This window comes from Saccopteryx bilineata, chromosome 4 (genome assembly GCF_036850765.1).
Source record: "Saccopteryx bilineata isolate mSacBil1 chromosome 4, mSacBil1_pri_phased_curated, whole genome shotgun sequence".
NCBI classification, from domain to species: Eukaryota; Metazoa; Chordata; class Mammalia; order Chiroptera; family Emballonuridae; genus Saccopteryx; species Saccopteryx bilineata.
Window position 1 is genome coordinate 183362670 of NC_089493.1, and position 70442 is coordinate 183433111.

Sequence of the window (70442 nt, forward strand, 5' to 3'; positions counted from 1 at the left end):
ATTTAAATATTCTCAATTATATACCTTTATTAACAAAAGATAAATAAGATACAAAATAAATACCAATCTCACACTTCATGTTGAACTATCCCATGTTAAAGTAGGAATATGAAAACATAAACTTTTGACATTCTTTAAGTGCTTAAGAATTAGATCTATTTGCATTTAAAAATTTCATACCAGGCCTCCCTGGCCGGTTGGCTCAGCGGTAGAGCGTCGGCCTAGCGTGCGGAGGACCTGGGTTCGATTCCCGGCCAGGGCACACAGGAGAAGCGCCCATTTGCTTCTCCACCCCTCCGCCACGCTTTCCTCTCTGTCTCTCTCTTCCCCTCCCGCAGCCAAGGCTCCCTCGGAGCAAAGATGGCCCGGGCACTGGGGATGGCTCTGTGGCCTCTGCCTCAGGCGCTAGAGTGGCTCTGGTCGCAACATGGCGACGCCCAGGATGGGCAGAGCATCGCCCCCTTGGTGGGCAGAGCATCGCCCCATGGTGGGCGTGCCGGGTGGATCCCGGTCGGGCGCATGCGGGAGTCTGTCTGACTGTCTCTCCCCGTTTCCAGCTTCAGAAAAATGAAAAAAAAAAAAAAAAAAAAAAATTCATACCAGGCCTGACCAGGCGGTGGCGCAGTGGATAGAGCGTCGGACTGGGATGCGGAAGTACCCAGGTTCGAGACTCCGAGGTCGCGCGCGGGCTCATCTGGCTTGAGCAAAGAGCTCGCCAGCTTGGACCCAAGGTCGCTGGCTCCAGCAAGGGGTTACTCGGTCTGCTGAAGGCCCACGGTCAAGGCACATGTGAGAAAGCAATCAATGAACAACTAAGAAGTCGCAACGCGCAACGAGAAACTGATGATTGATGCTTCTCATCTCTCTCTGTTCCTGTCTGTCTGTCCCTGTCTATCTCTGCCTCTGTAAAAAAGAAAAAAAAAAAAAATTTCATACCAGTCTGAATCTCGATACCATGTAGATATCCATAGTACTTGACAGTTTGATTCAGTTACTCTCCTGCCAGAATTATTTCTGAGATGCTAATTTAATGCCGTATCCTCACAGGTTTTGGCAGCTTAGAAAATCCAACGAGCTGTTGGAAGTCAATGTACTCATGTCAGGGGTTTTAACTAGTTTTAACTGTAATTATTTTCACAATGTTCTTAGAAGAGGCCTGAGGATCATGGCATTCTGAGTTACTAGTGAGCCCTACAAGCTATCCTTATAATTCTTTGTAGAAACCTTAAATTTCAGGTTTTGCTTTTGTAAATTTTACAAAGTGACACCTGCTGGCTACAAACATTAGGTGTAAGGGAAGTCTATAAGCTTTTAAAATCAAATTTAATATTCATGATTGTATCACAAATTATATCCTCTACAATAAAGGAATGGATTTCTGTGTCTAAAGGTTCATGTCCAGAATGGTAAAGGACCTAGTACTGATTGATCAATTCTGACTCAAGAATGACAAAATAGATCTTTTTCCAAAGGCTAACACATTTAGTACCAGGTGTAAGAAACAAGGAAAAATTTGAAAATTTGAAATTTTACAAACAAATGAAAACAGAATTATTACCAGAGAGGATAAAGTTATTCACACTTTCTGGAAACTTCCTTCTAGATCTATTTTTTTAAAAATTTGATTGATTTTAGGGTGGGGGAGGGAGTGAGAGAGATCGACATATCTGTTTGTTCCTGTATATGCCCTGACGGGGGATCAAACAGGCAACCTCTGAGCATTGAGGCGACCCTCTAATCAATGGTACTATCCGGCCAGGGCTCAGCTCGAATTTCTTTTAGCTGCAGACCAGGAAAACCTTACAGCAGAAACAAATGTCTATAAAAATACTACAATTACAGTTACTACTTATTTTAAAAAAATGAAGACCTAGTTTTGAGAAAGAGTAATTAATCTACCTTTAACATGTGTCAAACACTAGATAAAGGGCCATAAAAAGGGAATAAATAATGTTTAAGACTCGACTGTTGAGTGAAAGAGAGAAGAGAGCGAGCCGGCGCATGCACCAGGGCCTCATTCCATGTTACTAGTATAAAATTGGAAATAAAATCTTAATCCGGATTTAATGTACCTCCTCTTTGTTTTTCTTCTGTTTGTTCAGCGTGGAAAGGAATGGATTTACTGGAAGCTTTATTAAAGTCAGACAGCAAGAGCAGCACACACTGACTTTGCCATCTATCAATACAACCATCGGCAAGAAGCTGAAAAGAGTATTTTGTCTGTTGTGTTTATTGTGGGCAACCGTCTGTGACTGGTCCCTACTGTCCAAGGAAAGAGGCCATGGGGTCATCTGGCCTCTGGCGCTTCATCCTGTAAGCCTCCATTTCCTCCTCGGTGGGCTCCCGCGTTTCATAGATGCAGTTGTAAGGCCGCTTCCTCTCATCCACCTGCATGAGCTCCTGGACGTGAAGAAGGCGGGCCTCCTCTGCATTCAGCGCCTACGTGAGAGGGAACACACTGAGTGCCAGGCTCTACAGAACTCTGCAATTACAGCTTTACAAAGCTCATTTCCTCCCTGCATCAGCAGTATCTGTCAAATATTCCAAGAAGCAGGCAGTAGTGAGACACACAAAACCTCCATCTGCATCCCATACCAGATACCAGGTGACCGGAAATGAGCTTGGGCACAGGACTAGATAATGTGTTTCCTAAGATCCCTGACCTATAAAGAACCTGGTCGTCACTTTACTACTTGGACTTCACCAAGTACCTTTTTCAGTTTCTCGTGTTTCTTCTCTTCGCCATCGCTATCTGAGCTGCTCTTTCGATGCTTCTTCTTCTTCTTCTTCTTCTTCTTCTCCTCTTTTAGTTTTTCCTGATGCATCTGACAGGGAGGATTAAAACAGAGTGTTATTAATGCAAAAACAAAGCTCTTGTGCAAGTTTTTAAGTTCTCCCTCAGGGATTTAAAAAATTCAGGGCAAATGATTATCAACTTACCTCCATGAGGGTTTGAGGTTTCTTCACGGCTTCTTCTCCGGTTGTATCATTCACTATACATTCCTCTGAATTCTGTGGGAAGAGACGTGTAACTGGACTTGAGTATCATAGCTATCAACCACGGAAGAAAAAGCTCAAATTGGAGACATGAGGACGTATGTTTCATACAGACTGCGACCTGAGAGCTTTGGTTGTTTTACAGCGGTAAGAACTAGAGGACAACTACTTACAGCACTCTCCTTCCCAGCTTCTCCAGTACAATAGGAATACTTGAAGAAAGAGTGACAGCATTTGTATCCCCATCGGCCTTCCTTCCAGTAAGATCCCCAGATATGCTGCAAAGAGAGAGAGAGAGAGAGAGGTTACTTACAATGGAACCTGAACTAGAGACTCTCACGTGCTGTGCTAAGAGTATAAAATACAGCCCTTTTAAAGGTAATCTAGGAGGAAAATTATGGGAATTCTAGGGCTAGTTAACAAGCAAAGGCTGGCATGACCTCAAGTGTGAGAAGCAGGCATTTTAGGACAGTGGTCTTATACATTATTCCTAAAACGTATTAAAAAATTTAGGATAAATGACTGCTGTTGAAAAATTAAAGACAAGGAAGTTCAGGGCCCACACTCCTGCTTGGCAAGAACTGGCTGTTGCTGAAGAGTGAATGGTCCTATTAGACAAAGTGTCAGGCTCACTTCACTCATGTCGGTTTACTAGCGTGGCACCTACAGGTAGTTCAACTTTTAACCCTTAACTCGAAGAGACAACTATAGTTCGGGTTCTTCAAGAATACAGCAAGTGACATTATATGCTTTATGGTATGATGCAATATGAAGCATTCTGCATCACCTATGAAGTGTTCTTGTTAACCTATTTAACATATCGCCCTGGCTGAATAGCTCAGTTGGTTAGTTTGCCCCGCCACAAGGTTGTAGGTTTGATCTCCGGTCAGGACACATACAAGAATCAACCAACCAATGAATGCATAAATAAGTGGAACAACAAATCAATGTTTCTCTCTCTCTCTCTTCCTTCCTCTCTATCTAAAATCAATTGATAAAAATAAATACGTAAATAAATAAATATTTAACACATCTAATTAGCCCTTTAAATCTGAATTCTTAATTACAGGAAATATAACAAATAGAAGAAAAGTTATATAGTGTATCACCAGTGAGCCACAGAATATGAGACAGTTTAAAGCAGAGGTCCCCAAACTACGGCCCGCGGGCCACATGTGGCCCCCTGAGGCCATTTATCTGGCCGCCGCCACACTTCTGGAAGAGGCACCTCTTTCATTGGTGGTCAGTGAGAGGAGCACATTAACCATCTCAATAGTCAAAAGCAGGCCCATAGTTCCCATTGAAATACTGGTCAGTTAGTTGATTTAAATTTACTTGTTATTTATTTTAAATATTATATTTGTTCCCATTTTGGTTTTTTTACTTTAAAATAAGATATATGCAGTGTGCATAGGGATTTGTTCATAGTTGTTGTTTTTTTTTAATAGTCCGGCCCTCCAATGGTCTGAGGGACAGTGAACTGGCCCCCTGTGTAAAAAGTTTGGGGGCCCCTGGTTTAAAGGATAACTAGCTGGGTCTGTAAAAATGTCTTGAAAAAGGAGAGATCCACTGTAGAAAAGAGCCATAACAATCCAATAACAATTAAAACAAACTTTCATTGGATTCTCACAAAACAAAACAAATAAAACAAAAAAACCTTCAAAATGCTATTTAAAATATATTTTGGAAAATGTGAATGAGGCCAAGAAATTAGATGCTATTAAGGGGTTGTCAGTTTTCTGAAGTAGTAATGCTGCTACAAAAAAGAATATTCTTAATTTTAAGAGACACATGATATAGTGTTTATGGGTGTATTGAAAATTTCAAAATATTTCAGGCAAAAAAATATAAATATAAAATAGACACACGCATTTTCACATGTGTATGTGCACATACCTAGACAAAGCACAGATGGCAAATGTAAAACAACTCTGAATCTAGGTGGTGGGTATATGGATGAACAGCATGGTATTCTTTACATTTTTTTCTATTTTTGGAAATAATTCATAAAACAAACTTAAAATGTAAGAAAAGAAAAGCACAGCAATGAAACAATATTGAAGTTGTAACATAAAAACAGAAGAAGCCAGAGCAGAGTGCGAACAAAGACAAAACCGGTTCTGGTTCTTGAACACATACCGTGTGATTGTGGATCTTCACGTCCTCCTCATACTTAGAGCAGGCGACAGCCCGCTCCTGCCCTTTGATGACCGTCCCGTGTCTTGAATACTCCACATAGTCTTCCGTCTGAGCTAGAAGCAATTCAGCTGGAGGGGCATCCAAATGTTCTTGGCCACCATACTAAAAGGACATCGAACATTATTAAATGCATTTTAAAGCAAAGATGTGCATTCAATTCTCTACTGAAACATCTACTTCCAATCAGAAAGCTTAAAAGAACACTCTTTACGGCCTTGTTATATAAAACACAGTAAGAAGGAAAAACACCATCAAATTTTCATAGGCAAATACAAGGTGTCTCAGTTGCTATTGATCTGCTGAATGTGGCCATACATTCCCCTTATCCTGTACACATGCCCATTTGCCAAGTGACTTTGCTCCTCCCCTGAAGAGACAGCATATTTTGCATTCGTTGGATCTGGGCTCGGTCACGTGACCTGCTGCAGCCTATGAGAAACTGGCAACTGTGACGCCGCAGAGGTCTGAAAAGCACTTGTGCACTGAGGCGTATTTTTTGTTACCAGTATTCTGAGAATGCCACGCAAAGAAGCTGGACTAGCCTGCGAAAGGATGAGAGTTCAGGTGGGGCGGAGATGAGCTGCTCTGGATAAGGTTCCTTTAGGACAACCTGCCCACTAGCTGTGAGAGACCAGAGTGAGGCCATCCCAGACCACCCAGCCTCAGATGAATAGGCCCAGATCAGAAGGCCCAGCTGACATATAGAATCATGAGGGAAAAAAAATGCTTTTAAGTTACTAAATTTTAGGGTGGTTAGTTTTGCTACTAAAGCTCAGAGATACAGCTATACTGATCCTTTTTGCTAAATGATTACGTCAATGGAAAGAACTATTCTTGATGGATTAAAAGGGACCCTCTTTGTACTGTACTTCAAATGCAGATGACATGCTTATTAACTGGTCATTTCTCTTTAAGACACATTCCTTAGCATTTCAGCCAAAATTACCTTTTCCAGGATGCTTTCTTTCTGCTGCTCTTTGAAGTCCTCTTTTTTGACTTTGAAGGACTTATACAACAGCTCTAGCTTGGTAGGATCGGCCTGCAGATGCACCTCAGATCCCTTGTCATAGGCTTCCCAGGCAAACACTAGGGCAATGAAAACATCTGAGTAAGTTGCCAGCTGCACAGTGTTTTAAAAATGCCCCCAAATTTCTTGTGAGCTGATACAAAGTGCCTTGACAACAGAGCAAACACTTACACTGTGTCTGAGCCATTGAAATGGTATCTCCCGTGTACCTAACAAAGTTATCCCCTGCGTAGCTCACTCTGTAAACATAAATTGAAAAAAAATTATTTCAGAGATTGATTTTTTTAAGGAAAGATATTTTTCTGACCCAACCATAGATGATGTTCATTTTAAGTCAGATTCAGTTTTACAATGAGAAGCCCCTCCCACCCCCACCCCAATCAGGAAATTTGTACATTTAGCTCGATGCTTACTCATCGGGATTCTTTCCTGCATTGGCGTAGGGATTCTCTCTCATCGCTCTCGTTTTGGGATCGTAGTAAGCAGAATTTGGATCTAAATTCCGCAAATACTAGAAGAGAAAAACGTTTCAAGACTGCATTAATGTTTACTGTTTACTTCCAAAAACAGAATTTCAGCAGACTAGAAGTTGATCACAATCAAGTCTATGTGTGAATGCATTCTGGGGCACAGATGAAGAGAAAAAACCAGAATGATACCTAATTTTGGAATGACTGACTGTATTACCGATATGCCAGATACCAGCTAAGTAGGTAAAATTTAGGCTGGGAAGATAAATATGTTTTGAATGTGTACATTAAGTCAGCCAGGCTTACTTTTGCAATATCTTCTCGAATCCTGAGATTCCGAACGGTAATCCGTCTCTTAGAGTCAAAGTTCTGTCCAGGCATGTCAATATCATCGGCATATTTATCTTCATCCTCATCTTCACTGTTATGATCTTTTTCCTGAAAGGAGGGAAAAAGCACAGTAAGAAAAAAAGCATTTAGTTGTTTTCCTTGAACTTCTCTTTAACCACGCTCACATTCATTTGTGTTCGTTAAAGCTATTATCATTAAGTATGTATTAATATAACCAGTAATAGTTATATCATTATATTTAGCTAACAGGAATTAAAAATTTAACATACACCCAGAGAAGGCAAATATCCATTACCATCTGAGAATTTGGTTCCTCTTCTCCCCACTGGTGTTTTGGAGAATTCTGTATCATGACAGAAAGAAAAACATTGTTATTTTATTCTACTAATTCTACTGATTATTTAACAACTTTAAAAATAGTTAAGATGGCCCTGGCCGGTTGGCTCAGCGGTAGAGCGTCGGCCTGGCATGCGAGGGACCCAGGTTCGATTCCCGGCCAGGGCACATAGGAGAAGCGCCCATTTGCTTCTCCACTCCCCTCCTCCTTCCTCTCTGTCTCTCTCTTCCCCTCCCGCAGCCAAGGCTCCATTGGAGCAAAGATAGCCCGGGCGCTGGGGATGGCTCCTTGGCCTCTGCCCCACGCGCTAGAGTGGCTCTGGTTGTGGCAGAGCGACGCCTCAGAGGGGCAGAGCATCGCCCCCTGGTGGGCGTGCCGGGTAGATCCCGGTCGGGTGCATGCGGGAGTCTGACTGTCTCTCCCTGTTTCCAGCTTCAGAAAAATACAAAAAAAAAAAAAAAAAAAAGTTAAGATAATGTAACAAATCTTAACTGAACAATTCTCATCTTTCTCACTTGTAATGAGCCCATAAGTTCTAAAGTTAAGTTATTCACACAAGTATGTCATTGTGAAGTTAATTTTATTAGAAGTCAGAACATTTCTAGAGAATTTTCACTGATATAAAATAATGATCACACAAAGGAAATGAAAAGATTAAAACAACCAAGGTACCCAATAAATATTCATGTCATATGTGTTCGTCTTAGACATACCATTTTCATTAAACCTCACTACTTCTCTGGAAACTCCAAAAGAAAATGTTACAAGGATCATGTAATAAGTATTTTTAGAGCCAAAACAGCTCTGCAAAATTTAGGCCTGAAGAAATCTACTCAAGTAACAAACACCACATTGTGATGTAAGGGGAGCCTGAAACCCGTCACAGAGACACTTTCCTCATTAGCAACTGGCAATACTCTTTCAATGTGTATTCCCCCAAAAGTATAACAGTGTCGGTTTTATTCTTCCTGGTCAATAGTACTTCCTTCTCCCTAAAATCTTTTCTAATAAAAGATATATATAATAAATTGTCAATTCTCATTTTTTGTTTACTAAGATTTGAAGTGCTTTTTTTAAAGTGCTTAATTTAAAAAAATTAATCGTTTTTATTACTTACAGCCTGTTCCACTAATTTTCCTGAGGCTAATTCTTCTTGGAGTTTCTGGGCTTTCAGTGTTCGTTTTGCCTAACCAAAAAAAAAAAGAAATTTGCAATTTATTTATCACATTCAAATGAACATTTAATTTTTGTAATATACTTAAAGGGAGTAAGTTCATTGTTTTAGATAAGGTCACTGGACAAGGTTATCTCTGAAACTTCCTGGAGCACTAGACCTATGACTCCTACAGAACAGTTACAGACTCCTGTTTAAACCATGCAGGAAGGGAGACTAAAGCAGATAGCACCTGTGGTAAACTGCAGAGAGCAAGCCCTATGCAAAAGGGGCAGCTGTCACCTGACTACAGATGCCTAACTCTTAAAAGGCAGGCCCAGTATTACCATATATTTCACTGTTCAAGAAAACATAAAATTCAGATTATATGGAATACTATGATTTTTAAATCTTAACTCCCCCTTAGAAAAATAAAATGGCAGCATGACTATGGTTTTTAAAGAATAGGGGTGAGTAGGTGAAAATATAACAGAAAAAAGTATGCAGCTGAATTAAAATAAAATTCAATACTCTGAAACAAGTTATCCTAGTCCCCTTCTATCCAAACTCAAAATGCTCTCAGACAACTGTAAAACAGGCCCATGGACAACATACAGTCTGGGAACCAATTTTATAACCTCAAAGAGCCAAAAGCTTCAGACTTCCAGTATTTTTTGCAACCTAGGCCAGGGAGTAAAGGACAACATAAGAATCAAAGAAAAAGAAATTGGTAGTAAACAGGGCTAGTGCACTGTTTATGTTCACTAGTCAATTAGGCTTACACAAAAATGCCACCCTTTTAAAACTGCTTGAAGACTCAAAAAACAGAGATGCTAAATCAAGATACAGCAAAATGTGCATTACTCAAGGACACTAGGAAAGCAGGGAATTTTGCTCACCAGATCGACTTTGGCATACTCTTCTACAATTTTCATGTGTTCTTCTGGATTGTAGCCATTCCACCGATCCCTCTTCCCGTCATAGTCAAACATCAGCTGAGGTTGGACGTGTTCATCAGGAGCTATGTTAGTTCCGGTAAATTTTGCTCCAACTCGCCTAGGTCTCTGGAAAACAGAGTAAGATGAAATCTTTCCCTAAGTAACTGTAACCTAGAGGAAAATTTCATCTTTATAGAGCAGACATGAACATAACAAGGGACTTTATGGTTTATTTAATAAAATTACCAGTTAGTCTTCCAGCAGAAAAATTTGATGATGCTGAACTACTTTCACTCAAATTAAGTTTATTTAAGTGCTAGCTAAGTGTAGATAATTTTAGAGAAATAGAATTAAGCTCCCTGACAAGAAAAAAGGAAAGAAAGATTCCGAAAACAGTTTCCAAAAATTTCAAAGGCAAATTTACCTCAAAGCAATCTTTCTTTTTGTGTGTCATGGCCCCACAATTTTCACACGCTCCTTTGCGGTACTTAGTAGTTACAGAATTCTATAAATGAGTATAAAGAAAAACAATGAAAATGTTCTGTTTACCTGAATACATTAGAAATAATATCGGCTCCCATTATATTGTCTAGTAAAATGATTTATTTAAGAGGACAAGGCCCTGGCCAGCTAGCTCAGCAGTAGTGTCAACCAGGCGTGTGGAAGTCCCAGGTTTGACTCCCGGCCAGGGCACGCAGGAGAAGAGCCCACTTGCTTCTCCACCCCTCCCCCTCTACTTTCTCTCTGTCTCTCTCTTCCCCTCCCGCAGCCAAGCCTCCATGGGAGCAAAGTTGGCCTGGGCGCTGAAGATGGCTCCATGGCCTCTGCCTCAGGTGCTGGAATGGCTCCAGTTGCAACGAAGCAATGCCCCAGTTGGGCAGTGCATCATGCCGGGTGGATCCCAGTCGGGCACATGCAGGAGTTTGTCTGCCTCCCTACTTCTCACTTCAGAAAAATACAAAAAAAGAAAAAAAAAAAAAAAGACAACCAGTAAAGAGTCTCTACCCCAGATAAAAGGTTATGTAATCTAGTTCCCCTTTATATAGTATTGCATTAATGTTGTTCTGTTAAATTCTTACAAGAATATCTACATGGATACACACAGGTTGCCTACATACCTCTTTTACACCCCTGTTGTACCATTCTCCAGATGAGCTGTACTGTTTTTGTTTTTCTGGTTGTGGTCTCTGGTGCTTTAAAGTAGGCCTTTTTGAAGGATCGATATACCATGGCACTGAAGAAATATACTGAGGAATATGAGGGTTGATGTCTCTGTAATAAAATTAAAAACAAATTTTTTTAAAGAATCAAGTTTAAAAATAATTGCTACTACAATTACAAAAAGCAGCCTATACAGGATCTAAGAATAGCAATATTGCAGTGGGTGGTTGGGGGTGAGGGAAGGAAGAGGAGAGAATCGCTTGACAGCTCTATCATAAAAAACAACAACAACAACATAATTTAAATTAGGGTGAAAAGCTACCCACAAAGAAATGATGAATACTGATATAGCTGAAGGAGGAAGGAAGATGTATATAAGTGAGATAAATCTTGCACCACAGCAAGAGGTAAACTAGCACTGTTTTAGAGTTGGTTAAAATAATGGGTTAAGTATATTATTTAAACATGTGAAGGTACCAGCCAGAAAAAAATCTCAAAAATACAAAGATTTATAGTCACTTTTGTACAGTGGGACAAGGAGTGGGAAGGGTTGAAAAGGACTATAGTTGTTCATTATAAGTCTTTCAATATTTTTTGGTTACTAAACCTTATATATATGAGTTTGATAAAATACAGAAAAACATGATGGTAATGGTAAAGATAGCTTCCTGTCAAAGAATGAATAATTGGTAAGGCTGACATGAATTTTCCTTTTTTTTCTTCCTATTTTTCTTTAGTGAGAAGTAGGGAGGCAGAGAGAGAGACTCCAGCATGCACCCAACCGCGATCCACCTGGCAAGCCCACAGGGGCGATGCTCGGCCCATTTGGGGCTGTTGCTGTACTGCTCAGCAACTGAGCTATTTTAGCGCCTGAGGGGAGGCCATGGAGCAATCCTCAGGTCCCCGGCCAACTTACTCCAGGGGAGCCTTGGCTGCAGGAGGGGAAGACAAAGAGAGAGAGAGAAGGGAGATGGTGGGGCAGCCGATGGTCGCTTCTCCTGTGTGCCCTGACTAGGAATAGAGCCAGGGATTTCTACATGCCGGGCCAACACTCTACCACTTAGGCAACCAGCATTTTAATTTTAAACGAAGAGATTACACAAAAATACCCAACACACACAACTACTTACTTTCCTTCTTCATCAACTTCGGCAGGAGCATTACCGAGTTTTCGCTGTTCTTCTAGCTCCTTCTTCTTTCGCCAGTCCTCTCTGGTCATCTTCTTCGGTTCCTCCAAACTCATCTCTTTGGACCCCGAAATGGGGGCAGCATTAACGGTATCTACAGCTGCAGCCGACATTGTTATCGGGCCTCCTCTCTGAAAAGGAAGAAATCAAGGCTTCCTTCTCGGTCCACGTTCCCGGTTCCCTCTTCAGTCTGGCGTTCATCACCCCATGACCACATATATTAAACTTAGAAGCTTTCAGCTCATTTTCCGGCGTTCTCTAGCTTCACCTTCCTCCCCTTGGGCCGGTCCCCGCGCCCACCCACCGCCCCCCACACCGTCCCCCACACCGTCCCCGCTCCCGCTGCACTCACTGTTCTCCCCACCCAAGTTCTCAAAATAATTCCTTACCAGTCTTGTCTCCGCGGGCCAAAAAAAAAAAACCCACTGGACAGAAACAAAAACAATCCGTCCACTTTTATTTTCTGTTTTAGCGAAGCCGGCAGCCACCGCGGGACACATGCGCACTAACAACTCTTTGGGTCTCGCGAGATCTTGCGAGTATTGCCAAGCTTCCGACTGCTTGGGATATCTAGCCCTGTTGTGATGTTTTTTTCAAAACCCTGATTTGTTTATATCATCTCCCACCACCCAAGCTTAAAGCCCTCCCATGAAACACCGTGCAAGAGAAATATAACGCCACACTATCATTTCACATTAAGAAAACAACAACCCTATTTTAAAAATATCATACGGATATTACACTTTTTCAGACTAGCCACATTTCAAGTGCTTAAGAGCCATAAGCGGGTAACAGCTATTATACTGGGCACTGTAGCTCCAGTGACAGGTTTTTTACTTTCAAAACCACTGAAGACACAGCCCTGGTCTGACGGCCTCTTATATACCATGACTGAGGCTTAGGAGGGCGCCTTCCTTCAAGGTTCCGGTTTGCCGTTCCCTCCTCAACCTGGCGTTCGTCTGCACTTTGGGGATGTATCTAAGAATTAGAGCTTTCCGCCCATTTTCCAGGGTTCTTCAGCTTCCCCCCTCTCTCCCATAGCCTCAGACCTTGTTCGCCACCCCCTCTCCTCAATCTGGACTTAATTGCAGTTTCGATCTCTTTCAGAAATATTATCTAGTCGTGGAGTCTCGAATTTTCTGATTAAGAATGTCGAGGAAAAGACTTGAACCTTTGTTGGCTTAAGGAAGATTTATTTGGGCTCATCTGAGGACAGTGCTGGAGAGCAGAGTTCGGAGATGATTATATAGGCAGCAGGACAAAGAAAATATAGCTATGCATCAGCTGTTTTAGTTGGTTACCTATATTCAAGGATTAATAGCTTTACCTCAGGTGGAGGGAATATGCAGATAAGGTAGCGTCATTAAGCACCTGGAATCGGGAGTGTGGGAAGGGTTCTGGAAGCAATGATCGTATTTCCCCATATACAAGACGCTCCCATGTATAAGACGCACCTTAATTTGGGGGCCCGAAATTTGAAAAAAGAAAAAGTATTACATAAAGTTATTGAATTCAAGTTTTATTCATCATAAACTTCATACAACTCCTCATCCGTGCGAAAAAGCGGGGAAATACAAGACACACCCAGTTTTTAGATCCTAAATTTTTAGTAAAAGGATGCATCTTATACATGGGGAAATATGGTATATCTGTATTTTATTTTATTCTATTTTTTACAGAGACAGAGAGAGTCAGAGAGAGGGATAGATAGGGACAGACAGACAGGAACGGAGAGAGATGAGAAGCATCAATCGTCAGTTTTTCGTTGCGACACTTTAGTTGTTCATTGATTGCTTTCTCATGTGCCCTGACCGGGGGCCTTCAGCAGACCGAGTAACCCCTTGCTTAAGCCAGCGACCTTGGGTCCAAGCTGGTGAGCTTTGCTCAAACCAGATGAGCCCATGCTCAACCTGGCGAACTCAGGGTCTCAAACCTGGGTCTTCCGCATCCCAATCCGATGCACTATTCATTGCGCCACCGCCTGGTCAGGCAGTATATCTGTATTTTTTTCAGGATGTACGTAGAAAGAACAGGCATTGCCTTCTATAATCATTTACCTTTTTTTTTTTTTTTTTTTTTTTTGTATTTTTCTGAAGCTGGGAACGGGGAGGCAGTCAGACAGACTTCCGCATGCGCCCGACCGGGATCCACCCGGCATGCCCATCAGGGGGCAATGCTCTGCCCATCTGGGGCATCGCTCTGTTGCGACCAGAGCCACTCTAGCGCCTGAGGCAGAGGCCACAGAGCCATCCCCAACGCCTGGGCAAACTTTGCTCCAGTGGAGCCTTGGCTGCGGGAGGGGAAGAGAGAGACAGAGAGGAAGGAGAGGGGGAGGGGTGGAGAAGCAGATGGGCGCTTCTCCTGTGTGCCCTGGCCGAATCGAACCCAGGTCTCTTGCATGCCAGGCCGATGCTCTACCACTGAGTCACGGCCAGGGCCTCATTTATCTTTTTAATTGGAACCATTGTAAAGTATATGTGGCTAGTTAGGAATTTACCGTTTCTTTGGTTACTGATCAAGTTCCAGCAGCAGCTTAGACACTCTTGCCTTTCTCAAGCACTAGTAAGGTTATATGTCACATGGGTCCTTTTCCTCCAGCATCACCCCCCTCAAATAAATAAATAAAAAAAAGGAGGTCTTAGCTCCCAAATAATCATTTTTTCTCTTTTTTATTAATGTCTCTCTTGCCTCATCCTTTTTCCTATTGATGAGCGAGAAAGCTTGCAGGAGTGAGTGAGTCAGCCAGCTTAATTACAGTTCCCTTATCAGCTTCCTGGGACAACTTGCAGCACAAAATAAGAAAAACAGGATTTGTAAATAGTTAAGACAAATAAATGGTCTAAAACTCTCCTCACGCCCCCTCCCCTCCGGAGACATGAGAGTTACCTATTCTTGCAAACAAAAGAATTACACACCCGGCCCTGGCCGGTTGGCTCAGTGGTAGAGCGTCTGCCTGGCGTGAATGAGTCCCGGGTTGGATTCCCGGCCAGGGCACACAGGAGAATTGCCCATCTGCTTCTCCACCCCTCCCCCTCCCCTGCCTCTCTGTCTCTCTCTTCCCCTCCTGCAGCCGAGGCTCCATTGGAGCAAAGATGGCCCGGGCGCTGGGGATGGCTCCATGGCCTCTGCCTCAGGCGCTAGAATGGCTCTGGTTGCAACAGAGCAACACCCCAGATGGGTAGAGCATTGCCCCCTGGTGGGCATGCCGGGTGGATCCCGGTCGGGCGCATGCGGGAGTCTGACTGCCTCCCTGTTTCCAACTTCAGAAAAATACAAAAAAAAAAAAAAAAAAAAAAAGAATCACATACCCTGTGCATGTACACTGAAAAGGTATATAATAAGATGTAAGAAATCTGACTTCCGGGAATTCATGTTTTGAAGCCTCTTAGGTCATGTTGGTCTGTCCGCTAAATAAATCCCCTTTCCTTCAGCAAGTTATCTGAGCATCTTTGTCCTCTGTGAGTTGCTTCCTGCATTCCTGCAACACTGTACACTGTAACTTTCCTAACACACTTGCAGGTGTTAGATGGGATGCTGCCCAATCCAGGAATCATTTAATAAAGCCAACTAAACCTTAAAATTGATTCAGTTGAATTTGTGCCATCTGTTCTGGTAATTAAAAATTTTTGAAAAAAATAACATGTATTTCTTTAAAATGTAAAAATGAAAATAGCTAACTCAGTAAGATAACCCATTATCATAGCTATGTTTTTCTTATTAAGAATTTGCAGGCCTGACCTGTAGTGGCACAGTGGATAAAGCGTCGACCTGGAAATGCTGAGGTCGCCGGTTCGAAACCCTGGGCTTGCCTGGTCAAGGCACATGTGGGAGTTGATGCTTCCTGCTCCTCCCCCTTCTCTCTCTCTGTTTCTCTCTCTCTCTTCTCTAAAAATGAATAAATAAAATAAAAAAAAAAGAATTTGCAGTGCCTAGAATTTAGGAATGTAAATATTAATTTTGATTCTATGGTGCAATAGGTGAAGGAATAGAAAGTGTCAGAGAATACCTTGAAAATGAGTAGTCTACGAATCATCCACGCTTGTTTTATATCTTCTTAAAACAATTACTGAAATTTACTTGGAAGTGTGGAAGTGTCTAGTAAATTCAAACCACCAGGCACAAGCCAGGGAGCTCATCTCACAGAGGAATCATAGAATGTGCTGGACAAGAAGGAAGATCTTTTGTAAGGTTTGGGTTCAATCCTGGAGGATTGATTTCAAGGAGGGTTTAAGGAAGCAGTTCTGGATGGGCTGCTGTTTGTAAATTGGGATTAGGTACACTGGGATCAGTTAGTATCTAGGTGACCTTGTGAAGTGAGGGTGGTATAGTAATTGAGTATCCTACTACCGGTAATAGTTTGGAATAACAGTGTGGGTTTGGAGGGATCATTAGTAAGAAAAGAGTGGTCACTCAAAGAGGAGGTGGCTATGGCATTTTTAGTTATTGATGACTTTGAGAAACAGTGTTTCCTATTTAAGGGGAAGACTTACCCTAGAGAGCTATAACCCTTGCAGCCAAAAACCTTAGATTCACCACTTAGAAGTTGAAGGAGTACAGATTTGGTTTCAAACTGAACACTTTTGTGTGTTAATGATATAATATGGAGCTGAGACATATAGAAGGTGATACAGGGAGAAAATAAGGGAAGGGGTGGGTTAGGATCCTTTCTTCTTGATGTATTAAGAGCATTCTATAATTGCTTATTGGCTAAATCATTCAATCAATTTTGATTCTGAAATGCCAGGGAAGAAGGGCCAATGAGCTGGCATATATTGAGAACCAGGTCTTTGCCTGTCCCCATTAAAGGTTAGAATTTTTAAGGAAGCCTGAATTAAGTATTAAGGTCTCATTTTGTTCCTAAACAGAGTCCTGTTGTTATACTAGAAAGAGCATCCTCACCTGAGGTTCTGAGGAAAGGCCGTCAATTAGGGAATAATCAGTCCATTCTTAATCACAAGCTAACAGAATGACTCAAATAAGGCTGTTTGATCCATGTGCACTTAAATTTCTTAATTTTTAATTCTGCTTTGCTAGTGTACTTTAGACCTAATATGGGTCATTTCCCCCACCTGACTATGTATTTTTTTCATATCTCTAATCGAAATACCACTGTTATGCATCCATTTTTCTGTTATTTTCCTGAAGACGACAATGGCTTTCCTCCAGCATGCCTCTTCTTTTTTATTTGATCTGGCATATTTACTTTATGGACAAATAGTTGATTAGCTGAAGACTTTAGGAAAGTAGTTCTGTTGCCACTTCACCTTGACTTTTTTTTTTTTTTTTTTCATTTTTCTGAAGCTGGAAACAGGGAGAGACAGTCAGACAGACTCCCGCATGCGCCCGACCGGGATCCACCCGGCACGCCCACCAGGGGCGACGCTCTGCCCACCAGGGGGCGATGCTCTGCCCCTCCGGGGGGTCGCTCTGCCGCGACCAGAGCCACTCTAGCGCCTGGGGCAGAGGCCAAGGAGCCATCCCCAGCGCCCGGGCCATCTCTGCTCCAATGGAGCCTTGGCTGCGGAAGGGGAAGAGAGAGACAGAGAGGAAAGCGCGGCGGAGGGGTGGAGAAGCAAATGGGCGCTTCTCCTGTGTGCCCTGGCCGGAATCGAACCCGGGTCCTCCGCACGCTAGGCCGACGCTCTACCGCTGAGCCAACCGGCCAGGGCCCACCTTGACTTTTTAAATGTCACAATCTTTTCATTCTTGGCCCCTCAAGTGTGTCCGGGGAAAAAAACACACCTCTGTACTTGATACCATAAGCATCATCATGATTATTTGTAGTTGGAAACTATCATCACTTCCCTTCTTTATGTGTGGGAAACAGCTTAAAAAAACACCTAAAGGTACATTTTTAAGATGTCAGAAATTTTGATTTTTTGTTTTGCTTCCCAAGAAACAAACTGTAATCTTGGAAGGAAAAAGTTTTCCGGGAGGAGCCCCAAAGAGTTTTTAGGTTCCTCCTATTGGTTCTTCCTGGGAGTCTCCGCCCCACTCTGGTCCCGCCTCCTGGGCGGAGGAGCCAATAGGGGCTCGAGTTGTGGTTCAAACGCCGGGCCTGGCGCGACCACTGGAGGCTGTGCCTCGGGCGCTTCTGGCTGTTGATCCTAACGTGGGTGAATGGAGAGTTCGCGGGTGGCGGGGCGACGCGAGAGGGTGTCTGGCGAGGAAAAAAAACGCGTGTTGGGGGCTGGGGCCCGGGAGCCGGGGTCAGGGAGTTGGGGTGCCGGCGAGGGCTGGGGCGTTGGGGTGCGGGGCCGGGCGCCGAGGGGTCGGGGTCCAAGGCTGGGCCTTGGGGTGTCGCTGGGGTTTCCCAGGGTCGTCTGTAGCGCCGAGCCCGGTTGAGCCGCGGCCGCGACGGTTCGGTTCTGATGAGTACCAGGGTCTCTACCGGCCCAAACCGCCAACTCCTCTGGAACTTAGAGCCTCTGACGCAGGCTTCAGGAGTTAAGCGCTGGACTGAGTGCCGTTGGCTCAGGCTCGCTTCTCCCTCGGCGTAGCGCTTGTTTTCGCGCGGACTTGCCGGTGTGGGAAGTTGGGTCTGTGCTGCACCTTCGGTTCTTCTCGTCTTCCCTGACCCCCAGGTCTAATATGTATTTCACAGCCCTAGTGCATCCAGAATGGCTACTGTGATCTTTGTGGATAAGGAGAATGGAGAACCAGGCGCACTTGTGACTCCTAAGGACCGGCGGAAGCTGGGGCCCCGGCCTAGTAAGTAGACAGCTGCAATCAGATACGCAGGTATTGTTGCTCAGTGTGGATGTGGAGCCTAGGGAGGCCTTTCGTGTCTCTTGGAGGCAGTGGGAGTCACGTTTGCTAAATACAGGCATGCCTCTTTTTTTTTTTTTTTTTTTTTAAAGATTTTACTTATTGATTTTACAGAGAGGAGAGAGAGGAGGGGAGCGAGAAGTAGCAACTCATAGTTGCTTCAGTTTATTATTTTTATTTTTTGTATTTTTCTGAAGCTGGAAACGGGGAGGCAGTCAGACAGACTCCCGCATGCGCCTGACCGGGATCCACCTGGCACGCCCACCAGGGGCGATGCTCTGCCCACCAGGGGGCGGCGCTCTGCCCACCAGGGGGCGGTGCTCTGCCCACCAGGGGGCGATGCTCTGCCCCTCCGGGGCGTCGCTCTGTTGCGACCAGAGCCACTCTAGCGCCTGGGGCAGAGGCCAAGGAGCCATCCCCAGCGCCCGGGCCATCTTTGCTCCAATGGAGCCTCGGCTGCGGGAGGGGAAGAGAGAGGCAGAGAGGAAGGAGAGGGGGAGGGTGGAGAAGCAGATGGGCGCTTCTCCTGTGTGCCCTGGCCGGGAATCGAACCCGGGACTTCCGCACGCCAGCCCGACGCTCTACACTGAGCCAACCGGCCAGGGCCCCTCAGTTTAGTTGTTCATTGCTTGCTTGTTGCTTGTCGTATGTGCCTTGACACGGCAGGACCGGGGTTTCAAACCCTGACCTCAGCATTCTAGGGTGACTCTCTATTCACTGCGCCCACCACAGGCCAGGCACGGGCATGCCTCCTTTTATTGCACTTTGCAGAGGTTGCATTTGTTACAAATTGATGGCAAGACCCTCTACCAGAAGAAGGTTTCGATTTGCTTCATTGGGATACTTAGGTTATTACTTTGATTTGCAACTGAACCCGCAATATCTCCGAGGGATGCCTGTACTGCTGTTACAACGTGCTTGTTATGAATCTGTTTCGTGTTCAGTATTTGAATGAGATTGACAGTGGCCATGCCACTGTCAAAAATGGGGGTTAAATTTGTGGTGAGAATTAGGCAAATTTTAGTCAGCCTTCAAGTGGCACAGGTGTATACTGCCTGAATAATCTTAATTACTTTTTTTTTTTTTTTTTTAAATATCAGTCAGAGCTTTAGGTGGGAAATCTCAGGTTTCAACACCCCATGTTGGCAAAATGTTTGATGCTCCACCAGCCATACCTAAAGCTCCCAGGAAGGCTCTGGGAACTGTCAACAGAACGACAGAAAAGTCATCAAAGACCAATGGACCTCTCAAACAGAAACAGACAGACTTCGGTGCTAATAAGAAGGTAAGTGTTGCTGTAAAGACACCATTGAAACACTTCACTCTTTGCTCTTACACTGACTGTTGGCATCTATCTGCTCTCTTCCCTGCGAGTAGGGCAAATATAGACTAGCGAACAGATGGGCAGGAGAGAGTCATACTGTTGTTGTGGACTTTCTCTGTGCCTCAAGATTGAAAGCCTCCAAAGCAGCGGTGAATATTTTCGCCTCACCTGCCCTTAACTAACGTCTTGAGGTGGGTTGGGTGGTCGTACAGGTGTACCCCAGAGATTGTGGGTTGGGTTCCAGGCCACCGTAGTAAAGCAGGTATTGCCATAAAGCAAGTCATCTTTTTGATGGAGGGTCCCGCCTTCAAGGAACCATCTGTGAAATGCAATAAAGCGAGCAGTGATAAATCGAGATTTCTGTATCTGCTTACACATACAGAAAGTACTGAGATGGAGGTTCTTTGCAAGAGGTCACGTTAACATAACAGCTCAGGTGTTGCCATCCTCCTCCCCGCATCCCAGAGCAAGCTCCAGCCTGTTAGGTGATAATTGGCTAGCCTGTGTATGAGCTACAGCTAGTGCATCCCAGGCTGAGAGAACTTGGCTGAGAAAGAGGACTTGGGTGTGCGGATTAGCACTTTAAGTAATTGTTTTGTTTAATGTGTATTGGGGGGGAGGTGAGAAACACTGAGCTAAGGCTGGTGGAAACACATGGAAAATCACACTTCCAAAAGCCATAAATGGCTTTTAGAATCAGCTTCTATTCTGGCTAACTCATGCCCCTTTCCTCTGCTGTTAGGTTGAGCGATTGAGTTAATTACCTCTGCTTTGCATTCTGGGTGACTTAGGCTGATAGGAGCTAATGCTTAAATTTGAGACTTCACTTTGGAGCTATGCTGTAAAATTGCTTGTTGAATTGTATTTGTGTGTAATCGTGAGAACCAAGCATCACGGTTCTTAGAAGTCAGCATGAAATTGAAAAAATTTAAAATGCAGCAAAGCCTTCACATATCAAAGGAGCCCTCGTGAACTCATATTATCTTGGATTGTTTTAGGTGGCTGAGAAGACTGATAAAGCCAAGAGCTCTGTTCCTGCCTCAGATGACACCTTTCCAGAAATAGAAAAATTCTTTCCCTTCAATCCTCAAGGTAGTATCTTTTGGTATTACAAAAAAGCGTTAGCCTTGAGCTTCTCTTAGACTCTAATTCAGCTGTAACTTGATATGGATATGAATATGACACATGACCCAGAAGTGGAATGAGACCGAAGCTGGGTTGCTTTGAACAAATACACTTGTTGGTAGATTTATTTGTGAGGTGTCATCATGGGTCAGAGGGGAATTGGAGCAACGATATGGAGAACGTTCTTCCTGTCCCCCAGAGCTTACCTGGTAGAGGAGAGATGTGTTCACTGACCTTGAACAAGTCTGCATGGACGGCCCTTAGTAAGCCTGTTAGAAAGTGGGCTTTATGTCAAATTGAACAATGCCTGAAAGCTTCACATAGCCAGTGAAAACACGAGTTGTTTACTCTTTCAACCTGCTACATGTACCTGAAATACTTTCTGTTCTGGAACCAGCTCGAGAGGCTACTGTATGCCAGGCCCTGCCCTCCACCACTGACTGTGAACAAGCTGAGAAACAGGGCCTGTTAGGGGAACCGAGCCTGGCCTGGGACAGCGGGGGAAATTTTATGATGAAGTGACACAGAGTGGAGTCTTCAAGGCTAGATAGCTGGGTGAAGGGGTGGGCAAGGCAGGAGCATTGCACGCGCACTGCACGTAGAAGTGTGTGCAGAGATCCTGAGGCAGAAGCAAGGACTGGAGTGCTTCTCGGGGACTGAGAGGCAGAGTGAAGGACGCTACAGGTGAGGCAGTGGGGGCGATCGCGCGGGCCTCTGGCCTTCTCAGCTGGGTATTTTCCCTTTCATCCAAAGGGCATTTGGTCATTCTAGTACACAGCCTGGTCGTTTGTGGCTTTTCTACATTACAAAACAATTCCACAATGAGTATTCTGGAAATTACACTGTTGTGAGTTTGTGAGTATACCCAGTGAGTAAACTTGCATTGCTGAGTCTCAAATGATGTGTCATGATGTTCTGATAGCATACATGCTAATGATTACCATTCAGTCATTAAAGAAAATGAGGTGGATTTATGCATTTTGGCCAGGAAAGGGTGCTCCAGGATGCAGTGTTTCAGGAAAGAGACATGGCCAAGATGTCCTTTAAAATAGCAGAGATTGCTGAACCCACCGAGGGATGAGGGTGCCTGCTTCTCCCATGTTCTCTCACCGCAAATGTGTTAAAACTATCAGAAAGGCAGTGGCTGTCTCGTTTTAAATTGGGGTGTGTGCCCAGTGAGAGCAAATGTGATAATTAGCCATTTTTAGTTATTTTAACTTTTGTTTGTATCTTTGTTTTCCTTTGATAATATGGTTTTTTAAAAGAGATTAGAGTGGATAAAAGAAATTAACCCTGTTATGTTGCAGACTTTGTTTCCTCTGGAGTCTTTTTTGTCTGTTTATGGTTTCCTTTACAATTCAGTGGTTTTAAATCAAGTAATCACTATCACTCAATTCCTTTTTGACTTCTGGGCTTTACCAAGCTTGAAAAGGAGTAGCTGTATCCCTAATAGTCCTTAGAGAACATTCACACTTCACAAAATGATGTGTTTTTGGTTCTTAATGTTTGAGAAAGTGGTTAACCTCCTTGAGAGGAGGAGGAAGAACAATTCAGTATTTAAATCTTACTTTTGTTCCTGTGAAGAAAGAGCTTTTAAAAAACTAACTCAGTGGTCCTTAAATTTTTTGTTAAATCACTCTTATACTTAAAAATTAGTGAAGACCCCAAAGAACTTTTGTTTGTGTATTCTGCTTATATTTCCTGTATTAGAAATTAAAATGGAGATATTTAAAATTACTAATCAGTTAAAAAATAAACCTATTATGTTAATATAAATAACATTTAAAAAGACATATAAAATTAACCTTTTCAGAACAAAAGAACTCATTCAGAGGACTTGGCAAGGTTTTATATTTTTAAAAGCTTGCCTAACTTGGCTTAATATAAGACAGCTGGATTCTCATCTGAGGTCTGCATTCAATCTGTTGCATCTGTTTGGGTTGAAGTATACGCAGATAATCTGGCCTCATGCAGTTAGGAAAGGGAGAAGCATTTTAGTAGTCTTTTTAGAATATTATAAATATATAGGTAGTTTTCTTTGCTGCTACACTAAAATCCAATCAGTGGCTGGTTCTGAACATATAGTTGCAATGTGAAATCTGAAACTAAGTCAATGAACGTTTTATATCTGACAATAAAGTCCATTGTCTGTTTTGCACTTCAAATACATCTTTTATTTTTGCATTCATCATGCATTGATCATTTAGGAATATTGGTTTCTTGAGAAATGTAGATTATCCAAATATTGAAATGCTTCATTATGCAATATCAAAAGCTGGTCCCAGCAGGAAAGTCTTTAAGTATCAGGAAGCTGTCAAGTCTAATGATTGCAGACAGGTTTTCCAAATTTCTAGTTTTTTCTTGAAATTGTAATTTTATCATTGGCAGCAAATCCAGTGGGGAAAAAGTATTAATGATATTATTAGAAAAATAGTTTTGACCTCGTGGAGCCCGAAAGGGTCCCAGAGTCTACGGACCATACTGAGACTTGCCCCTGACGCGGTGCCTTGTTTGCGACAGACTTTGAGAGTTTCGACCTGCCCGAAGAACACCAGATCGCGCAGCTCCCCTTGAACGGGGTGCCCCTCATGATCCTTGATGAGGACAGGAATCTCGAAGAGCTGTTCCACCTCGGCCCCCCTTCGCCTCTGAAGATGCCCTCTCCACCCTGGGGGTCCAGTAAGTGAACAGGCGCCCTCGGAGAAGGGCTGCAGTTTGTCATGGCAACTCGCATCACTGTGGGGACAGACTTGTGTGGAAGGCTAGCTGACAGGTCATTTCTGTCCTTCAAACTATAGGATGTCGTTTCAGAGCATGAAAACTATTCTCAATTGGTATTGCTTTTGAGTTCTAAATGCCCAGGTAAAATCAGGTGTTTCTGGAATCTGGAGGGCCTTAGATACAGCAAAACACGACTGAACTTAGCATATAGCTTCTTAGGTAATGAGTTCAAGTATAATAAACTTGCTTGGAATGAGAATTCCAAGTTATAGTGAAAGCTTGTACGGGATCAGGACATGTGCAGTGGCACGGAATAACAAAACCTTACTGCGCAAGGTTCGGGGTCTTGGTTCAGACTGGTGGTCAGAAACCATCATCAGTATGTTTTCTCTTTGTTACACTATTTGGTAAATTTACATGAGTGATTTTGTTGGCTCTTACTTGGATCTCTAAGAACAAATAGTTTCAGGTACCTCTAAGATTTATTTCCTAATAGAGGTTAGTTCTGGGACCACAGCCACATTGAGGAAGTGTGTGTGTGTGTGTGTGTGTGTGTGTATAGGCGGGGCAGGCAGGGATTCGTTAGACAAAGGGAAAATATCAATAGTTGGTGATTAACATGATTAACAGTGCCAACTAATATTTATGTAGAGATGGACAGTGAACCAAGGACTTGCACATATTAAGAACTTTCTGTTTCCTAGATCTGTTGGAGTCTCCCTCAAGCATTCTGTCGGCTCTGGATGTTGAATTACCGCCTGTTTGCTATGACTCAGATTTAAGTTTCTAAGTGCTTTACAGTTTGTGTGTATGTATTAATAATTTGTATTAATAAAGCAATTCTTTAACTGACTCTTAATATTGTGGCTGGTATTTATAATTTACTTAAAATAGTATAAAAAATAGTAGGTGTGTTGATAGATGAGAGTCTGCCATCTGACAAGTTTGTCTGATTTGAAAAATTTCCCTTCAAGCCCTTTGGTTTGCTTTAACATCTAATTTTAGAAGCTGCCACTGTTTTCCCTGAAACATATCCTCCTCAATATGTACTTTATTGCCTTTTTGTGGCCATTAACTAATGACAGTTATTAGATCTCTTAATTAAAAGCCACTTCAAGCTCATTAATATCTGTACATCACTAGGCATTTTTTATTGCTGATTCTATTTAGTTTCTCATGACTAACCTTTTCAATAGTGAGTTTTTTTCATGCTTAGTGACCTCTGGGAGTGAGTTTTTTTTTTTTAATAAAAATATTAGTTCCAGTTCCAGTTCTATTAACTTAAAATCATGTTTGTTTGGGCCCTGGCTGGTTGGCTCAGTGGTAGAGCATTGGCCTGGCGTGCAGGAGTCCCAGGTTCGATTCCCGGCCAGGGCACACAGGAGAAGCGCCCATCTGCTTCTCCATCCCTCCCCCTCTCCTTCCTCTCTATTTCTCTCTTCCCCTCCCGCAGCTGAGGCTCCATTGGAGCAAAGATGGCCCGGGCGCTGGGGATGGCTCTGTGGCCTCTGCCTCAGGCGCTAGAATGGCCTTGGTCGCAACAGAGGGACGTCCCAGAGGGGCAGAGCATCGCCCCCTGGTGGGCATGCCGGGTGGATCCCAGTCGGGCGCATGTGGGAATCTGTCTGACTGCCTCCCCGTTTCTAGCTTCGGAAAAATGCAAAAAAAAAAAAAAAAAAAAAATCATGTTTGTTTGATAACCAATTTATGGAAACAAGAACATACATTTATTTGCCTTTTTTTAATGTTGCCTTACACATTTTTAAAATCTATCGTACTCTGGTCAGGAGGCACAAGGACGCATATGAACTTTCTTACTACTCAGAGCATTAATACTCAGTATTCAGTGATCAGAATTTGAAAGTCTCTAAGTCTCCTAAGAATTGCATCTCCTTGGGATCTTCAGTTAGGTTCTTTGAAGATCACAGCACATCATTTACTGATGGTAAGATCTAGTTTTCACCTATAGGAAACTATTAAGTTGCTACTCTGTATTGGGGACTGTATTAAGGATTAATAAGCATTATCATGTTTCATGTTTCTGACCCTATTTTTCAGATGAGAAAAACATTGTCCCTCGGTTCTGACTTGTAGTTTGAGGCGGGAGGGTGCTGTGGAGAGATGCTGCAGGAGAGTCGGGGAGTGCGGGCACCGAGTCACACCGGGCAAAGGGGGCGGAGGAAGGGGAAGCTGGGCAGGTAGCAGACAGCCCCACGCAGTGCTGGGCCCCAGGCGGGCAGCTGGATGCAGGGCTCTTGGCTTTTACGGGGGGACCGTGTTCCTGAAGACCTCGCTGTATAGTGGACTTGGGCTGCCATGCAGAACACCACAGACTGGGGATTGAAACAGCAAAACTTATTTTCTGACAATTCTGGAGGCTAGAAGTACAAGACTGAGGTGTCGGTAGGGCTAGTTGCTCCTGAGGCCTCTGTCCTTGGCTTGCTGACGGCTCTCTTGTTGTCCTTACATGCTCTTTCTCTGTGCTGTCTGTGTTCTACTCTTACAAGGACACCAGCATATCTACCCTAAGACCTCATTTTAAGTTAATTACCTCTTTAATGGCTCTTATCTCCAAATATTGTAGTTACGTTCTGAGTAGTGAGGCTCAGTTCAGCCTAGGAACTTGGGGGCAGTGGGGTGGTGGGGAGACGCTTAGCCGCAGGCAGTGTTCGCATGTTGAAGAGGAGACGTGCAGACGGCATAAACAAGCTACACTCACTTTTTAACCTGTGCAAACTGAAAGATGATTCCTGAGAGATTCTGAAAAATTAGTAAGTGCTTCATTATTCAAAAGATTTATGCAGGCAGTCCTGCAGACAATCCAGACAGCACAGAGGGCCAGGGACACGTCGGGCTTGACGTCCACTCAGGCCCAGCCACGCCCACCAAACAGTGAAGGACTGCAGTAATGGGTGCTCCGCGAATGGACCGGAGAAGTGGGATCAAAGCAGGCAGGGAAACCGGACAGGCTAAAGATGTAATACTCACCCCGCCACCACTGTAAGGGAGGAACCAGACCCAAACATGGTGCGGTTTGGAGCTGTTTCCACGAGCCATATGTTGACAATCAGAGTTTGGATGGAGAAACCACATATCAAGGCTTTCCAAAACCTATCATTGCATCCTAGCTCGTTGGTTTTGCGCTATGCAGAGGAGTTATTTGAAGGAGTGAAGGCATTTCAAGGAGTAGATTATAAAATTCAACTTTTTCAGCCAAACCTCAATATCCCTAGAACAACCTGCTCTGAGGGCAGCTTGGCCGGGATTTGACAAGGCGGATTATAGAGCGTTCCAACAGCTTCTGACACTGGATCAAGAATGCGTCTCATACTCACCACCTGCTGGTCTATGTGTTTATCCTACACTCATTGGATTTGAGCCTTCTCTTGGAGTCAAGAAGCCCACTAAAGCCATGATCTTAGTGGTCTTGAGCTCAGTGGCATCTTACTTTGTGAAGGGAACCTTACATCCAGCGTCTCCTCGGGCCAATCCGAAGTTTGTAAGAGCCCGGAATGGTGGGTCTGGGGACTGCGAGGTGGGAGGGAATTACTTGCTCATCTTGTTTCTGCTCTGTGTGAAGCAATGGAGAACAGGTGTCAGCAGGTTCTTGGCTGTGTGGAGAGGATAACCACGGAACGGACGTTGGAACTATGAATCTATTTCTTTGGATAAATGAAGATGGAGAACTGGCAACTCCTCTGCTAGATGGCATCTCTCTTCCGGGAGCCACAAGGCAGAGCGTGCTGGACCCGCATGCGGTGCGGCGAAGGTAAGGTGGCAGAGAGGTGCCTCACCACAGGTGACCTACAGCAGCCCTGGAGCGGACCGAGTGGAGGAGAGGTTTGGCTCCGCCGAGCCCGCCTCCTTTGCCCAGTTTCTCATGTGCTGTGCAGGGGTGAGACTGCACAGCCGCCCTGTGCAGAATGGGTCTAAGCTTGCGAGCTGGATCTTGGGCAAACTGTCTGACACTCAGTGCGGAGGAGGAGAGAGGGACTGGACAATCCCCGTATCCTGAGTGGAAACGACAGGATGTTATCTGTGTGTGCTGTGCGGACAGACTGTTGCTCTCGGATTGTGACAGATTCTGAGGCTACCTGTTTTGAGTTGTGCATAATGTTGTTTATGTCATCAGTGCTAGCAGGGTGATGCTTTCCTCATGCCGGAGAAAAAGAACTGCAGTCATCAAATGGTGTTTGTAAACTTGGTAATAGCAGCTGTTCTCCCCTCTCCTCAGGAAGATGATAACGTGAGCCATATAACACAGAATTTCCCTCAGTAGTCTTTTTTTTTTTTTTTTTTTTGTATTTCTCTGAAGCTGGAAACGGGGAGAGACAGTCAGACAGACTCCCTCCCGCATGCGCCCGACCGGGATCCACCCGGCACGCCCATCAGGGGGCGACGCTCTGCCCACCAGGGGGCGATGCTCTGCCCACCAGGGGGCGATGCTCTGCCCCTCTGGGGCGTCGCTCTGTCGTGACCAGAGCCACTCTAGCGCCTGGGGCAGAGGCCAAGGAGCCATCCCCAGAGCCCGGGCCATCTTTGCTCCAATAGAGCCTCGGCTGCGGGAGGGGAAGAGAGAGACAGAGAGGAAGGAGAGGGGGAGGGATGGAGAAGCAGATGGGCGCTTCTCCTGTGTGCCCTGGCCGGGAATCGAACCCGGGACTTCTGCACGCCAGGCCGACGCTCTACCACTGAGTCCCTCAGTAGTCTTAGTGCCTCCCTGAGTACTTCGCTCAGATGCAACAGGGCTTGTTTGTTCTTTAGCATAAATTATAACCTACTCCTCAACCAAATGAGGCTTTTGTGTTGGGTGTTGGAAGCTGACCTGAGTAAATTTCAGAGGTAATACTTCCTGTGACACATTCCTCAAAGTGTTTTTTTTTTTAAAATCAATACCTTGAAAAACTAGAGGATATCCAGGGTTAGGACTATCTAGGCAAAGGAGGGAGCAAGTGCAAAGGCCCTGAGGTAGGAATGGACTTGGTATGTGTGAGGAATTGCAGAAAGGTCAATGGGGCTAGAAGGCAGTGACTGACAAAGAGAGGGTTGGGAGACAACATCAGAGAGGTGCTCACGGGCCAAATCAGGTAGGGTCTGGGGTTTGAGTCTTCAGTGTAGGTCCCAGGCAGTGTGTGTGGGGGACACACTGGTGGGGACAGGGTAGTGTTGAGCTGGGAAAATGGTGACTGACTGTTTGAAGCTCAGGTTATGGAGAGTTTGAAGTTAGGGTGGTGATAATATATAGGAGATGAGCGTAGGAGTGAGTGACTGATGTAGGTAGAGGGTACAGTCTTTGGAGAACTGTCAAGGAATTTTGAGATCGTGTCTTGGAATAGAACGAAGGAGTGCTATTAGGGAGAATGGCAGTGAGGACGGAAGGGATAGATGACTTGGTGTTTGCTGGAAGACAGCCAGTGAATGGTGTAGTTGCCAGGAAAAAAATGAGAAGGGTGGAAGAGGAGGAGAAACAGAGTCACTAGGAATGTTCCAAGGGAATGCACTTCTTTTTCATGTCTGGAGACTCCATGGCCCTTCAAGACCATTTAAGGGGTACATGAGGTCAAGGTATTCAACACCTGTGCTAAGATGTTATTTGCCATTTCACACCGTTCTCTCACAAGTGCACCTGCGTGTGCGGAAGCTGTGTGAAGTGTGACATCACAGCAGTCGGAATGCAGGAGTGGGGATGAGAATCCAGCTGTCTCCTTTTAAGCCAGATAATAAATCTGCAACAATGTAAAACAGTCTTCTCACTAAATGTAATTTTATTTGGGAAAGGTTATTTTTCATGAAAATGTGAATTACACTGCTCACAAAAAATAGGGAATATTTCAAAATGAATATGAAGCGATAAAAAAAGAAGCATTTGATATGTCACTTACTACTCAATCACGATAATTGAGTTTGCATCTAATTTGCATAATCAAACAACATGCTTTGACTTGTTTGCTTTTCTGATGTCCTTGTTTAATTAAAAAAAATCAAATGTGGCCTGACCTGTGGTGGCACAGTGGATAAAGTGTCGACCTGGAACGCTGAGGTCGCCGGTTCGAAACCCTGGGCTTGCCTGGTCAAGGCACATATGGGAGTTGATGCTTCCTGCTCCTCCTGCCTCCACTTTCTCTCTTTCTTTCTCTCTCTCTCCTCTCTCTATAAAAATGAGTAAATAAAATCTAAAAAAAAAAAAAAAAAAAAAAAAAAATCAAATGTTACTTTTTTTTATCATTTCACATTCATTTTGAAATATCCCCTAATTTTTGTGAGCAGTATGTATTAACAATAAAAGGGGTTACTGCAATGTTTAAATCAGTAAATATTTTTAAAATTTTTATTTAAATATCTAATACTATAAATATTGATATTATTTTATAAACAAAAGCTCTTTGTGGTACTTAATAACTTTTAAGAGCATGAAGGAACCTCAGCCAAGCAGTTTCAGAGCTTGTGGTCAAGTGGAAAAGAGGTCAGGATCTGGAGTTAGTGTGCTTAGGTGCAGACCCAGGCTGTGTGATCTTAGGCAAGTTACCTAACCTCTCTTAAGACTTAATATCTTTAACTGTAAAGTAGGCTACCTCATACAGTTAACTATGAAAAACAAATGAAATGTGTTAATTGCACTGGACACAGTGCTGGGCACAGGGTGATCATTTTATTTTATTTATTTTTTTTCAGGGTGATCATTTTATAAAGGTTGATTATTTCATCAAATAATTGATTTGATTCAATTGAATAGTACATATAATAGTATATGCATAACCTTGTGCTAACTGCTGTGAAAGATATAAAATACTTAAGTCAAAGCTCTTACCCTGAAGGAGTTTGCTGTCCAGAAGGGGAGAGATTTCAGATTTGTAGTTGGTACCTTTGGGTTTACTTCCCAGCTCTGCCTGACCTTGAGCAAGCCACTTCCTGTGGGGTGAAGTTAGACAGTAAAGGCATCCAGGATGGTCCACTGAGGAGACAGTAAATTCCTACTGTATCTTTCAGGTATCATGGCTGCTGCCTCAGTTTAACATTTGGTTTTGTGTTTCTCCTTGAAAATTACACCAAGTCCTTTCTTCCTGGCTTTCCATGAGAATCCACGTTTCTTCCCGAGATGATGTAACTATGCCACTAGAGGGCGCCTCTCACCTTCCTGTTCATTCATTTGCTGCCTTTCTCTACGGCAGGGGTCCCCAGACTGCGGCCTGCAGGCTGCATGCGGCCCCCTGAGGCCATTCATCCGCCCCCGCTGCACTTCCGGAAGGGGCACCTCTTTCATTGCTGGTCAGTGAGAGGAGCATATTGACCATCTCATTAGCCAAAAGCAGGCCCATAGTTCCCATTGAAATACTGGTCAGTTTGTTGATTTAAATTTACTTGTTCTTTATTTTAAATATTGTATTTGTTACCGTTTTGTTTTTTTACTTTAAAATAAGATATGTGCAGTGTGCATAGGGATTTTTTTATAGTTTTTTTTATAGTCCGGCCCTCCAACGGTCTGAAGAACAGTGAACTGGCCCCCTGTGTAAAAAGTTTGGGGACCCCTGCTCTACGGAGTTTTTTTTTTAAGCTGAGATGATGTCTTCAGGGCACTGTCTGCTCGGTGAGTGTGGTAAGCTTTGAGAAGACTGACTCAGTTTTTGTCCATCAGCACACATCTACAGAGACCTTTAAATAAACCTGGGGACAGACTGTGGGTGTCTCCACTGCCACCTGACATTTAGTGGGCAGGCACTTCGTGCCAGGATTGAGCTGGCTGCTTCCCATGCATCATCTCAGGGACTTTCAGAGCAACACCAGCGGGTGTGGGTGTGGGCACTTATTTTTAATGGCTGGAGACCCGAGCTCTGACTGGTGAAGTACCTGGTGCAGAGTCCGGCCGGGAGGTGGTGAGCTTACCCCAGGAGGAGTGTGCTGACCGCAGAGGAGGGTAGGATGGCGTGAGCGGGAGGGAGGCCCTGGCTGGCGGAAACAGTCTTCATAGGGGATGGTCCTAGGGACTGTTGTAGGACAAGGATTCTCAACCTGACCAGACACAGAACTCCTTTCTGTAACAAGTTTTTTGTAACACCCCCTTTACTATCCTGAAGTGAAGTTCAGAGGCAGTAGATATCTATTTATTATATATATAAAATATATATGTATGTGCTTACATATAATACAAAAGAAAATACTGACAATTGAATATCAGGCTTATTTATACAGTATATGTAAGCCTGCCAGCACAAAAAGCCACCAGCACAAATTTCCAAAGTGTCCACCAGGGGGCGGCATACCCCTTCTCCTGTGAACAGCTCACATAGTCTTACCCGTGACATTGGGCAGTTTCCCTCTGCCTATGTGATCGCCTCCTGTTAGATTCCTCCTAGGGTGGTGGGATTGTCTCCCAGAGGTTCTCGGAGTGGTAAGGGTGGGAAGTGGGGAATAAAAGAGGAAGCCACAGAGCATGGAGATGACCCTCAGGTTATTGTGATAGATTTCTAGTCACATGGATACACCATACTAATAAAGTTTTAGTTCTGTATGAGTCATTTGCTTAAAAAGTGATTATGAAGTAACGTTTATTTTCACTGAAATTATTTTTGAGGTAACTGTATTATAGCAAGTGATAGCTATTTGATAATTTTCTTTGAGTTGACTCAATTTTTTTTGACTTGAATACATATAATTATTATTATTTTTTTATTTTTATTTATTTTTATTTTTCTGAAGCTGGAAACGGGGAGGCAGTCAGACAGACTCCCACAAGCGCCCAACCGGGATCCACCCGGCATGCCCACCAGGGGTTGATCCTCTGCCCATCCGGGGCTTCGCTCTGTTGCGACCAGAGCCACTCTAGCGCCTGAGGCAGAGGCCATGGAGCCATCCCCAGCGCCTGGGCCAACTTTGCTCCAATGGAGCCTTGGCTGCGGGAGGGGAAGAGAGAGACAGAGAGGACGGAGGGGGGAGGGGTAGAGAAGCAGATGGGCGCTTCTCCTGTGTGCCCTGGCCGGGAATCGAACCCGGGACTTCTGCACGCCAGGCCGACGCTCTACCATGGAGCCAACCGGCCAGGGCCTGAATACATATAATTAAATGGAAATTTTATTTATATTTTTTAGAGGGAGGAGGGGGTGGAAAAGAGAGAGAGAGAAACACCAAGCCATTGTTTCACTTGGTTGTTCCATTATTGTCTCTCATTTTTGCCCTGACTGGGGCTCAAACTGGGGACCTCGGATGTCGAGCTGGTGCCCTCAGGATTGGGCCAGTGACCTTGGGATTGGGCAAGTGACCTCCGGCTCAAACTGGCTACCTGGGAGCTCCAGGCTGACACTCTATCCACTGTGCACCGGCTAGGGCACTTAAATGGAAAATTTAAATTAATGTATATGTGGAAAAATTGTATCACTTGGCTCAATTAGAGGACACCTAAAAAAAAAAAAAAAAAAACAGCCCTGGCCGGTTGACTCAGCGGTAGAGCGTTGGCCTAGCGTGCGGAGGACCCGGGTTCGATTCCTGGCCAGGGCACACAGGAGAAGCGCCCATTTGCTTCTCCACCCCTCCGCCGCGCTTTCCCTCTCTGTCTCTCTTCCCCTCCCGCAGCCAAGGCTCCATTGGAGCAAAGATGGCCCGGGTGCTGGGGATGGCTCTGTGGCCTCTGCCCCAGGCGCTAGAGTGGCTCTGGTCGCAACATGGCGACGCCCAGGATGGGCAGAGCATCGCCCCCTGGTGGGCATGCCAGGTGGATCCCGGTCAGGCGCATGCGGGAGTCTGTCTGTCTCTCCCTGTTTCCAGCTTCAGAAAAATGAAAAAAAAAAAAAAAAAAAAAAACCGAAAGAAAATAAAACAATGTTGATACATTCTTGCTCATACTTGAGTTTCCCACCAAACATTCATTCTCTCTCCATAAAGGAGGAGTTTCACAAGTGTTAAAGAGATATTAAAGATATGTCCCTGATGATGAGACTGTCCTTAAAGTAATCGGAAGGACCAAAAGAGAGGTGGGCCAAGAGACTGAATTTAAATCTCTACTCTGCCTCCTCCTAGTTTTGTGACTGTGAGCAAGTTACCTCACTTCTTTGGCCTCAGTTCTCTGTACAATAGGGACAGTCATCGTGCTTGTCTTTACTGTAAACATGAACTGGCAATGTGCATGTTAAGTGATCACTACAGTGACTGGTCCGCCTGTTAGCAGTTATTCCTGCTTGTTCTGCTGATTCCTAAGATTTTTAAAAACATGAAACTGTAATATCCCACAAGTAAGCCACTGGGGGACACTGTCTGGTGGCCCTGTTCCCAATGTTTTTAAACTGATGAACACCATGGGCACCCAAGAAGGGGGTCCTTGTCTGAGGAAGGAGACCGTGAGTGTATAAGGCCGTCCTACCCACACTTAGCCTTGGTGGCGGTGTGACGGCTGAGCGTTTTTGTGTGGGTTTTAAGACTTTTTTAAAAAAAATTTAAAATTTTGGTTTTAGAGCACTAGCTGAGTGACTTGTGGCTTTCTAGCCCACAGGTTTCCTGCGTCTCCACCTGGCCCCTCGGTACAGGGGCACAGGGGCCTGCAAGTGTGTGTGTGGGACAGGGGAGAGTGGGAACAGAGAGGGAGAGGCCGAGTTAACCCCTGGTGGCCCGTGACCTCTCCCACCCATGCAGCCTGTTCTAGCTCTGGGGGGAAGGGGGGCTGGGCGGCCTGGCTCCACAGCAGTCTAGGGACACTGGTTTGATCATGCTGGGAGAACACCCATCTGTGACTGCTGCCTCCAGGACCTTCCAGACCAGGGAGAATTGTGCTGATGAAGATTCCGTGTTGGTACGGGCAGGTGACTGCGAACTAGCCCCCTCAGAGAGCTGCTACTCCCCTGCAGACCTGGGGTAGCGCTCTGGTGGGAAGTTACTGGATCCGGAACCGGGAAAACAGCTCCTGCTGCCTGTCACATACACAGTCGAATAGGTAGAGACAAGGACTGAATCTTCGTGGGTGCTGTATTCAGATGGCTGGCAGTCCGAGAAGACAGCAGGTTTTTGCCCTAACAATGGTCTTAACATTTTATCTCAGGCCGGCCTCTTTATAAGGAGAAGTAAGGGGTGAGAAAGGAGTTTGAAACACAAGGGAAAGGTTTGTTGTTCCTGGGCCGCCGGAAGTCGGGGCCCGATTGGGCATCTCAGACACCGCTTTGATTGATGCAGTTCTCTCGGACAACCGGCACGGGGAAAAGGTTTGTTGTTCCTGGGCCGCTGGAAGTTAAGACTTAAAACTTAGGCATTAAACACATAGCCTGTCGACAACTAGTGCTAACAATTTCAGTTCAAAAAGTTGCCCTATCAGATCCCTGGCAATTCTGCAGACAACCAAGCCCGCCCTGCCGCAGGAGAAGAGTGTGTTGAGAGCATGGCGGGTGCTCCGAGAACCATCGGGAAAGCTACAGAGTAGGCACGAGAGGAAGGGCAGCGACAGGGGACCGCAGCCAGCACAGCAGTGTGAGGGATGACGCAGCCCACGGCTGGTCTCGATGTCGCTGCACTCAAACACACCGGCTCATACCGCCGCCACCGCCGGCGGGCTTGGACCGAAGGTGCTGCGGCAGCCACCACAGTTATGGTGAACTCTAGGGCCTCATTTCATCGCATTTGCACATCTGATTGGTTGGACCGGGTCATGTGCTCAGGCATTCCAGCTGCAAGGGATGCTGGGAAAGCAGGTGATTGATGTTTTCAACTTCTGTAGTGGGAGAGGCTCTCTGCTTCCCACCCAACTCTTAAATGAAGGGGGTGACCCCCAAATAATCAAAAGCCGCCCAGGCGAAGTCCAGAGACATCTTGCAGGAGCAGACACCAGCCACAGCTGGCTTCAGTGAGGATGGCTCTGCCAGGCCACCCACAGGGTGTGGCATGTGACTGGGGGTGGGGGGGCAGCAGGGAAGCCTGAGCTCAGGAATGGCCTGGCACCAGATATTTGCAAACCAGCAGAACTTGCTATTTAGCTCTCATCTCTGCTCTGTGCTCCTTCATTTTCTTTCTCTACTTTTTGACATTTTTCAAGTCCAGGAGTGAGGTCACGCGGTAAAAATGGGGCCTTTGGAGGTCCCCTCCTGAGGCTCTAAGCGTCCCTCCCAGGAAAGAGAGCGAGGCATTCACTACAAGGGGCAGCTTCTGCCCCTTCCTGCCTTCATCCAGGCCACCCAGGAGGGCTCTCTGCTGTTGTGCAACGTTTCTGCGCACTGCGGAGTTCCCCCGAGATAACCCGAGCATTCCTCCCCGTGTCTCTGCGAGGCTGCGGTCACCTGCTCAGATTATTCCCAGCACGCCGGGTCTTCCTCATTTTACTGACAGAGAGCCCGGGGTCTCGGGAACTGACTCACACGAGAATCTGATTGTCCCATGAATCAGCTGGCACACAGACAGTGCCCAGAAGAGTGCTTAGCACTTTCAAAACTCTCAGGAGATGTGGGAGTTTTTTCTTCCAAAGTGTATTTCTTCCTTCTTCTCTCTTTCTTGGCGTTCTCTGTCCCTTCTTCACTCATTCTTTCCAAAAATAAGGACTGAAGGCCTTCTGTGTGCCCGGCCCCACTCTGGGCACTGAGCACTCATCTGTGAACAAGGGTCCTGCCCTACCCAGACCTGTCTTTTGGTAGAAAGCAAGTACAGCTACAAGGGAATTTCTGATGGTGGCACGTGCTCTGAGGGAAATAGCAGAAGTAGTGAGGCTGGCGCGGGAGGGGGCTGCTTGGCAGTGGTGACTGTGGAAGATGCTTCTGAGAGGGGGATGGTGAGCGGGGGCGTGCAGGGAATAGCGGGGGCGTGCAGGGAATAGCGAGGGTGTGCAGGGAATAGCGGGGGCGTGCAGGGAATAGCGGGGGCGTGCAGGGAATAGCGAGGGCGTGCAGGGAATAGCGGGGGCTGCAGGGAATAGCGGGGGCGTGCAGGGAATAGCGGGGGCAAGAGTCCTGAGGTGAGAGGAGAGAGAGAGCGCCTTTGGGGCTGGAACACTGGGGAGGAGAGTGATGGGGATGGAGGTGGAAACCTATCTGCAAGGTCTGGGGACCCATGAGGGCCATTTAAATAGGACGGTGTTTTCATCTAAAGTTATTCAGGAGATGAAGAGTTCTGGGAGAGGTGAGGGACATTTGGAATTGGCTGGTGACAGGGAAGGTGGAGAAAAGAGGTGTGTTGGGGATTGTCTTGGAAACAGAGTGATAATACCGGCTGGGGGTGGGAGTGAGGCTTGGAGTGGGGAGGGGAGTGAGGGAGGGAGCAGGGCCATCTCCACGCCCAGCCCAGTCTTCCTGACCTCTTGCTTCTTGGGGTATAGATGCAGCTTCCGATTAAAAACCCCAGCAATTCGGTTTTTCAAGGGCGTGGTTCTTTCTGGCAGACAGCCTGGTCCAGGTCTGTGTCCACATGGAGAGACGAGCTGCAAGGAGCCTTCAGAACTGTTTGGCCACTCCATGCCTCACACCCTGAAATACGTAACGTGGCCCAGGCTACTTATAAAAGTCACTGGTCCGAGGGGATAATGTCTGCTCTCAAGTTAAAATAGAGACTTCCCACATTTCTGTAATCTTTGCAAGATTACACTTAGAGTGAGTTAACCCTCCAGTTTTCAGGACACATGTATCCTCTTTGGAGGACACACGTGGCGTCTGCTGGAAAAGGCTTTGCTGTGGGGTTCTTTATTAAAAATGCTGTATAAGATGAGCATTTCTTCTCATCCCCTTTGTAAAGGTAAATCTGGTCCAGCCAGAAGCGGTAGCCACCCCTGTCGTCAGCCAAGTGGACCCGGTTGAATGGGTTTGAGCAGCCTGTGACAGGACCTGGCATGACAGGTGGGCCGGGCTGTTGGTGGTTCTCTTTACCGAGAACTTGGATTTAAGGAACAGACGAGCTGAAGCTGTAAGGAACCTGGAGTGGACCTAATGCGACAGATGCAGGTGATGCTTTTTGGTGGATGTGAATCACCTGAGATGCTCATGTCACATGTCCACCGCCAGCCACTAGCCCCCGAGATGCAGAGCCTACTGCTCGGGGCGGGGGCTCAGGAGCTGGGACAATACTATATATAAACTGGTCCCTGCGAGATTCTCATGCGTTTGGTCCAGGACCATGTTTTGGGTTTTTAAAAAATTGTTTCCTGTGATTTTATTTTTTAACTTAAAAAAAAAAATTTTCAAACTTAAGAAAAGTTGCAAGAATAGTTGTGAAAACTTCTCTATACTCTTTAACCAGATTCACCTACTCTGAACCTTCTGCCTCATTTTCTCTCTCTCCACACACGTGCACACACACACAGTTTTTTTCCTGAACTGTTTGGAAATAGTTTGCATACATTAATCACCTTACTCCTAAATCGTTTAGTATGTATTTTCTAGAAAGAAGACTATTCTCTTACACAATCCTACAATCTCTTACTGTAATGCGCTGGTTGGTTGGGAAGGAAAGAGAATCAAACTCCTGAAAACAGCTGAATGGCAGGACTGTTGAGCAGAGACCCGAGGGCAGGTGTCCCGGGGCCTCCCTGGAGCCAGGTCAGCTCTTCCTGCTGCCTACCTGAGTCTTCAGTTCCCCTCCTGACCAGCCTGGTTAATTCCCTTGCATTTTCTCCCCCTGCCTCCATTGCTTAAGGCAAACAGTGAGTCTGGTTGAGGTGCAAACGAGAGTGGGAAAAGAAAGAGAGAATGGTGGGGGAGGAAGAGATCGGGGAAAGAGAAGTGGGAACTTAGACCACGCTGTCCTGCCCTGAGAGCCACTGATTGCTACATGACCTTGGGCAAGTTAGAAGACATTTTCAGCACCAGAAGCAGCAGCAAAGTAAAACTGGCTCTGACTTTCTGTGTCCTGAGAGTGAGATAAAGGTTGTAAGGGCCTTGGACATTATTATTGTCCAATGAGGGGATGGGAGAAGTCTGCAGACAAGGTTCTGTGTTTACAAGGGTCCACCTCATCACACCAGGATACCTACCTTCACGTGGATTTTGCAGGAGGGTTATTTATTATTATTATTTTTTGTATTTTTCTGAAGCTGGAAACATGGAGGCAGTCAGACTCCCGCATGCGCCCTACCGGGATCCACCCGGCATGCCCACCAGGGGGTGATGCTCTGCCCATCCGGGGCATCGCTCTGTCGCGACCAGAGCCACTCTAGCGCCTGGGGCAGAGGCCAAGGAGCCATCCCCAGCACCCGGGCCATCTTTTGCCCCAATAGAGCCTCAGCTGCGGGAGGGGAAGACAGAGACAGAGAGGAAGGAGAGGGGGAGAGGTGGAGAAGCAGATGGGCGCCTCTCCTGTGTGCCCTGGCCGAGAATCGAACCTGGGACTTCCGCACGCCAGGCCAACACTCTACCACTGAGCCAACCGGCCAGGGCCTTTTTGTTTTTTTTTAAGAGGGAGTGAAAGGAGGAACCCAGTGCACATGACATTGAGGGGGCTGAAAAAAAAGTCCCTATTTAGAAATCTGATACAAAAGCAAAGTCATCATTTTCCAATCCAGATTTGGTTCCGACTCATTGGCTTGACTCGTGCTTCTGCCACAGGCTTGGAGGGGAGGCTCTCAGCCCCACGTGCCCGGGGGCGGCCCTCCCAGGGGTGCAGACAGGAGCTGTGGGGGCCGGGTCTGTGCTAGCCAGGTCGGTGCTGAGAAACGCACCAGGAATGATGCCTGTACATGGAGTCCCGACACCTGCCATCATGACCTGGGTCCCCTGTGGCCGCCACTCTGCCCACTGCCCGCCTCCCGGGCCTCAGCCAGCCTATCACACAGTGTTTAGCTCCTCCAGATCTGCTGAGCATCATGCTTGCTGTCTGCTCAGCTTGAGATAGTCTTTCCTGGTTGTCTTCTTAAAACGTGCTTCTTTCTGTCCTCAGTCTTGAAGTCACGTTCTAAGCCTTCACTGACACCCATGCTGGAGGAAGTGTCCCTCCCTGAAATCCCCACATCCCATGAATGCTCCTGTGCCAGCATGATTGTGATTGATTGTTTTTGTGTGTGTGTGTTTGTGTGTGTGGGACAGAGAGAGAGACAGAAAGAGGGACAGACAGGAAGGGAGAGAGATGAGAAGCATCAGTTCTTCGTGGCGGCTCCTTAGTTGTTCATTGATTGCTTTCTCATATGTGCCTTGATCGGGGGTCTACAGCAGACTGAGTGACCCCTTGCTCAAGCCAGTGACCTTGGGATCAGGCTGGTGAGCCTTGCTCAAACCAGATGAGCCTGCGCTCAAGCCAGCGACCTCAGGGTTTCAAACCTGTGTCCTTCGCGTCCCAGTCCAGTGCTCTATCCACTGTGCCACCATCTTGTTAGGCAATGTGATTGACGGTTGACCTGCCCGGACTCCACTATAGACTTTAAGGGCTCTGGGATCAAGCTCTGTATTTTCTCAACTGTATTATTTCTGGCTTTTGGTATACATACTTAATACACTGTGGTGCTCAGTAAATGTTTGTTGAATGAGTTAAAGAGAACCTGCTCAGATCCTCTGACAGTTTGGAAATGAAAACAAAAAGAGTGGGTTGTGTTTGGCGACATCACCCACACTCACGTGGACCCCTATTTCTCCCTATGTCTGCTACGGAAACCCCAGATTTACTGCACTGACTAGACTCTGGAGTTTGTCTTCGGCTTCTTCACCGTCCCTCACTAAACATCCAAGTGGTCTGTCTGTCTCTGCTTCTGTCTTCTCGTTTCCGTTCTCAGTGCCATTGTCCTCGTCAGGAAATTCCACTGCTCCCAACTTTCAGTAGCTACTCCATTCTGGAAGCTTCCATCACTGCGTTTGGACCTGGCCCTAACTGCTCACTCGCTGGTCTCAACGCTAGAGGCACCCACACTGGTCTCTGGGCCATTCCTCAGACGTCTTTATTGTGGCATGCTCTCAACTCATGCTGCTTCCTCAGGAAGGAGATCCCATCTTCCCCTTCCCTTAAGCTCTGCCGATTGGATCTGCCTACTTATCTTATAAGGGCTAGCTCAGATTCCTCTTCTGAGCTTCTTCAGAATCTGTTTTGTTCCTGAGTTCAGATGGCTTATGTAGGGAGGAACCGTGGCGTATCAAACACTGAGAAGCTCCTGGTTTGGAGAGAGCAAGTAGCTGGAGCTCAGAGACACCTGTCATAACAATGGCCTGTACCCATCACCGCTTACTAAGAACCCGGGCTGAGCATTTCACCTGCCTTGTCACATGTGTCCTTCATAGCAGCTTTTTGGGATGGGGGTGGGTGGGAGAAGGATCTTTCAGTATTCTCAGTGTACAGATGAAGAAACAGAGGTTCAGGGAAGTGACCTGATTTTCCCAGTTACCCAGCGAGAAACTGGTGGGTCCTTGGTGCACCTCGAGTGTACCCTGCTTCCCTCCAGACTCGAGCTGGTGACTGCCGTGCCTCCCAGGCTGTCTCAGGCAGCATCTCTGCACGGCCAGAGCACGCGGCTTGCCGCTTTGCACGTAATAAATGCTCCGTCAGTCTTTTAGAATGAACGAACGCTTCCTAATTGGTATTGAGGGTATGATCTTTCATTATCTTCTCATTAATATTGATAACAGTATGGTACATAAGCTCAGCCCTTTCGTTTATTTAAATAGAAGTTCTGCTCGTGAGTGATAAGAAAAATTAAATAGTACAAGAGCAGCTTTACAGAATGAAAATGAAGGTTCATTCCCTCCTGCTCTGGCCACCCGGTCCAATCCTCAGTGGCAACTGCTGGTCACAGTTTTTTGTTCACCCTCCTGGGGATGGTCCCTGAGCACATCAGCCTAGGTGAGCACAGATTTCTTCAAAAGAAGCGCAAGGGGGAGCCACTGTGCATTGCTCTGCATCTTGATTCTTTCACTTGGAAACGGGTCCCGGAGAATGTTCCATTTGGTACACGCGTTCTGTGTCATGCGCTTAGTAATCTGTGGATGTGCCCGTGATTGATTTAACGGGTACTGTGTTGATGGACATTTAGGCCGCTTCCCTATTTTGCTGCTACAAACAATGCTGTAAATGTGTGCCCTTGTGGGGGAACTCTGGGCCGTTGTCCTTTGGAAAATAGGAAACCAAGGCACAGAGGTCTGTAGGAACCTTTTCAAATGAAGGAGAGAGGAAGGGAGGAGGTCAGAAGCCAATATTTAACAAACAGGGTCAATTGGAAGGTTATTCTAAATATGGAAAGATTAGGGTGTTCCCTCTATTAGTAAAAGTCCTCATCTTACAAAAAGTTAGGATGTTTCCCCATAGTGTTTTGTTGAAGTATCAATTGCTTTTTATTATTATTATTATTATTATTATTTTGTATTTTTTTGAAGCAGGAAACGAGGAGGCAGTCAGACTCCCACATGCGCCTGACGGGGATCCACCCGGCATGCCCACCAGGGGGCGATGCTCTGCTCATCTGGGGGGTTGCTCCGCTGCAACCAGAGTCACTCTAGCGCCTGAGGCAGAGGCCACAGAGCCATCCTCAGTGCCCGGGCCAACCCTGCTCCAATGGAGCCTTGGCTGCGGGAGGGGAAGAGAGACAGAGAGGAAGGAGAGGGGCAAGGGTGGAGAAGCAGATGGGCGCTTCTCCTGTGTGCCCTGGCGGGGAATTGAACCAGGGACTTCTGCACGCCAGGCCGACGCTCCACCACTGAGCCAACCGGCCAGGGCCTCAATTGCTTTTTAAATACTTTTTTTTTTTTAGGTGTTATTGCTTTTTCTAAGATCCTAGGCGCAGACTCAGCCTGCCTCTGGCACTAGCCAGAGCGAGGCAGGGAGCAGCCCCGGGTACAGAGGGCCCCGAGCACTGGGCCTGGCCAGGGTCACTGCTCAGAGTGGAACTGGGCCTGGATGCAGGGCTCTTGTCTCGGCCACCCACTCTGCAGATGAGAAAACGGAGACCCAGTGAGACGTCATGGGACCGTCAGAAACTCATTGGTATCATCTTAGCACAGGCTCCCGACTCTCAGGCTGGTGGCATTTTTAAGTAAGTGAAACCCTAGGCCGCTACTCATAAGTAGATGTAGCTGTAATGCTTCAATTTTATTCCGAGTGCAAACAGGCAGCATCAAGAGACTCACGAGCTTGCTCTAGGTCCATGGCGTGGTGAATGTCAGCCGCCCCTGCCCTGCAAAGAGGCATCGCCGAAACAGAGCTGTGATTTACGAGGCCCTGTGAGGAGACTTGGGAGCAACAGTCCGTGGGTCTCCGGGGCTTAATTGTGCTGACACTGCCCATCATTCAGACACTCCAGCGGCCCGGAGGATGGCCGTCAGCTGCCTCGTAGACGATATTTCAAGGCTGCCGTGGTGTTATCTGTCTCATGCCCTGCTGATGCAGCTTCAAGAGCTCCCAGCCTCAGCCCTGATCAAGGTAAGATCGGAGTGGCCACACTTCCTGTGGAAGGACCTGGTAAGTCAAAACTTTCCAGAGCACCTCAGTCTTCACATGCACACAACCTTCCTACTTATTTTTTCTTCCCTTTGGCCCACGTGCGGGCAGTGTGGTGTGATGCTTAAAGCTGAGCTCAGGAATGAGGGATGTCTGGATTCAGGTCGCGCCTCTATTGCACACTGAGGTGTGACCTTGGATGAGTTACCCAGCCTCAGGGTCACCAGCCTGGAGCCGGCTCAGGGTTTCTCCATGCCGTGTGCACCTGTGTAAATAAAGTTAAGTGAAGACTTTGGACTACAGTGGCTTTCTAGGGTTTCACTTTCAGTGAACAGGCCACTGGCCGGATGGAAACCCGAGTGGAAGCCTGGTGGGAAGAGCCTAGTTCGAGAGGCAGGCTGCCTGCGTTCGGGTCCCGCTGTGGGCTCTTGTCCCTTCCCACAGTGTGTGGCCTTAGACAGACACATCACTGCACACTCCGGGCTCACTGTCCCTCAGCCCTGACGGGTAAACCGTACACACCCAGCTCAGGTCATCGTGAGGACTGCCCGGGGTGTGTGCATAGAGTGGCATGAACACATCACAGGAATATGCCCGAGGGTTATCCCAGAGGTCTTTCGAATGACAAATACTGTCTATAACTCCCCGGCTCCCTCTGCCAAGTATGATAGACTTTTCCTTTTTCCTACACTTAAATATATTGTACTTGTTCAAAATATGTGTGTAATACAATACGCTTCCATGTACAACCCATTCTTATCCGTTCACTCCACAGATGGTCATTAAGCTCGTTCTTTGTGCCCATCCCTGTGTGGGAGGTGGAGCCCTCCTGATGAGATTAGTGTTTTTATAAGAAGACACTGACATGTAGAAAAGAAAGGCTCTTCGCATGAGTAACTTCTGGCAGAACTTGCTCTCTCTAAAGCAAAGGGACTTTTAGCAGAACTTCCTTTTCTAGGAGACTCCCTGCCCCTGGCTTTGAGGCTGGTTTGCCAGGCTGTGGCCTTGGGCTGGTTCTGCAGGGTGGCAGGTGTTCCCAGGGTGTTTCTCCCTGAATGAATCCTATAGATGAACATCACAAATGAGCTTGTTTCATGGCTTTGTTTTACTTACTGCTAGGCTCCCGTCCTCCCCATTCCCCAATCAGTGTGTAATTTTGTCTTTAAAAGCTGACTTCAAGCTGTGTTTGGCGCTGCAGGATTTGGATGACTTAGGTCCCTGTGCACCGGTCTCTGGCTTTACAAGAAAGACTCCTTAATTTGGCTACTTAATTGTGTGGCAAAAACGTCTGTTTCTCACTGTTCCTATACAGCAATACATAGCCTGCCTCTTCTCTCTGCTCATATGAGGTTACAGCAAAAAGGTGTCCATCTGCAGCGCAGTACGAGGGTCCTCATCAGGACCCCGGCAATGCTGGCACCTGACCTGCACTTCCATCCTCCAGAACCGGGTGAAGTGCATGTTTGTTGTTTCAGCCATCCAGTTTACGGTGTTCTGTTGCAGCAGCCCGGACTGACTGAGACAACGTGACATCCAACACATGTCGTCCAGTGGAAAAGCGCAGGGTCGGGGCTTTGTACCGTGTCTCTGTGTTTGCGTGCTAACTCCCTGATGAGATGCATAAAGTCTGATGCCTGTGGGGACTCAGAGCTGCAGCCTCCACAGGCTGGGCGATGCCTTTTACCCTACAAAGCTTTTTTTTTTTTCCCTGAAGTTAGAAGTGGGGAGGCAGTCAGACAGACTCCGGCATGCGCCCAACTGGGATCCACCCGGCATGCCCACCAGGGGGCGATGCTCTGCCCATCTGGGGCATTGCTCTGTTGCGGAGGGAGCCATTCTAGCACCTGAGGTGGAGGCCATGGAGCCGTCCTCAGCGCCTGGGGCCAACTTTGTTCAAATGAAACCTTGGCTTCATTCTTCCCAGGAGGGGAAGAAAGAGATAGAGAGGAAAGAGAGGGGGAGGGTGGAGAAGCAGATGGGTGCTTCTCCTGTGTGCCCTGGCCAGGAATCAAACCCAGGACTTCCACACAGCAGGCCAATGCTCTACCGTTGAGCCAACTGGCCAGGGTCCTATGAAGCTTTTGCCTCTTGAATTTTGAGCCGTGTGCATATATTACCTATTCAAAAAAGAATGATCAGAAATACAAAGTGTACTTGTCTGTATCAAGTCAGATGACACAATTTGTATATAAAGAAAAAGTGAATAATTGCCCCGCCTACCTTCCAGCCCCACCCCCTGAGAAGGCCAGTGATGTATGTATTTTCACATCTTTATGTTTAAACATGAATATATAAAACAAACGCATCTATGTTTTCTTCTTAAAACCACAAAACCAACCAGAAATGGAATTATGTTATGTTTATTAGTCTACAGCTCGCTTTCCTCACGCTTCACAAAATATCATGACCATTCTCCAGACCAAGCCAGTAAAACTAATGTTTATTATGAGTATTTTTAGTGGTAGTGGCAAAGGCATCCATTATATGAATGTGCCATGGTTTCCTTCACAGCTCCCTGCATTGAGCACGTTTCCAGTGTATGTGGGCGTGTGCGCGTGTGTGCATTGCTTCTGCCTGTGTGGCAATGAACGTCTTTATATGCCTTTCAGCTGCTTTCAGATGCCCCATCTCAGCCATTCTGGAGTTCCGCGGGGAGGGGGGTAGGCTGTCAGCCTTCTTCCCATTTTTGAAGCATGGCAGTGTGTCACCTGAAGAGCTGGGGAGAGTCCAGTTCTGCCACAAACCAACTCACTGTGTATCTTTGAACAAGTCCCTCCCTCCCTCTGGGTCTCAGTCTTTCCTTCTGTCAAAGGGAGGGTTGGACCCAGGGATCCTGAATGGTCTTTGCGTTTCTAGATCTTCGTGGGATTACAAGGAGAGGGACTGTATTTGTTTTATTCACTGTTGTTTCCTGAATGCTAAGCATATACTGGAGCCACGACGGGTATGTGCTGAGTGAACAGATGACTGGATTCTTTGTCCTGTTTAACGCCATGCAGCTCGGTCGCCGCGGAGTTGTGTGAACTCTTCTTTTTTTCCTCTACATCACCTTGCCTCCCACCTCTTACATATCTTTGCCCTTGACCTTTACATTTTGTAACCACATGATTTTTTGTTCTTCTACTGATACTCATGTGATATGTGTTTCTCTGTCGATGTGTCTTTTACATATTAGGCCAGGGTTCTAATCTTAGTGTCATTATTTACTATCTGTGTGGTCCAGGGCAAATTAACCCTGTTTCCTCCTCCATAAATAGGAATGAAAGTTCAGTTATTTACCAAGCAGATGTGCCCTGAGGTAAATTACCTAAGAGAATATGTGTAAATTGATTAACAAAATGCCTGGTGGAGAGTAGGTACTCAATAAATAGTTGCAGTTGTGGTTTGAACAGGGTGTAGACTACACAAATAGAATTCCAATTTGACAAGCAAGTGTCGGTATATGTTTGTTGGGAGACACCAGCCTAGGTTGATTCAAAGCTGTGTAATGATGTGTCCTGTCCTTCAAGTAGCTCATCACAAAATCCCAGAAACATCAATTTCATAGAGAGAATTCATCATTTTGGTTATGTATATTGTTTCAAGTCATATTTCTTATTTTGGATAGTTATCTCACTGAAATAAACACAGACACAAACATACTATATAGAGTTTTATGCATTTAACTTAGTTTCTATGTTTTTCTTATTCCAAATGCCTAGACCGTTTTTCAAGTCATGCTGTTGGTTCTGGTGGATACCTTGGAAACTGGGATGGGTTGAAATAGTGTAGGTAGGAAAGGGTGGAGGCAGCTGAAGGCTCGTTTCATTTTCTTCATAGAAAGAGAGTCTGAGACTCAGTCAGATTCTGTAAAGAAAGCCTAGAACACTATCAGGTTCTAGAGAAAGAAATACAAGGGATGGTTCATCTCAGAAAATTGAATCAATGGACACTTTTTTTTTTTTTTTTTTTTTTTTTTTTAGAGAGGAGAGAGAGTGAGAGAGAAGGGGAGGGAGGAGCAGGAAGCATCAACTCCCATATGTGCCTTGACCAGGCAAGCCCATGGTTTTGAACCGGCAACCTCAGCGTTTCCAGGTCGACGCTTTATCCACTGCACCACCACAGGTCAGGCCAATGGACGTTTCTTGTGTGCAAATTACAGAAAGCCAAATCAAATGGCTTAAATACCTGACAGTTTATTGCTTTATAAAACTGTATTGTTTAGCAATAGCGCTAGCCTCAGGTGAGGCCCGATCCAGGACTCCAGGTGTGCTATCAAGAGCTTTCTTTCGTGGGGGCTTCTCTTTCAGCTGTTCCATGGGGCTCTGACAGCTGCAGACTCCTCCTCATGGTAGCCAAGTGGCTCTGGCGGCTGCAGCCCACATTCATACACTGCACCATCTGGGGGAAAGAGGCTCTCTCCTGTTGACTCTTTTTTTTTTTTTTTTTTAAATTTTATTTATTTATTTATTTATTTATTTACAGAGACAGAGAGAGAGTCAGAGAGAGGGATAGACAGGGACAGACAGACAGGAACGGAGAGATGAGAAGCATCATTTAGTTTTTTGTTGCACATTGCGACACCTTAGTTGTTCATTGATTGCTTTCTCATATGTGCCTTGACCGGGGGCCTTCAGCAGACGAAGTAACTCTTGCTGGAGCCAGCGACCTTGGGTCCAAGCTGGTGGGCTTTTGCTCAAGCCAGATGAACCTGCACTCAAGCTGGTGACCTCGGGGTCTCGAACCTGGGTCCTTCCGCACCACAGTCCGAGGCTCTATCCACTGCGCCACCACCTGGTCAGGCTCTCCTGTTGACTCTTCACAGCCTTAGAATTGCTTCTCTCTCATTGGCCTGAATTGAGACAGGTGCCTTTTCCTGACCCTTTACATCATTGCTCAGAAGAGTGGTTGAAGCCAATCAGTGACCACTTTTGGAGGAGAGTGTGGGATGAATTCCATTCAAAATAACGGGGTTGAGGACAGAGGAGTGGTGATTTCATAAAGGAGATCTGGAACAGTGTTCAATAGAAAGTGGATGGTAGGCTGCCGGTATGTAACAACTGCCTACTGGAATGATCAATTATTTATATATGCGGTACCTGCTATCTGTTGGCTATAGTTGTACACCTTTTATGTGTACCGATTCATTTAATGAAAACCCTAGGAAATACTACTATTTTTTTCCCATCTCCAGGATGAGGCAACAGAGAGAGAAATTGATCAAGTCAGTTGCCCACTTGGTAAGTGGAAGCAAACGAATTCAAACCCGCTGTCTGGCTCCAGACCCCCTGCTCGGACATTACACCCATGTTTTCACCAGCTGCGTCTCGGGGCTGATGAGACCCCACAGAGTCACTTCCCACCTACTATTTTCTCTAAACTGTGCTTTGTCTCGGATGCTTTCTGAAGGGGAGGATGTGCCTGTGTTGTTCTGGACCATTCCACTGAAGTTGAAAGTTTCTGGGTAACACAAAGTATTACCCAACGGGAAATACACCGTAATTTTTGCTTAAAATGACCCATAAATTGCACTTACCTTTGATCTAGAAATATTTACTCTCTGTTAGCACAGTGGCTGCATGTTCCCAGTGTTTTACCTGTAATCTTCCACTAGCAGCATGGCGAGGGCCGCTCTTCCTCAGCCAGAAGCGTTGAGAGCAGAGAGCAGAAAGGGTTGCAGCGGGAGTAGCTCAGTGGGAAGAAGCTCATGGCCGCCTTCTGTCTGACCGGCCTCTTTCCTTCTCCTCCCTCCCTCCCTTTCTCTCTCTCTCCCTTTCTCTCTCCCAAATCCTCCTCCACATGGATTTCTTTTGAAGATGTGAAAGCAACAGATGAAAAAAATATAAGAAAGACCTGATGTCATCCCAACTCCTTTCTATAGATAACTACTTTTTTTGGGGTGTTGCTGTCACTTTTTCTTATAGAAATCACATGACAGCAAGAATTTTAAAGGATTATTTTTGTTTTAAAAACAGATTTTAGAATGCTATCAAGCTTTCTCTTCTCATTTTATAAAATATTACTTTTCAATTACAGTCGGCACTCAACATCACAGCATCACCATTTAAAACAGATGCTATCTGTTGGCCAAATGAAAAAAAAAAAAAAAAAAAGAAGTTGTTAGTTTTTCTCAGCTGGAGTTGAACGCCGGTTTTCTACTCCTCCTGGCTGTCCTTTATCGGCATTAAACTAGTTGGAGGGACCAGTTGTGCACAATTGAAAAGTTAAAAACATTGGACAAGGCACGCTTGCCAGACAGTATGTGAAGTGACGAAGGGTGGGTAGGCAGTTGTGACCCCCTGGTGGCCTCCTTAATCGTGCCCTGTACGTGGCCGGCACCGGAGCAGATGGGTTCGTGGTTTCGTGGGCTTTTCCTTCGGACAGAGGCGGTCCATCAGGCCCAGCTCACCCTCACGTGAACCTGCGTTGATGAGTCTGAGCTCCAGCTGAAAGGGAAGCTGGCCGAGGTATGGCTCTAACTCTTAACCCCACGAGAGGCTGTCTGTCTGGGGATTTCCTGGGTTCAAGAACCCCACGCATCTCAGCTCCCGAAGGGGCTGGAAACACAAGCATCATCATGACATTTGGGGGTATTTTTCACGGGCATGCATGTCACAGTTTCCTAGTACCAAGTCAGGGAGTCTGAGGGCTGAACTCCCCAATAGGAGACGTTCTCATAGGACACACGGGCACGCTTGAAGGTCTCCTTTCCAGTTTGCCATTTTTGTGCCCCTGAACCCACCCTGTGATACAGAAGGTGGCTAGTGGCAAGATTCTCAGGCTTCCTGCACGGGCCTTGGGAAGCATGGAGCAAAGCCATCCTTAAACACGGAACCAGGTGGCGCTCCGGAGACACTGGACGCTGTGTGTATGTGCTTTTAAAGGACTCATGGGAGACAACTGGCTGGCTCCAAAATTCAAAAAGAAAACTAAAAATCAAAGCTAATACAGTTTTAATTAAAGGCCCCCCTCCAACATAACTTCCTAACTTTATATCAATTCATGTATCAACATTAGTTTCAGCTAACACAGTACTGTGCAAAATCAAGGACTGTCTGTAATATTTCCTGTGGGCTATGGATGTGTTTTGAAATGCCTCCTACAATGGTAGAGGGCGGGGGGCAGTGAGTAAGTTATTGAAAAGGAAGGGTGGCCCTGCTTGGTTTGAAAATAAAACTAGGCAGGGCTCGAGCTTTTTCATACTGTTGTTATTTCCCTGCCTCCCAGGTACCTGGGTAGAAAATAGCTCCAAGCCTGCAATCCTATTACACGTTGCGTTCGGGCGTGCCTGGAAGGAGGGATTTGGTTAGCTCGGTGCTCCCAACCAGGAAAGGCCGTGTTCTGTTCCCCAGGGAGACTCACAGTCGTCATTACTAAGTCGCCTTACTAATTCTGTACCTCTGGGAAGTTGTTTAACTTCTCTGAGCTTTAGTCATCTGTAATGTGGCGACAGCAATACCCGTATTAGGAGCATTAAATGAGATAAGGTAAGTAAAGTGCCTAGTGTTTTGCCTGGCATGTAACTTCCAGAAATGGGGTTTAAGCTCACCTCTCTCCTATTCCCTCCTCTCCCCAACAAAATAAGGTGACATAAATTTTCATTATGGAAGGATGAGGCTGAATTCCACTATTGTCATGAAATCCTGACCCAAGATTTGAGAATCTGTTCTTACCGAGGCGATAGGCAGACGCTGGAGGCGCAGACAGCTGGCGGCATACAGCTGTTTCCAGCCTGGCTCTGTGAATCCTCTTGCCACTTTCTGGGAAACCCTGCCAAGTGAGCCCCGAGTGTTGTGAGGAGCCCTTGGGAATGCAGAAATCAAGTTAACTGACTACAACGTGGTCCTACTGAGCTCAGCAGAAACAGAAGACAGCCTCCTGTCTGTCCCATTTGCATCTAGCCCCAGTGAATGCGCCCACACGACTTTGGGTTTCTTTAAACAAGATTGTTTCTAATTGATGTTATGCAGCTCTTAACCGTTTATGAAAAGCTTCAGATAGGTCATTTCCCCCTTAACTCTTCTGGTCACCTCAGACTTCTTCGTCCCACCCGTTGGGTGTTTCGGCCAATGCTGAATAATGCCTGAAGGTCAGCTCAGAGCTGACTCTGATGCCCAGCGCTCCGCCAAGGAGCAGCCTTCTCCAGGAGAGAGCATCCCACACAAGCAAACAGTTCTGATGTTGGCCCCCGTGAGAGGCAGAGCAATGCAGGCAGGGTAGGGAGGGCCCAGATTTGAGGAGAGCAAACTTCAGGGCAAATGTTGGCTTTCTGAATTTCTAGCTGTGACCGTGGGCAAGTTTTAAAATCTCTCTGAGCTGCAGTTTTCTCATTGGGAATCTGGGGATAATAACAGTACCTCCTCTTTAGGGTTGTTGGGAGGGTTGAATGAGAACCTGTATGTATGTACAGTGTGTCTGGCATACATGTGCTCAATAAATACTTGCTTTAAAAAAAGTTATCTATAAAGAATAAACTCAAAATGGAACTAAGGAGTTAAATATAAGGCTTGAAACCATAAAACTAGTAGAAAACATAGGCAGTAAACTCTTGGGCATTTTTCTTAGCAATATTTTTTCTGACGTATCTCCTCGGGCAAAAAATAAAACAAAAGAAAAATAAACAAATGAGACCACATCAAACTAAAAAGTGTTTTTTTTTTTTTGTATTTTTCTGAAGCTGGAAACAGGGAGAGACAGTCAGACAGACTCCCGCATGCGCCCGACCGGGATCCACCCGGCACGCCTGCCAGGGGCGACGCTCTGCCCACCAGGGGGCGATGCTCTGCCCCTCTGGGGCGTCGCTCTGCCATGACCAGAGCCACTCTAGCATCTGGGGCAGAGGCCAAGGAGCCATCCCCAGTGCCCTGGCCATCTTTGCTCCAATGGAGCCTTGGCTGCGGGAGGGGAAGAGAGAGACAGAGAGGAAGGAGGGGGCGGGGGTGGAGAAGCAAATGGGTGCTTCTTCTATGTGCCCTGGCTGGGAATCAAACCCGGGTCCCCCCACACACCAGGCCAACGCTCTACCGCTGAGTCAACCGGCCAGGGCAAACTAAAAAGTTTTTGCACAGCAAAGGAAGTCGTCAACCAAATGGAAAGACAACCCACTGAATTGGAGAAGATATTCGCCAGTGATACAGCTGGTAAGGGGTTAATAATTAAGATTTATAAAGAACTCATACAACTCAACATCAAAAAACAAAAACAAAAAAACAAGGCAATTAAATAGTGGGCAGAGGACCTGAATAGACACTTCAACAAAGAGGACACACAGATGGCCAGTAGACACATGAAAAAATGTTCAATGTCACTAATCATCAGAGAAATGCAAATTAAAACCACAATGTCAGAGATATCACCTCACATCTATCAGAATAGCTATTATCAATAAAATAACAAACATTAAGTATTGGCTAGGTGAGAGAGAAAAGGGAACCCTTATGCTTTGTTGGTGGGAATGCAGACTGGTGTGGCCACTGTGGAAAGCAGGATGGAGGTTCCTCAAAAAATTAAAAATGGGATTGCCTATGACCCAATGGCTCCACTTCTGGGTATGCGTCTGAAGAAACCCAAAATACTAATTTGAAAGTATATACGGACCCCTATATTCATTGCAGCATTATTTGCAATAGCCAAGATATGGAATCTAAACAACGAAATAAACAAAAAAGGGACTCACAGAGAACAGACTGATGGTGGCAGAGGGAGGTGAGTGACAGGGCTGGGTGCAAAAGGTGAAGAGATTGAGAGGTGCAAACTGGTAATTGAGTTAGTTACTATGTATGGTACTGATGGGTACTTGAAATATTGGGGATCACTTTGTAAAATATATGATTGGCTAACCACTATGCTGTACACCTGAGACTAGTACAAAATACTATTGAATGTAAACTGTAATTGGAAAATAAGGTAAGTTGTCTGTAATAGAAGTTCAAGCAAACCTTGTGGGGCCCAGCAAGGTGACAACCAATGCCTCCTGGGAAGGTGAAGGAAGTGAGTAACTCTCCCGGGAAGCAGAACCCTGTGGACCTCTCTTCTCCAGGCCAGGGGGATTCTATTTATTTCATCCGGGAATCTTCATTTGCAGTTGCACTTTCCAAGGGCGTCCTAAGTCCTCTTTAGTTTGGAAAAAGGAGCAGCAAAGCACCCTCCCCCCAAAGCAGTTATAATTGTGTGACCTTGGGCAGGCCACCCCAACTTTGTGGGAGATAAAAATTCCTTTAGCACTAAAGCAGGGATGGTAATACCGGCTACCCGACAGGCTTGCAGTGGGATTAGGAAAGATCTTGCTTGTGACAGCGTGCCTGGCGCACAGTGAGTGCCCATTAAAATGTAGCCGTTCCCGTTCTTAGCTGAGTGAGACACAGCACTGCTTTGGATGCCCACGTTTTAGAGAAGAGCTAGGAAAGAAACTTCTGCCTCTCCTGCCTGCAAGGTCAGCCCTCCCCGCAAGCGGCCAGTGTATCCCTCAAAGCCTCCGTTTGTCCCCACGCTGAGCAGTCCAGGCCTCTTCGATCTGCAGCAAGATCAAGAGCTTTCTGCCTGGTCCTCACCCTTTCCAAAGGACGATTCTTTTTATTAAAACCTTTTTTTTCCATTGCATAAATTTTTTTTCATTGAATTATTTGGGTGACATTGGGTAATAAAAATAATGGTTACAGGTACACAATTCATAACACGTCATCTATATATTGCATCGTGTGTTCACCACCCCAAGTCTTCCTCCACCACCATCAACCCCCGCCACTTTACCCTCTTTTACCTTCCCCCACTCGCCTTTCGATTCTTTTGAAAAAAAAAAAAAAAAGTGCCCGCACACATGTTATTTATTTATTTTTGGTTAGCGTTACATTGAGGTTTTGACCGAAACTCAGCCTGCGCACACTTGAAAAGCCACCAGGGTCGTTGGGCAGCAAATAAAGGTCTTGGGATTTCCCCGCGGGCCGGCGGAGATTACAGAGAGGAAGCCCAGGACCCAGCGCCTGACCAGGACTTCCTCGGGGTGGGGGTGGGGGGAGGCTAGAGCCGGGCGCGGGCGTCCTGCCCCGACTCCGCAGAGCGCGCGGGTCCGGACACTTGTCCGCCCCCCCCCGCCGGGGGCACAGGGAGAGGGGCCTGGGCCCGACCCTGGGTGCGCGCCCTGCGAGCAGCCGCAGGGAGACCCTGGGACCCACTGTCAGGCTGCGACCTTTCATTCCGCCACCCCCCCCCCCCCCACTTCGATGCGCCCAGGAGGGAATTCAGAAGGGACTTTCCAGAGCGCGTTTGCGTGCAGGGTGTGGAAATGGAATAAAAGCATATGCAAATACGCCTTCGAGCGCCTTCCTCCACCCCAGCCCACAAGAGCCTGTGCAGAAAGATGCTCGGGTGCCGCACACTTGACAGCTCGCCTTCCCTGGACGGCACCGCGGGCCGAGTGCGGCGGTAAAGCCCCACCCCGGGCAGGGAGCCGCGCCGACGGGGTGGGCCGGGTGGGCACGGCGAGGAGCGGGCGGGCCGTTGCAGCGTTGGAAAAGAAAGGCGAATGAAATGTTAGGGGGTCGCTGTACGTATACGCTGGGAAAAATAATCTCTGCAAGCTGATTTATTATGTACTTATCTCCCGTCTGAGAGGCAGCAGGCTTTTGTACAGTGGATTATTGCAGAGTAAATGGCACATTGAAGATATAATCAAGATGTTTAAGGCGTATTGAATGAGTTAGAGTTAAAGTCGGTGAAACTCTTGTCGTAGTCTATAAATATAACAGTGTCAGTGACTGGGAGGTATTTCCAGTGCTTTAGTTAAGACGTGGCTCCATTTCCAAAGGGAAAATATTTTCCACCTTTTCTTATTTTCAGAGTGGGGTAGGGTGGGGTCAGGAAGTGATGTAGAACTATACAGATGATAAAATAATGTGCTTTAAACCCTGGAGTTGCAGACTGTGGCTAAATAGAATAAGCAAATCATAAACTTTTTTTTTTTTTTTGCGAGTGACAAGAATATGAAAGCATTGCCCAGAACATATGGTGTGATTTGGGGGCTAGGGATTGGGGATTATGACTGCTATATATTTTGTTGATTGTGTTTCTGTTCCTGATCTCATTCAAACTTATCTTTAAACATATGAGTTTAGTTGGTTTCTTTAGGGGGAAATATATATATATAGCTTTTCTTTCTTGAAGGCTTAATTATTGTATTACTGTATTTTCTTGTCACTGGGGTCTTTCATGTTCCGTTCGAGACCATTATTTCATTTGCCTGCTCTGGGTTCCACTGGGTTTTGCTTCAAACCCTTCCAATTGCAGCAGCACGTGCAGACAGTTTGTCACCCAGTTGTTAACAGTGACTTTTTGAACAGAATGGGTTTCTCCTCAGGCGTTGGTTTTAAATAAAAATCACCTTGCTGTCCTGATGCATAGCTCTCCTCAGAGCAGATTGGCAGCGGTACAAGAGTCCTCACAGAGGGAGAAGAAGATAGAAACCGTGACTTTGGGGTTTGATTGGATGGTTTGCGATGGCCTGGATTGTTAGCCATGGGGGTGGAGGATGGACGCGGCCACCAGGCCTGGGCATGGGAAGGGGTACTTGGTCATCCTCTTCCCTCTGAATTACCATCATCCACTTTTGCCATGGGCCCTGTGGACATTTAGTGTCCTCAGTGTAGCGTTTGGGCTAAATCTGTAGCAAATATATGTTTTCTCTGCCTGTTAGCAATGTATAGTCTTGGGTGTGGTCCCTACAAGCTAGTTTTTGGACAGTTTTTGAGTTCAAATGGCGATTCCTCTCTCTGGTTGTTCCATAATCTGGCAAAAGTTCCTTATTTTGGTCTTGGCTTCAGTCTCAGTAACAACAGCAACAACAACAAATTCCTTTTATTTTAGTAATAACTAGTGGAGTCTTTTTATGATTTATAATTTGCAAAGCATCTTCATGGTCCGTTTCCTAGAATTCTTCCATAAAATGTGTGAGGTTAGTAGAGACAGTAGAATTGACAGGTGATGGGAGCTTATTAAAAAGTTGTTGAGTGGATGCATTATACCCATTTTCCTGCTAAGGAAATTGAGAATCAAGAGGTCAAGTGAGCTACTCAGGGCCACATTGCGCAGGAGGAACTCAAGCTTGGATCTTCTGACTTCTTCCACTCCAGACCAGTTCTGAGAGTGTTTCACACGGTTTGGGTTGTTCCTGCTCAAGGAAGGCCTTTGATTCTATAAAAAGAGATACTTGGAAAATGCATCCAGTGGCGATACTATCAACGGGTGGCAGAGAGCCTTGCCTACACCTTTCTATAGGTTTTTCTCAGGTTCTTCACTCTGCAAGAAATTCATATCCTTAGGATACGACTATTTGGATACATTCCTTATTAGAGATAGCAATGCAAGACCATGCTGAAAAAAATGACTGTCTTGAATTTTTAATATTTCTTGGAGGTTTGGGCATTAAAACTGCACAGATCTCAAGGGAAGCTAATACCAGAGTTTGGGGCGTGGAGCTGAAAATTTTTCTCTAGCTCTGTCTCTTGAGGTATCAGAGAGGTGCCACCATTTTGGCGGGAGATGGGTGGCTGGTGTGCTGGGACCAGCAGTTGCCTGGCCTACAATCGTTACCAGCTGTTCCCACTGCTGGGGTAAATGTCACCCAGATCAGCTCAGATATTAAAATAACACGGAAAGAGCCCCTTGTTCTACAGCCGAGACCAGGCTCTGGATTCCCCTATGCACCACCAATAACAACATTCCCTCTGTTTGCCAGAGACTTCCTTCAACCTTGGACACCAGGAACAGGGGGAAGGAAGGAGAATTTCTCCTTTAAATCTGAAGCTGAGCAGAGAGGAATACCAACCGGGGTGGGGGTGGGGTTGGCCCAAGGGCCTTTCCCTTGGACTCCTGTAATCGAAGATTCAAAGCTTTGCTGTGAAGTTTCTCCAGAGGAAAGCTGCAGAAACAATTCTAATTACTTCTTTCCTGAACTGATTGACACTCCTTCCCTCTTCAACATGCAGTTTTATCACCACCAAGGTGGTCTCAGACCTGCCAGTCTTTCCCAGAATGGTTTTATGCGTTGTTTTGAAAGGCCTTTCTCAAGGGAAGGTTATAAAGATTTATTGTGACATTTACTTATGAAATTCTTATGGTTTTTACCGCACTTGTTATCACATTGTTTATTTGCAGTTAGCTCCTTCCTCCATCCGAAGTGTATTTTTTTATATGGTACAAGACAGAAGTTATAATATTTTACTCGATTGGTGCCAGTCTTTTCCTTTGCTGTTTTCAAAAAATAAGAGTTTAACTTCAGGCTAGTTTAGATTTATGGAAGAGTTGTATAGATAGTACAGAGGGTTCATGTATACTCCTCTCAGCTGCTTTATGATTTGAAAAGATACTTTTGCATGGTCCTAAATTCCCACATGTACACAGATGTCCCTCTAGACCAGGGGTCTCAAACTCAACTCAGCATGTGGGCCGCAGAGCAAGATCACAGCCATTTGGCGGGCCGCACTAGGTCTACAAAAGGCAACTGTTACGCAACACTTTTCTCACTGCAGTTGAAAACAAAAAAAAAAAAATCAGTACAACAAGCACAATAGTACATGCAGTTTACTCAGTGTCACAAAATGACCAGAAACTGTAGTTTGCATCACAACTGCTGTTAACTAAGCTAATATCTAGCTAGGATGCTAGAGAAATGAAAAATACAAGTAGGCCCCTAGGCTTACTTAATTTTATCCAAAATATTTTGAACTTCGTGGATTAGTCTGTGGGCCGCACAAAATTAGTCTCAAGGACGAGGCTCTGGAGTAGGGGGTTCTCTTCCTCAGCACTATTGACATGCGGCCTGCGGGCCGCGAGTTTGAGACCCCTGCTCTAGACCCTCACTTTTCTTCTGTCGATGTATTTGCTATTTCTGGCCCACTGTCACCTGTTGAATTAATATTATTTCTAGGCCGTTCACAGTTTTTGACAGGGAACCTGAGATCTCACAGGGCTTTTAAGAGGTCCCATCCAGACTCCAGGCCGGTAACACATTACAAACCTGGTGTTATGGATGTCGCGGCTACCAAGTGACTGGCCAAGGAGGAACACGTCCATTTCTGCAGCACTTTGGGAAGGAGGTCAGCACTGGTGACCTGCCTCTAATGAAGGATGCCTTATTCTCTGAGCACGAGCTTCGGACACAGTGGCAAGGGCGAGGCTCTGGAGTAGGGGGTTCTCTTCCTCAGCACTATTGACATTTTGGGACTGATTACTTCTTTGCTGTGGGGGCTGTCCTGTGTCATTATGAGATCAGCATCCCTGGCCTCTACTACTAGATGCCATTAGCACTCCTGACTACCGTGACAATCAAAATTATCAGCAGACATTGCAAATTTCTGCTGGGGAGGGGTCAATCTCCTGAGTGAACCCCCCCCTCCCGATCTGTAGTCCAACTGCCTGAGCCTGCCCTGCTCCACTGTTTAGAAGCTGTGTACTTCCACTGTCTCCTGTATAACATGCAAATAACGGTGCCTGTCTTCTCGGATGGTCCTATTCAAGAACAAAATTCCACTGAGTAAACTTAAAGATCTGATTGGCTTTATGAAGCGATTCATGAATCAGGAAGCATCTATCTGTCTAGCAACTAGAAGGGTGTTCCAAGAGGTTGTAGAAAATGGAAGGTCTTTGTAGGCAGAAGGTGGCCAGGGGAATTATTAGCAAAAAAGAGAGAAAGGATTATTTTTAGTCCAGGTCATCTTCTTTTGGAGGGGAAGGGATGGCAGGGGTTTTATCTAGTGCAGGGGTCCCCAAACTTTTTACACAGGGGGCCAGTTCACTGTCCCTCAGACCATTGGAGGGCCGGACTATAAAAAAAAAACTATGAACAAATCCCTATGCACACTGCACATATCTTATTTTAAAGTTAAAAAAAACAACAGGAACAAATACAATATTTAAAATAAAGAACAAGTAAATTTAAATCAACAAGCTGACCAGTATTTCAATGGGAACTATGGGCCTGCTTTTGGCTAATGAGATGGTCAATATCCGGTTCCATATTTGTCACTGCTAGCCGTAACAAGTGATATGTGCTCCTCTCACTGACCACCAATGAAAGAGGTGCCCCTTCCAGAAGTGCAGCGGGGGCCGGATAAATGGCCTCAGGGGGCCGCATGTGGCCCGCGGGCTGTAGTTTGGGGACCCCTGATCTAGCGGGTTCCCTCACTAGTGTGGATCAGGAGACTTCAGACTAATTGGTTTAAACTTCTACTCCAGGGTAAGGCTGACACTGTGATTAGGTTGGTTATTAAGTTTTGGTTTGGTGATGTGACTTAGCCAAAGTGACTCCATTTTGGCCCGTTGTTTATTTTATCTTAACAATCCTGACGACCAAACAGGCAAATATATATACATGAAACTCAGTACAGACCCTGGCAGGACAGACCTAGCTCAATGTTAGCTATTACTATCATTTAAAAAATTCTCTACATTTCCTTTTATTCCTGATAAACACGCAGACTTCCCACTTTTCTACTACCTCCCTTCCTTCCTCACCACGGAACAACTGTGTTAAATCATAACAATATTCACCCAAAAAATGACATGTTCTTGAAATGGAATTCTATTTTCAGGGTCCCGGAACTGTTAATTAATCAGCTTCCATGACAGACTCATCTGAGCTGCGTGTGAATTTTATTTGCAGCTATAGACGAGCTGTTCCAGCTAGTTAACAGGCCTTTAAGTGACAGTCTGGCTCCGCAGAGCCGCAGAAAGGCCCAGAAATGATTTTCAAAGCAAGGCGGTAACGACAGTGGGAAGATGGAAACCTGGGGTAAGGGGAGACTGAGCATTACTTGATTCATTCAGTTGATGGCTTTGGGACTGCTGGGTTTATTTGCCATGGACACACAGTTCAGAGGGGCATGAGTGGAAGACTCATCTTCTAGCAGATTGTGACTTAGCCGCCCAGAAAGTTTTTTCCCTTTTGTAGCAGCAGCTTTTGCAAAAACCACAATGTTTGCTATTAAGCTTGCCCGAGAGCACCCTCTCATGGAGATGATGATTTTTAATAAGATGATTAAATGTGTAAGAAGAGGTGGCTGACATGGGAGGTGTGTGGGCTGTCTTCACCTTTGTCTGAAGGGCTCACTTCCTCCACAGAAACCAGGACTTGGGCAGAAGAGGAGAGAGGAGTGCCCTGGCTTGAGCTGGAGGGGCTGGCTGGAGGCCCCGTGGGGCTCACTGGTTTGGTGGCCTGGTGGGGTAAGGTCAGTGAATTCACTTAGCCAGTGCAGTGGGGTGGTTGGGAGCCTGGGTTCTGCAGTTGGGATGATGTGATTGAAATCCCAGTTTTTTAGCTTGCTGGTTATGTGGCCCTGGGCGAGTCACTTAACCTTTCATACATAAAACGATATTGTTGAGAGTACCTACCTCATAGCTTTTGTTGTGAATTTTAAGTGAGCTAATTTATTTTGCCTGGTGGCTGGCACATAAGAAGTACTTAGTACGTCTTAGTTATTATGATCATTATTTATTTGAGTGTCCTCCATGAGAGGGTCATTGTACTAGGGGTGGGGATACATTCACGTCAACTGTGACATTTTCCTCCAAAAGAGAAAGCGATTTGACACGTGAGCATGAAGGCTGCGGAAGTGGGAGGAGTCAGAGAAGTCCCCAGAGACTGGTACCTTAGTGACCACAAAAGGCATGGACCGTAGACACAGGCAGAGCCTATACACGGAGGGAAAGATAGTCCAGGCCGTGGACACTGGGCCGTGGAGCTTAGAACTTGTTTCCCTCGAATAGGAAACAGTTACCGTGTTTGAAGTGGATAGGCTGGAAGACCCAGGGAAGTGTGACTCACCTCTGCCGAGTGACTCCAGCCATCACCGTTTTTGCAGACTTGAGGCATGTTTTGTACTGGCTCTGCCTGGTTCCTGACGGGGCCCCAGAGCCACCAGGTTCCAGGTGCCCAGTGCCCGACTGCCATCATTTGTTCGGTGAGTTGTGTTTCATCGCGTCTTTTCTCCTTGTTGCAAGAACCTACCTCCTGGTTGTAGGGGATTTTATTTTACACAAAAGGCTAGTGGACTTCAACACTAAGATAACCCTGCTGTTTCTTACTGACAAAGATTTGTTGATCCTGTGTCTTTAACATTGCCATATCTGCTCCAGCCTTTCTCCTAAGGCAGAGATCTAAATGAGAGAATTATTAAAAAATTTGAAAAAAAAAGTGTTATATAAGGGACTTATTATTTATTTATTTATTTATTTTTATAACAAGCATATTTGGGTGCATGTCCTTTATACCTTTTTTGGAATAAACCGGAAGAACAGGATTAGTTTAGCTTTGAAGGGATTTTAGATTTGCAATTTTTTACTAGATTAGTAGCTTTCCTGAAAGCCTCACGTGCTACAATAGAAACCCACTCCTTTGTTCTAACTCCATATAGAAGAGAAAGTGCCACAGTAGTATTTTATTTTGGCAAAATCATATTTATAATAACTTCTGGGTTCATTTCCTCCCCTCCCCAATAGTGGGAAAGATACCTAAAAGAGAAAGAGATGGACTATTGGAAATAGAAACGAAGAATTTCCTTATCATTGTACACCAACACCAAATCAGGTGTGGGATTTCTTTTCAAAGGACCAATTACACATTTACGCAACAGAGTTACACAACAGCATTCTGTCTTGAAAGAGAACTTGGCTCTTTATTAATTTAATACAATGTGAGTTTTCCCAGACTCTGCACTAGGGAAAATGCTAATAATAGATATAATAGCAGAGTTGATAAGTGTAAATGGTCAGTGGGAAAAAAGACCTTTGTATTGTTCTTCTGTTTCCACGGTTTTTGACTACAAATGTCATGTAGTTGACAAAATGATTCACGGCGCTGAGTTCGTCCTGGTAAATAGGAAGCAGTTACTTTGCTGAGTTGCTCTGTCCTGTTCTCCGATCTGGCTGAGAAATGGTTCTGGCCCTGCTGCGTAAGTTCATGTTGACCTGGCAGACCGAGGAACCGGGGGTTGGAGGGTCTGGGTAACCTGGCACAGGTGGGGATTAGGGGCAGGGAGCAGACCACGGTGGCTGAAATGGCCCACCATTCAGATCCTCGTGGCCTCTGAAGACCCCTGTCCATGGACTGCAGTTCAGAGAACTTGTAAGGACCTTATCTGGAAGTTATGGTATCTTAAGACCCAGAAGATGTCATCGGGTATAGAGTGAGAGAAGGATGTTTGAATCAGGGAGAAACAGGGATCTTTCAGAGGGCAGAAGGAAGGTGTGATTTATTACAAGAAAAGCATAGAATGAGTTACAACAACATAATTACTCAAGAAATGTTGTCTCATCACCTATCATGGCCAGTGCCCTGCTGTATAGGGAGGGGGTAAAGAGGTTGAGAATCTCACAGTCTTACATGGACTTCTGGAGATGGATTCAAGACCCAGAAGGATCAAGGGTTACATGGAGTAACCGGTGATGGAGACTTGGGTCTATTTCTTGCCCTCCTCCCAACTGTTCAGCACCCCCAGCCATTAAAAAATGCCATCAAGATCCCATCCTTTCCCCTGCTTCTTCTGTCTCCTGTTAGGGTCCACTCCAAATTCTTAAGCAAGGCTGATGTGAACTGGCCCGTGGTGGCCTGGGCCTCCCTCACCTCTGTGCCATCCTTGGTCTCGTCATGGGCCCCGGCAGAGGGGTCCCTGTTGGTTCCTAGTTGTGTGGCCAGCCATATCCTATTGCAGAGTAATCACCAAATTGGGTGGGTCTGACCAGAATACGTCTGTCCCCTCTGCCTGGACTACCTTCTACCTGCCCCTCTCCAGATGGCAGCCTGTTTATCCTCCAGGATCTTTCCTTAAATGTCTCTTCCTTCCTAACCTGCTTTTGTGTGTGTGCGGGCGTGCTTTTTCATTGGCAGCCCTTCTCGCACTCGAGCTCACTTGTTCCTCGTGATCATCAATGAGATCTCCACCTCTCCTGTTCTTTGGTGATGTACACGAGGAGGAGGGCAATGGCCAAGTTCGTCTCGTTCTCTGAGGGGCTTACTCGTGCTCTGTGAATGACTGATGCATGGTCAATGAATGAATGGATGAAGGGATGTGGAAGGAGAGGTTCTACTGGGTCAACGTGGGTGTTCCTTCAAAGCACCTTCTCCAGCTCAGACACTCAGTGTGTGGTACGAAACATCCTGTTCACCCACCCTCACATTCCCATAAGCTCTTTGAGGGGAGGGGTGGGATATTGACAATCTTTTCCTCTCCGGGGTCCGGCCCACATAGAAACTCCACGTAGGTCTGTGGGATGAAGAATGGATTGTGTGTGCGTGGAGGGGCTTCCCCAGATTTTGAAGCAAGCTTGGGGATCAGGGTGAAGGAAAAGTAAATTTAAGTATTCAGAACAGCAGTAAGAGTTGGGGTGCACAACAAGATTAGGGTTAAAAAAAAAGCTGAGAACTTGAATTAGAAAAATACCCAGTAGTCACCAGCGCAGCTTGACAGGATGTAGTGGCAGTGCAGATGGGAGGGTTGGGGTGGGGAGGGCGCTTGGAATTTCCCCAGCTGAACTTAATATCTTCAGTGACACCGTCTTTCAGCATGCTGTTCACCTCAGGAGTTTTGTGCACTCAACGAATATTTATTAAGCCCTACTCCATAAATTCCCAACGTTGGGAATGATAATTGGCACTTGGGGGTGAAAAAAATAATCTTACTCTTTTAATGTATAAATATAGATAGATATACATCTAGTACATAGACAGATATGTAATACACCCATGGTATTAAAATTTCCCAGTAGGGGTGATAAGGAAAATAGGATCGTTTTCCATCTAAGGTTGAGAACTGACCTATTCCATGCCAGGCACTATTCTGGTCAAAGTGCCCACCTCCATGGAGTACTCATTCTTATGAGGCGGATGGGCAATAAATAAGTAAGTAGTCATCGCTGTCAAAGCATAAAAAAATCCTACGAAGAAAACCAAGGCAAGGGGACAGAGTGCATGGGGTTAAGTGGGGGAATATCTGTGGGTATTTGGGGGTGGTGGTGACCAAGGCAAGGGGACAGAGTACATGGGGTTAAGTGGGGGAATATCTGTGGGTATTTGGGGGGGGCGGTGAACAAGGCAAGGGGACAGAGTGCATGGGGTTAAGTGGGGGAATATCTGTGGGTATTTGGGGGGGGCGGTGACCAAGGCAAGGGGACAGAGTGCATGGGGTTAAGTGGGGGAATATCTGTGGGTTTTTGGGGGGGGCGGTGACCAAGGCAAGGGGACAGAGTACATGGGGTTAAGTGGGGGAATATCTGTGGGTATTTGGTGGGGGCCGGTGACCAAGGCAAGGGGACAGAGTGCATGGGGTTAAGTGGGGGAATATCTGTGGGTATTTGGGGGGGCGGTAACCAAGGCAAGGGGACAGAGTACATGGGGTTAAGTGGGGGAATATCTGTGGGTATTTGGGGGGGGCCGGTGACCAAGGCAAGGGGACAGAGTGCATGGGGTTAAGTGGGGGAATATCTGTGGGTATTTGGGGGGGGCGGTGACCAAGGCAAGGGGACAGAGTACATGGGGTTAAGTGGGGGAATATCTGTGGCTATTTGGGGGGGGCAGGTGACTCTGAGGGGCTGACACTGGAAGAGTCTGGAAGGGGTGAATATTGTGTGGTGGAATTGAGACGGCAGGGAGACACTTGGGCAGGATGAGTGCGGGGGTGGTAGGAGTGAGCCTGCACGATGGACAGGCCCGGTCACGGGGCCTTGTGGGCTGTTGGATTTTGCGAGGAGTGTGGTGGAAGCTGTTGGAGAGCTTTGCAGGAAAGTGACAAGATCTGATTTACCTCCCTCTGGCTGCTGTCAGAGGGGGTACCAGCAACGCGGCTGCCGCTGGGGTCTGGGTGCGAACTGGCGGAGTGGGGTAGGGAGAGAGGTTAGGCTCCCCTGCGCCTGCGCGGGGAAGGTGGAGCTCCCAGCACTGGCAGAGGGGCTGAACGGTGGGTTGAGGGAAGGAGGGGTCCCAGATGCGGAGGTTTTCGCTTGGGCCCCTGGGCTGCACTGATTGAGCTGGACGACTGTGGGAGGAGCCTGCTGCCCCAGGGACCCATCTAGGGTGAGGTCTTCCTCCTACCAGCTGCTGGCCCGTGGTGGACACCACGCTCAGCATACATTTTATGTTGCCTTCTACGGTTATTTTCCCACCTTATCTAGTCTTTAAATTTATTTAGGGAAGACATTTTTTTTTTTAAACTTCTCTAAGAGGCAGGCAGTGGAACAGAATGGTTAAAATTGTTGTGCATGCTGCGATGAGTGCTTTAACTGCTTAACTGCCCCTCCCCTGTCTTCCTCTTCTCGATCCTCCTCTTTTTTTTTATTTTTTATTTTTTTATTTTAGAGACTGGAGAGAGGAAGAAAGGGTGGGGAGGAGTGGGAAGCATCAACTCCCAGCTGCTTCTCATATGTGCCTTGATTGGCAAGCCCGGAATTTTGAAATGGTGACTTCAGCATTCCAGGTCGACGCTTTACCCACTGGCCACCACAGGTCAGGCCTTCCTCCTCCGCCTTAATTTAATTTGATTAATTCAGTTTTTATTTTTCGGTGAAGCTGTGACGGCAGCAGAATCGCTTCCTGTGGCTCCGGGAGAGTGCAGGGAGGTGGGCGGTGGGCCTGGCCAGCGGCTGGTCCCCCCCCCCCCCCCCCCCCGGTGGTCTTTATGTTGCGCGGCTCCCCCTTTCTCATCGGGTTTCTGCCCCGCTCGGTCGGTCGTTTAAGTTGAAGCGCTTTAGGGTGAGGGTATGACACTTTTCCCCCTGGGTCTTGATTTTCCATCACAGCAAAGGGGGACACGAGATTTACCAAGGAGATGAAACCGTGGGGACCCTCAAATGTGGGCATTTACACTGTGCACATTGAGCCGGGGGTGATGGAGAAGCCATTAGGTGTCACCTGAGGCAAGCGAGTGTGCCCAGTGGGTGATTTTGAGTAGGCGTGATTGATACCGCCACAGGAGCAATACAAGACGTCTGTGTAGTGATCACCAAGTGGCGCGGGTCAAACCACAAGACAGAGTGCCTGGAGCTTCAGCTTAGGGCCATGGGGAACAGAGCAGGAAGCCTTGCACGGAGCAGAAGGAATGGGAGGCATGGGTGTTGCACAGCGACAGATACAAACGCTTAAGCAGAGGTGGACATGGGTGGCTGCGTCTCTTTCCTCTCTGCACCTGTGGCAGACTTTGTTCATTTATCACATCCTCATTCCCGATTCTGATATAAAACGAACACTTATTGAGTGATGACTGCATGCCAGGCACTGTGTTCTACAAACATCCTCTCCCTTACTCCCAACGACTCAGTGAGGTAGATCTATTGTTATCCTTATAGTACAGATGAAAAAGTCTCTGAAGAGGCCAGTCACTTGTGCAGGCAGCCAAGGTCCAGAGCCTGTTCCCTAATCGCTGTGCTTCGCTGCCTCTAGGTATGCTCAGATGCTCCCTCAGAACTCTTCTACCTGGGAAGTTCATTCCTGCCTGCTTTAAGGTTGTGGGATTCAGGTTCATATTACAGTTGACACTCATGTGTTTACTCATTCATTCATTCACTCACTAAGCAATAGGCTCCTGCCTCCACCATTTGCAGGTATAGTCATAGGTGCCGAGGGTTCAATAGTGAATAAGACACATCCCTGCTCGGGGCTACCCTTAGTGGAAGCATCACTTCTGGTCTGGGACTCTCAGTAGGTGGGAAGACTAAGTAAGAATTTTTGTGATTTGGGACTTAGTGCTCCCTTCCCTGTGTTGAACCAGCAGTATTCCAATTGATGATGGAAACAGCAGCAATCTGAAAAATGAATCACGATGCCCCAGCATGCACCCTGGACCAGCAATTGGGTCACCTGTCACCTTTTACTGACTTGATTGATTTAGCTATTTGACCTTGGGCCTCAATTATAACTCATGGTCAAGCAGTGCTTTCTTGTGTATTAGTTCACTTTGCTCCTCCCGATAACTGATTGGAAGGAGAAGGCCTCTGATGTGCAGAGAGGTTATATGACCTACCTCATTCTCACAGCTGGTAGGAGACAAGCTGGGACTGGGACCCAGTTTAACCTCTAGCTCCTTGTTTTTACTATCTCATCATGCGGGCGTCTCAATGACTTTAAGCTTTCAATGTCCCCATGTATACAATAAGGAATTAAACCACGTAGTTTCTAAATGCTCCCTCCCTCCCTCCCTCTCTCCCTCCCTCCCTCCCTCCCTCCCTCCCTCCCTTCCTCCCTCCCTTCCTCCTTCCCTCCCTCCCTCCCTCCCTCCTTCCCTCCCTCCCTTCCTCCCTCCCTTCCTTCCTTCCTTCCTCCCTCTCTCCCTCCCTCTCTCCCTCCCTCCCTCCCTTCCTTCCTTCCATCCATCCATCACTGGAGTGCCAGCCACGATCTAGATATTATGCTAGAATTTGAAAATAATGTGAAAAACACACACTCACATATACATCAAGAAAGTTAAAAGACAACCCACAGAAAGAAAATATTCGCAAACCATATATATATATACACACACACACACGGCTCACAGAAATTAGGGGATATTTTATAACTTCATATTCATTTTGGAGTATCCCCTAATTTTTGTGAGCAGTATATACAGGGCTAGTATCCAGAACATATAAAGAGCTCTTACAACTTAAAAAAGGACAAACAACCCAATTAAGAAATTGGCAAAGGATCTGAATAGACATTTCTCCGAAGAAGGCGTACTAACAGCCAGGAAGCACACGAAAAGATGCTCCATCTCATTAACCATCAGGGAGATACAAATCAAAACCACGACGAGATACCAGTTCACACGCTGTAGGATTATGATCAAAAGAGAGATGATGACGAGTGTTGGTGAGAGTGTGGAGAAGTTACCCCGCCCCCCACTGCTGGTGGGGTTGTAAAAGAGTGTGGCCCCTTTGGGATGCAGTCTGGCAGTTCCTCGGCAGGTTGAGCATAGAGTTCCCACGTAACCCCACAGTCCTGCTCCTCGGCATCTAACCAGCAGAAATGGAAACATACGTCTGCACAGAAGCTGGGACACAGGTGTTGACAGAAGCATTATTCATAATGGGCAGAAAGCGGGAACATCCTGAATGCCCATCCCCTAATGAATGGATAAGCAAAATGTGGGAGGTCCATACCATGAGATACTATTCATTTATAAAAAGCAATGGAGTGCTGATACGTGCTAAAGCTGACACATGCTGGGCTTGCCATGATGAGGACAGTTTCCACCTTTAGGCGGAGGACTGTGGGCTGGGGGAGGGCTACCTGGATTTTATTAGGCTTTAGATTCAGTGGGGAATAAGGAGTGTGCTTCGTCCCTGTTGGGAAACTCATCTGTGATTCGTCACTGTCTTCTGGTGTCTTGAAATGTTCATCTTGTAAACTCTGAAAACATTATATGCTAAATGAGAGAAGTCAGCAACAAAAGGTCACATGTTGTAGGATTTCATTTATATAAAATGCACAGAATAGGCAAATCTATAGAGAAAGTAGAGAGATGATTGTTTAGGGCTGGGGGACAATGCGAAGTGACTGATGCTGGGTATTGGGTTTATTTTTGGGATGATGAAATGTCCTAAAGTTGATTATGTTGATGTTTGGTATCCTCTGTATTATACTAAAAACCAACGACTTGTACCCTTTAAGTAAGTGAACAGTATGGTATGTGAATTATATCTCCATAGAGCTAGTTATTATATCTATTTTAAAAACCCTAGCATAGTCTCTGCTTTTGTAAAAAGGACAATCTTTTCTGGGAGATACATGTTAATCACATAATTATACAAGGAGATTTATAGTTACAAATCGTGGTAAGCGCTATGAAGGGACAGAACTGGATATTCTGAAAAAGAATTGCAGGAGGCTAATGGGGGTTAGCAAAGAGGTTTTAGGAAAGTGTAACATTCAGGTATTCCAACAGAGGTCCCCAAATAGCAGCGGCTAACCGAGGTAGATGTTCAATGCTTGCTGATTCGGTCGTGCAGGTGTAAGCAGTCTCGGGCTCACCTGGAAGTCTAGCATTTCAGGGGGCTTCTGAAAGGTTGCTCTGCCCTTCCTTTGGGAGGGGGGCTGCCCCCATCTGCATGGTCCATGCTGGCTCTCTACCACGTCTACCGTCCAAGCAATGAGAAGGGGGAGGGGACAGGGGAAGGCTCATCACTTCTGCTCACATCCAGAACTTAGACACACGAGGCCAAGAAATGATGTCATGTGCCAGGTGTCCATGCGCCCAGGTCAAACTTTGGGGTTCTTTTCATATAGGCAGGGGCGTGGACAGATGTTGGGCGAATGATTAGCAGTGTCTGCCACAGATGGCCTCTCTGAGGAAGTGACACTGAAGTGAGAACCTAAGGATGGGTTGATATGAAGAGAGGGGACTTTTCCAGGCCAGGGAGATAGCACGTGCAGGGGCCACGAGGCGGGAAAGACCAGTCCTGATGCTTAATGACGTGTTACGATGCGCGAGTGCCGGGACTGGACCTGGCGCTGGGAGGCAGCTGGTCCGGGCTCACCTGGCTTTTCTCTTGTATCTTCCAGGGCTGGGACCGGCCTGGACTGCAACGAGGGGGCCATGCGCCAACTCCGGAAGGACACTGTGTATCCTCAGCTCTGAGAACTGAATTCCATGGGTTGTGTCAGTGTCAGACCTGTGAAGTTCAGTTCTTCAGCTGGGATAGCTCTGTCATCGTGGACTCGAGGGACATTGGAGAGAGCAGCCCCAAGGCCAGCCGAAGAACTTGGAAGCCCGGAGACAGAAGGGCGGAGTCTCTGGCTCTGGAGGAACAGGGAGGGGTGGGTTCATGGGAAAAGCATTCAGTGACTTGTGAGGAGGCTTGAATTCTGTGCTGAGCGGGGTTCCTGCTAGATAACTGAATGCTCCCGGAGAGTCATTCTTGCTGCCGCTGGTACTAGTTTACACTTACCGATTACCTACCGTGAGCCAGGTACTGTGCTAACTGCTTTCCACGCTGCCGTTTCAGGAGACTCTTGGGGAAATGACTGTAATGAGGCTGAGACACCATGCAGTCATTTCCTCCCCTTTCCATGGGATCAGATGGATTTCATGGAATGTGACAAGTATTCTTGAGCATAAATTGCTGAGGTTACTGGTTCCTTTTTAAGATGAGAAACATGGGTACATCCTCTGAATGTCCCCCTCTCCCCTTATCTGAATCTCCACCTCCTTGCCTTCTATAAGTACATTAGGGCTACATCGTGTCTTTGTATTCCAAACAAGGTAACAAGATGTTGGAATTAGACTTTGGCCAGGTTTCTCCCAGGGAAAAAGGATACAAAGGTTGTGAAGGTCCCTCCATCTGCTGGCCCGGTCAGCTGTGTGCCGTAGGTCAAGCCCTTCTGTTGTCCTCCTTGTCACCGAATCAGCTGGGTCTGCTCTGAGGCTGGGCTTGCTATGGTGATGATGACTTC

The 70442-nt window shown here is 46.3% G+C and overlaps 2 protein-coding genes and 1 pseudogene across 4 annotated transcripts; 2 read left to right on the plus strand and 1 right to left on the minus strand.

Moving 5' to 3' along the window:
* Window positions 1-2212: 2212 nt before the first annotated feature.
* Window positions 2213-12315, minus strand: SLU7 (SLU7 homolog, splicing factor). Its single transcript, XM_066273191.1, has 16 exons — window positions 12210-12315; window positions 11764-11951; window positions 10591-10744; window positions 9897-9977; window positions 9434-9598; window positions 8499-8567; window positions 7340-7387; window positions 7000-7131; window positions 6637-6734; window positions 6395-6462; window positions 6143-6282; window positions 5137-5298; window positions 3171-3275; window positions 2941-3012; window positions 2712-2825; window positions 2213-2439 (listed from the first exon to the last, which is right to left on the minus strand). Exons 2-16 carry the CDS (start codon window positions 11931-11933, stop codon window positions 2260-2262), a joined length of 1758 nt encoding a protein of 585 aa, XP_066129288.1. The 5' UTR covers window positions 11934-11951; window positions 12210-12315; the 3' UTR covers window positions 2213-2259.
* Window positions 12316-17835: 5520 nt separating this feature from the next.
* On the plus strand, window positions 17836-24610 carry PTTG1 (PTTG1 regulator of sister chromatid separation, securin). 3 transcript variants are annotated; one of them, XM_066277486.1, is made up of 6 exons: window positions 17836-17932; window positions 18425-18531; window positions 19689-19873; window positions 20911-21004; window positions 23558-23716; window positions 24463-24610. In XM_066277486.1, exons 2-6 carry the CDS (start codon window positions 18441-18443, stop codon window positions 24546-24548), a joined length of 615 nt encoding a protein of 204 aa, XP_066133583.1. In that variant the 5' UTR covers window positions 17836-17932; window positions 18425-18440; the 3' UTR covers window positions 24549-24610. The 3 variants fall into 3 exon arrangements, with proteins under 3 accessions (XP_066133583.1, XP_066133585.1, XP_066133584.1); XM_066277488.1 differs by having other exon boundaries at window positions 17889-17932; window positions 18431-18531; XM_066277487.1 differs by lacking the exon at window positions 17836-17932 and adding an exon at window positions 17961-18029.
* Window positions 24611-25879: 1269 nt separating this feature from the next.
* LOC136335615 (branched-chain-amino-acid aminotransferase, cytosolic-like) lies at window positions 25880-27773 on the plus strand (annotated as a pseudogene).
* The last annotated feature ends 42669 nt before the right edge of the window (window positions 27774-70442 follow it).

Excerpts from the sequence above, each read along its gene's own strand:
- SLU7 (XM_066273191.1), bottom strand. The coding sequence starts at position 11,933 with ATGTCGGCTGCAGCTGTAGATACCGTTAATGCTGCCCCCATTTCGGGG. Across the intron at positions 8,568-9,433 it reads AGTATGCCAAAGTCGATCTG|GCAAAACGAACACTGAAAGC; the intron begins GTGAGCAAAATT and ends TTTTTTGGTTAG. Across the intron at positions 6,735-6,999 it reads TTCGAGAAGATATTGCAAAA|TATTTGCGGAATTTAGATCC; the intron begins GTAAGCCTGGCT and ends TTTCTCTTCTAG.
- PTTG1 (XM_066277486.1), top strand. The coding sequence starts at position 18,441 with ATGGCTACTGTGATCTTTGTGGATAAGGAGAATGGAGAACCAGGCGCA. Across the intron at positions 19,874-20,910 it reads ACTTCGGTGCTAATAAGAAG|GTGGCTGAGAAGACTGATAA; the intron begins GTAAGTGTTGCT and ends GGATTGTTTTAG. Across the intron at positions 23,717-24,462 it reads CTCTCCACCCTGGGGGTCCA|ATCTGTTGGAGTCTCCCTCA; the intron begins GTAAGTGAACAG and ends TCTGTTTCCTAG.